This window comes from Neofelis nebulosa, chromosome 16 (genome assembly GCF_028018385.1).
Source record: "Neofelis nebulosa isolate mNeoNeb1 chromosome 16, mNeoNeb1.pri, whole genome shotgun sequence".
NCBI lineage: Eukaryota > Metazoa > Chordata > Mammalia > Carnivora > Felidae > Neofelis > Neofelis nebulosa.
In genome coordinates, this window is record NC_080797.1 from 18,089,419 (window position 1) to 18,155,278 (window position 65,860).

General features: G+C 54.8%; 4 protein-coding genes and 1 non-coding gene across 12 annotated transcripts in view; 3 read left to right on the forward strand and 2 right to left on the reverse strand.

The window, feature by feature from the left end:
* Positions 1 to 16,567: 16,567 nt before the first annotated feature.
* Positions 16,568 to 32,727, forward strand: ST6GALNAC2 (ST6 N-acetylgalactosaminide alpha-2,6-sialyltransferase 2). Its single transcript, XM_058702740.1, has 9 exons — positions 16,568 to 16,944; positions 20,364 to 20,424; positions 24,919 to 25,093; positions 25,729 to 25,897; positions 26,268 to 26,406; positions 27,634 to 27,737; positions 29,464 to 29,547; positions 30,687 to 30,786; positions 31,952 to 32,727. The coding sequence occupies exons 1-9, from the start codon at positions 16,820 to 16,822 to the stop codon at positions 32,117 to 32,119; spliced, it is 1,125 nt and encodes a 374-aa protein (XP_058558723.1). The 5' UTR covers positions 16,568 to 16,819; the 3' UTR covers positions 32,120 to 32,727.
* LOC131496914 (uncharacterized) lies at positions 28,544 to 29,468 on the forward strand. The gene has a single exon (XM_058702741.1). The coding sequence runs from the start codon at positions 28,606 to 28,608 to the stop codon at positions 29,461 to 29,463; it is 858 nt and encodes a 285-aa protein (XP_058558724.1). The 5' UTR covers positions 28,544 to 28,605; the 3' UTR covers positions 29,464 to 29,468.
* Positions 32,728 to 36,193: 3,466 nt separating the features above from the next.
* LOC131498625 (small nucleolar RNA R38) lies at positions 36,194 to 36,277 on the reverse strand. Its single transcript, XR_009255507.1, has one exon. It is a non-coding gene; the product is annotated as a small nucleolar RNA R38 (small nucleolar RNA).
* Positions 36,278 to 44,614: 8,337 nt separating this feature from the next.
* PRCD (photoreceptor disc component) lies at positions 44,615 to 55,995 on the reverse strand. 7 transcript variants are annotated; one of them, XR_009254738.1, is made up of 5 exons: positions 55,040 to 55,990; positions 54,748 to 54,923; positions 54,377 to 54,445; positions 51,780 to 51,860; positions 44,615 to 46,415 (listed from the first exon to the last, which is right to left on the reverse strand). XR_009254738.1 is itself a non-coding variant. In XM_058703004.1 (4 exons), exons 2-4 carry the CDS (start codon positions 54,819 to 54,821, stop codon positions 46,233 to 46,235), a joined length of 195 nt encoding a protein of 64 aa, XP_058558987.1. In that variant the 5' UTR covers positions 54,822 to 54,920; positions 55,040 to 55,995; the 3' UTR covers positions 44,616 to 46,232. The 7 variants fall into 7 exon arrangements, 3 of the variants coding, with proteins under 3 accessions (XP_058558987.1, XP_058558986.1, XP_058558988.1); XR_009254739.1 differs by having other exon boundaries at positions 44,615 to 46,284; positions 55,040 to 55,988; XR_009254741.1 differs by lacking the exon at positions 44,615 to 46,415 and adding an exon at positions 47,510 to 47,555 and having other exon boundaries at positions 55,040 to 55,991.
* Positions 55,996 to 57,516: 1,521 nt separating this feature from the next.
* Positions 57,517 to 65,860, forward strand: part of CYGB (cytoglobin) — an 8,679-nt gene continuing 335 nt past the window's right edge. The window contains exons 1-3 of one of the 2 annotated variants that reach the window (XM_058703002.1): positions 57,517 to 58,061; positions 62,902 to 63,133; positions 63,454 to 63,627. In XM_058703002.1, coding sequence (XP_058558985.1) covers positions 57,919 to 58,061; positions 62,902 to 63,133; positions 63,454 to 63,621 — 543 coding nt within the window. In that variant the 5' untranslated portion in view covers positions 57,517 to 57,918 and the 3' untranslated portion in view covers positions 63,622 to 63,627. The remainder of the gene's footprint in view (positions 58,062 to 62,901; positions 63,134 to 63,453; positions 63,628 to 65,860) is intronic. The other variant, XM_058703001.1, reaches the window with a different exon arrangement.

The window sequence follows — 65,860 nt, forward strand, 5'->3', positions numbered from 1 at the left end:
AAGGGAAGGTCACCAATTTCTCTCCAGCCACAGATCTTGACTGCCTTCGGTTCTAAGTAGTCCACAACGTGGCACATTCTGGAAAGACTTGTTCTAAGCCTCTTGAGGAGTAAATAGGGGGTGAAGGTGTAGAATGGGGTGGAGGAGGAAGTGACATTTCTCCGAGTATACCTTTTGGCATAGTTTTGCCTTGGTACTCTTAACAAAACAAACTCCAACTGAGTAAATTTGAAGATCTAATTGGCTTTACTGGGCAGCCAGGAAATGGCTTTTCCAACAATGGAAAGGAACTCCCAAGAGCTAGAGGAAATGAGAAGCAAAGGCGGAAGGCAGTTGGAGGGGAGGGGGTGCAGTTTCTAACAAAAGAGCAATTGTCTCCAGCAAAGTTACCTTCTCTCGGAGGGGAAGGGTGGGGATCTATCTCGCAGATCACCTCACTAGTGCTCATCCGATCTATCTTGCAGATCACCTCACTAGTGCTCATCCGGGGAATTAGGGTTAAAGGTCGCAGGTCACATTCCTGGGAGAAGCTAAACCTGCCGTTACATTAGATGTTACCTCTTGGTTTGTGGATGTGGCTTAGCACAAGTGGCTCTATTTTGAGCCTGTTGTCTCATTTTTCCTTTAACAGAAGCTTAATACTAAAAAAAATATATATATTAAAATCAGCAAGAACGAGGCGGAGGGGGGATCCTCACATGGAATACAAAAATAAGTAGTTGGAAAAAAAATTGAACCTGTTAAACTATTACTCATAGGGGCACCTGGGTGGCTCAGTCAGTTAAGCATCTGACTCTTGATCTCAGCTCAGGTCTTGATCTCACGGTTGTGATTTCCAGTCCTGTAATGGGCTAGAGTATATTATGCTAAGTGAAATAAGTCAGTCAGAGAAAGACAAATACCATATGATTTCACTCCCATGTGGAATTTAAGAAATAAAACAGATGAACATATGGGGGGGTGGAGAGAAGAGAGGGAAACAAGCCGTAAGGGATTTTTAATTTTTTTTTTTAATGTTTATTCACTTTTGAGAGAGAAAGAGTGAGTGGGCGAAAGGCAGAGAGGGGAGGACACAGAATCCAAGCAGGCTCCAGGCTCTGAACTGAAAGCAGAGAGCCCCACACGGGGCTCGAACTCACAAACGGCGAGATCATGCCCTGAGCTAAAGTCAAATGCTTAACCGACTGAGCCACCCAGGCGACCCTAGAGGCTTTTAAAGATAGAAAACAAACTGAGGGTCGATGGAGGGAGGTGGGTGGGGGATGGGCTAGAGGGGTGATGGGCATTAAGGAGGGCACTTGTGATGAGCACTGGGTTTGTATGTAAGTGATGAATCACTGAATTCTACTCCTGAAACCTATATTGCCCTGTAGATTAACTATCTAGAATTTAAACAAAAATTTGAAAAGAAATAAAAAGAATAATGCCACCCAGGGATGTAGGGCCTGCTTGGGATTCTCTCTGTCCTTATCCTGCTCATATGCTCACTCTCTCTCTCTTTCTCTCAAAATAAATAAACATTAAAAAAAAAAAAAATACTGGGGCACCTGGGTGGCTCAGTCTGTTGAGTGTCCGACTTCGGCTCAGGTCATGATTTCACAGTTCACGGGTTCGAGCCCCACATCGAGTTCTGTGCTGACAGTTCAGAGCCTGGAGCCTGCTTCGGATTCTGTGTCTCCCTCTCTCTCTGCCCCTCCCTGCTCACACTCTGTCTCTCTCTCTCGAAAATGAATAAACATTAAAAAAACTTTTTTAATGCAATTCCCAAAATGAATAAACAAGAGACTATAAAAATGATCAGACTGATTTGATTAAGAACTAAATGGAATCTTCTATACCCTACGACCCAGCAATTGCACTACTAGGCATTTATCCACGGGATACAGGTGTGCCGTTTCGAAGGGACACATGCACCCCCATGTTTATAGCAGCCCTATCGACAATAGCCAAAGTATGGAAAGAGCCCAAATGTCCATCGATGGATGAATGGATAAAGAAGATGTGGTATATCTATACAGTGGAGTATTACTCGGCCATCAAAAAGAATGAAATCTTGCCTTTGGAAACTACGTGGATGGAACTGGAGGGTATTATGCTAAGTGAAATTAGAGAAAGACAAATATCATATGACTTCACTCATATGAGGACTTTAAGAGACAAAACAGATGACCATAAGGGAAGGGAAACAAAAATAATATAAAAACAGGGAGGGGGACAAAAACAGAAGAGACTCATAAATATGGAGAGCAAACTGAGGGTTACGGGAGGGGTTCTGGGAGGCGGGATGGGCTAAATGGGGGAGGGGCACTAAGGAATCTACTCCTGAAATCATTGTTGCACTATATGCTAACTAATTGGGATGTAAATTTAAAAAAATAAACGATAAAAAATAAAGAACTAAATGGAATCTTCTAGAAATAAAAAAATATGACCGTTAGAGAAAATAATTCTACGAATGAGTGAAACAGCAGATTATACACAGTTCACGAGAAGAATTAGGGACCCCTGGCTGGCTCAGTCAGTGGAGCGTGCAACTCTTGATCTTGGAATCATGAGTTCCAGCCCTGCGTTGCATGTAGCAATTACTTGGAAAATGAAGTAAAATATTGTTTAAAAAAGAGAATTAGTAAACAGAGATAGACCTAAAGAAATTTTTCAGAGGGGCGCCTGGGTGGCTCGGTCGGTTGAGCATCTGACTTCGGCTCAGGTCATGATCTCACAGTTCGTGGGTTCGAGCCCCGCGTCGGGCTCTGTGCTGACAGCTCGGAGCCTGGAGCCTGCTTCAGATCCTTTGTCTCCCTCTCTCTCTGCCCCTCCCCTGCTCGCGCTGTCTCTGTCTCTCAAAAGTAAATAAATGTAAAAAAAAATAAAATAAATGAAAGTATCTAACATATGCTTAAACAGAGTCCTCTCTTCCCTGCCCCCTAAAAAGTAAAGACATAGAGAATTGAATCAAGATAACATTAGGAGAGATAAAGGCTGACAATTCCCAACATGTGACTGAGATATGAATCATGTGTACGGGAAGCTCAACGTATACGAGGCAGGATAAATATGAAATCCACCCGAGACACACGGTGGGGAACTGTGTGTTCCTTTAAAGTAGGCAGAGAGAAAGTAGCAGGCAAAGACCTTTAAAGTAGCCAGAGAGAAAAACGTAGAACACTGACAAAGGGCCTCTAATGAGATCAGTAGCCAGCTTTTCTCAACAGCAATAACGATAATGGATAATGGAAGCCAGAAGGCAGTAGAAATCTGTCTTCAAAGTGCTGAGAGAGAACGTCACCTCCGACCGACCGAGTAAAGCCACCAAGAACAGGGTGAACTGATGGCCTTTTCCCATGTCTCCAAACTGAGTTTACCACCAACAGAAATTCACGACAGGGACTTCTAAAGGATGCATTTCTAGAAGAAAGAAGATGGCTTTACCAAAAAGCCGAAAAGAAGGAAGGGAGAAAGAAACTGGGCCAGAGAAAACTTAGTGAACGTGAGGTCATAGAAAAAGACCCTTCCTGGGGCGCCTGGATGGCGCAGTCGGTTAGGCGTCCGACTTCAGCCAGGTCACGATCTCGCGGTCCGTGAGTTCGAGCCCCGCGTCAGGCTCTGGGCTGATGGCTCGGAGCCTGGAGCCTGTTTACGATCCTGTGTCTCCCTCTCTCTCTGCCCCTCCCCCGTTCATGCTCTGTCTCTCTCTGTCCCAAAAATAAATAAAAAACGTTGAAAAAAAAAATTAAAAAAAAAAAAAAAAAGAAAGAAAAAGACCCTTCCAGCCTTCACCGTACGTATGTTTTCATCTGGCTGTTCATCTGTATCCTTTTTTTTTTTTTTTTTAATGTTTACTTATTTATTTATTTAGAGAGAGAGCAGGGGAGGGGCAGAGAGAGGCTCTCGAGCAGGCTCTGCTCTGTCAGCTCAGAGCCCGATGCGGGGCTCGAACCCACGAACCGTGAGATCATGACCTGAGCCAAAATCAGGAGTCGGATAGCCACCCGGGCGGCCCCATCTGTCTGTATTCTTTATCATACCCTGTAATGAACTGATACGTGTGTTTCCCTGAGTTCTGTGAGCTGCCTCAGCAAATTAATCAAACCCGAGGAGTCGGGGGTGTGGGAACCTCAGCTTTACAGCCAATCGACACACAGGGGACAACATTCACTTGCATCCGGCATCTGCCTGGGCGGGGGGGCGGGGGGGGGCAGTCTCATGGGACTGAGCCCTTAACCCATGGGGTCCGACGCTGCCTCCAGGTAAACAGTGTCAGGACGGAATTAAATGGAAGTGAACTGTAGGCCCCTCAGCTGTGTCACAGAATTGCTTGGCGCAAGGAGAGGCCCTGCCCCCACATGTCGTGGCCACAAGTGTCAGAAGTGACATGTTCTGTGTAACAGTAGAGGAGATGGGGGTAGACTGGGTTCTTCTAATAGAGTCAACACGAAGGAAAACTTAGACGACCTTGTGAAGATACTAAACCGTACGGTAAAATCCACTGAACTGTACTCCTTAGAAGATGCAGCGTCGGGGCGCCTCCCTGGGTCAGTCAGTTGAGGGTCCGACCTCCGCCCAGGTCTCATGGTTTATGAGTTCAAGCCCTGCATCGGGCTCTGTGCTAATGGCTCAGAACCTGGAGCTCGCTTCGGATTCTGTGTGTGTGTCTCTCTCTCTACCCCTTGCCCGCTTACACTCTGTCTCTGTCTTCTCTCTCTCTCAAAAATAAACATTAAAAAAATTAAATTAAATTAAATAAAAATAAAATAAAATAAAATAAAATAAAATAAAATAAAATAAAATAAAAATGCTTGAGTCCAGGGGCGCCTGGCGGGCTCAGTCAGTAGAACATGCGGCTCTTGATCTCAGGGTCTTTGAGTTTGAACCCTGGGTGTAGAGACTGCTTAAATAAATAAACTTTTTTTTAAAAAAAATCTTTCTTTAAAAAAAATAAAAGAGGGGCGCCTGGGTGGCTCAGTCGGTTAAGCGTCCGACTTCGGCTCAGGTCATGATCTCACGGTCCGTGAGTTCGAGCCCCACGTCGGGCTCTGTGCTGACCGCTCGGAGCCTGGAGCCTGCTTCCGATTCTGTGTCTCCCTCTCTCTCTGCCCCTCCCCTGTTCACGCTCTGTCTCTGTCTCAAAAATAAATAAACGTTAAAAAAAAATTTTTTTTTAATAAAAAAATAAAAAAAATAAAAGATTAACCTACATTCAAGGAGGAAGGGGAAAGAAGGCGAGCAAAAACCATTACCCCTTAGCATTTTCCTCAGCTACAGCCATGTGTGTAAAACTTGTGTGTCCAAGGAACATACAAGCCCACGAGGAAGGGGGAAGAAGGCACACGGATCTGGGAAAGGTAACAGTCTTGAGCCCACAGCACTGACTCTAATTCCGGGGATAAACCTAACACCTTTAAGCAGAGGTTACTTTGTTATAACTGGTCCCACAATTTTATCCAGGCATTCTTTCTCGCTATAAAGACGCTCAGCCAGAAATACATTCCAAACTGGCTTTCTTTCTTATTTTTTTCTTGTTTGTTTATTTATTTATTTATTTATTTATTTATTTATTTTCAACGTTTATTTATTTTTGGGACAGAGAGAGACAGAGCATGAACGGGGGAGGGACAGAGAGAGAGGGAGACACAGAATCTGAAACAGGCTCCAGGCTCTGAGCCATCGGCCCAGAGCCTGACGCGGGGCTCGAACTCACGGACCGCGAGATCGTGACCTGGCTGAAGTCGGACGCTCAACCGACTGCGCCACCCAGGCGCCCCGTTTGTTTATTTATTTTTGAGAGTGAGACAGAGCACAAGTAGGGGAAGGGCAGAGAGAGAGAGAGGGAGACACAGAATCCAAAGCGGGCTCCAGGCTCTGAGCCTTCAGCACAGAGCCCGATGCGGGGCTCAAACTCACGGTGAAATCATGACCTGAGCCGAAGTCGGACGCTTAACCGACTGAGCCACCCAGGCTCCCCTCCAAAAGTGGCTTTCTGGAAAGCCTAGCTCTCTCACAAATTTGGAGTAAAATTTTGACGGGAACACACAGTTCCATGAGAGATCTTGTCATACTCAGTAGTTCCCACCCTCTTCTTTGACCTGTTCCAGTTTGGACCAAGAGCCCCAAGTACAAGTTCACACTTCCAAACCCCAAGGCCTCTTCCCACCAGGAGTAAACTGGGAGGAACACCAAGCCTGGGCCAGGAATGGAGCGGTTGGTTTATCAGTGGGCAGAGCTAGGGTTGGTGCTTTCGAGGTTGGCGCCCGCCATCCGTCATGAATCCCAATTTCCCTCCTTCCCTCGTCTTTCAAGAGTCAACTGATCAGGGGGCCCCTGGGTGGCTCAGGCCAGTGAGCTTCCGACTCTGGATTTCGGCTTAGGTCACCATCCCAGGGTCGTGGGATCAAGCCCAGCGTTGGGCTCCACACTGAGTGTAGCCCCTGCTTGGAATTCTCTCTCTCTCTCTCTCTCTCTCTCTCTCTCTTTTTTTTTTTTAAATTTTTTTTCAACGTTTTTTTTTTATTTATTTTTGGGACAGAGAGAGACAGAGCATGAACGGGGAAGGGGCAGAGAGAGAGGGAGACACAGAATCGGAAACAGGCTCCAGGCTCCGAGCCATCAGCCCAGAGCCTGACGCGGGGCTCAAACTCACGGACCGCGAGATCGTGACCTGGCTGAAGTCGGACGCTTAACCGACTGCGCCACCCAGGCGCCCCTCTCTCTCTCTCTCTCTTCCCCTCTCTCTCTCTAATTCAAAAAAGAAAAGAGAGAGAGAGAGTGTGCGTGTCACTGATCAGGTACCGTGTTACTGACACCCCTGCCCACGGGCGACATTGTCCCTCCTCTCCCACTTTCCTGGGGCTCGTGTTTCTCTGTCAACACGTTTAGGGGATGTAAAAGGCTAAGGTGGAACTCTTAACGCTGCACACCGTTTTCTGCTTTGTCCACCTCTGTTCCACCCCCTTGCTACAGAGATCAGGAGAGATTAAGAAGCAGGATGGAGGTTCGCGTAGGAGTGGGGGGACCTGACGTTTACCTAGGAGAGGACGGTCGGCTCCTGGCGCTTCTCCCCACAGCGGTCTCACATATCCTGTTGACCTGTATGCAAAAGTTAAAGTCAAACACGTGTGTTCCCAGAAGGAGAAAAGTACACCTTACTGCGCCTAAGGATTTACACTCGTCCACAAAACTCGTGGGCAAGTCCGCTGATATGGAAACATGGCATTCTCTGGGCCGTCACATCCTGGGCAGACACACTGGGCAACTTCCTACCTGGAAGGCAGGAAACCACAGGCCTCGCGCCAACCCCTTTCACAGACACGTACTCACGCATGCACACACATTTATGGACTCGCGAATACACCCCCACAGCCCTCGGGAGCCTCTTTCTCCTGCCTTCCTGTCTCCCAGCCTCCAGGGGCTGGCAACTAGAGAATCCACGTTAGGCTAGCTCTCTCTTCTTTGGGCATAACCTGTTCTCGTCGTCGTCGTCGGGAACGTCTTTGTCCCCAGGGACATTCTGGAGTGTCGCCAGCGGGGAGGTTTCCATGCCTATGACCGCAGAGGCAATCCCACTTGGGTGTCTGAGAGCCCTTCTAATCTGCAAGCCCAGCCCAGCTCCCTTTCTATCAGATCCGGAAACCCTTTATCATTCACCGGCTAATGTACCTTTCGCTGTCTTCTCCGGTGTTATCTCCCCCAGATCTGTCCTCCACCTCTGTGAGAGAGAGAGAGAGAGAGAGAGAGAGAGAGAGAGACAGCACAAGTGGGGGAGGGGCAGAGAGTGGGAGACAGGATCCGAAGCAGGCTCCAGGCTCTGAGCCCAGAGCCCACAGTGGGGCTGGAACTCACCAACCGAGAGATCACGACCCGAGCCAAAGTCAGATGCTTAATGGACTGAACCACCCAGGCGCCCCCATATAAATCACATCTTAAAAACAGGGGTGGAGGATTCTGCCCTGTGTACTAATTATTTGCATTTCAGCAAAGACTAGCATCTTTTTTCAGACTCTAGTGAAATTTTAAATTTATAAATCATGGGGTTTGTGTTTTGTTTTGCTTGGTTTGAATCCCAAGACTTTATTTACTTATTTATTTAAAAAAAAAATTTTTTTTAACGTTTATTTTATTTTTGAGACAGAGAGAGACAAAGCATGAACAGGGGAGGGTCAGAGAGAGGGAGATACAGAATCCAAAACAGGCTCCAGGCTCCGAGCTGTCAGCACAGAGCCCGACGCGGGGCTTGAACTCACGGACCGCGAGATCATGACCTGAGCCGAAGTCGGCTGCCCAACCGACTGAGCCACCCAGGCGCCCCTATTTTTAATGTTCTAATAGAATCTCCATGGAAAGCCTCATGTTACCGTGTTACCATTGAGTTAGCCCTCCCACCGGCCCCTCCCTCGCTCTCCTGCCGTGGGTGGTAGCGGCTGTTGAGCCTGACCTTCCTCCCTCTCTGGTTGTGCAATCCTTCCTCCAAATTAGCCGCTCTCTTCGGCTTGCGTGGAGCTCTGTCTTTTCTCAGCGACCAGGACGGCCATCTAGGGTCTGAGAAGTGAGGCAAGAATGACAGTTTCCACATTTGGGGGCAAGGGGAGAAACGCCAGCACACTACCAGCCCTCTCCTGAAGCCCGGGCAAGAAGCACGCAGCTCCCGGGGCCCTCGGTGGCGCCATCCCAAAGGCCGAGCCTTATCACACCTGCCTGTGAAGCTGCCTTCCAGGTCTTCCAAACTCCGAAGGCTTAAAAGATGGCCACATATTTGCTCATGGTTTTATGGACCAGCCACTGGCGCTGGGGACCAGCTTCCTTCTGCTCTGGCCCGCGGTGACCCACGCAGCTGCGGACATCCGGGGGCTGGACTGGGGCTCCGGTCCACGATGGCCTCTCTCCCCTGTCTGACAGGTCATGCTGGCTCCCGGCTGGGCGTCTCCGTCCTCTTCCTCAAGGAGGCTACGGCCAGCTCCTGGACGTGATTGCAGGGGACTCAAGAGCACATGAACAGAAGCCGCAAGGCCACTAGAGGCCCATTATCAGAAGGCAGATGTCATTTTGGCCACATTCTATTAGCCAAAGAAAGTCACAAGGCCAGGCCAGAGTCAAGGCGCGGGGAGACAGACGTGCCCTCTCGTTGGGGTGGGGAGTGTGCATCCCAGGATGGCAGGACCTGGGGCAGCCATCGCCACCAGCGATGTGCCCGCTGACACGGGGTTCGCACGTACAGCGCTGCTCTTACGCCGTCCGGTGCCTGGCGGTATGTGCAGACGCAGGGCTTCCCCGAGAGGGACTCGGTCTTTCTCGTGGCCCAGCGTCGGTCCCCAACAGTCTGCGCAGGGCGGGAACAGCCCACTTCCGCACGGGGCTTCCTCCGGTCCTCAAACTGCTGCAGGCACAGCCAGCTTTACGAAGTCGGTACTGTCACCGTTCCCCTGTTACAAATGAAGACACCAAGGCATAAAGCAATGAAGAACTTAAGGCACTTGTCCCAGTCCACACAGCAGAACTGAGACCGTGGCTTTGCGATCCACCCTCTGGAACGTTCTAGGCATCCGGAGGTATTCCCTTCTCTGGCATTTCCCCCTCCCTTCCTTGTCTACTCCGTGGAATTCAGGGGGATAGAGGCTGGAGCACACATCCCTGCCTCTCTCTCTCTCTGCCCAGCTGCCACTCTGAGGCCAGGAGGCGAGGCTTGGCAAGGACATCTGAACCCCGGGGGTTCACTGGGGAAGGAAGCGTTTGATTTGTTTCAGGGCTGAGGTGCCAGCTGTCTCCAGGGACCGGCCTCAAAGAGAACTCGCCTGATCTTGTGCTCGGGGAGAAGGTGCACCCCACAGGGGTTCCCAAAGAGGATTCTGCCAGAGGAGACGGGAGGACGGGGCAGGCATGTGCAGTTCCGAGGGACTGACTGAAGGCCACTGGTTCACACTTCCTCACCACACACCTTTTGTACACACACACACACACACACACACACACACACACTCCATTTCAGTGTATCTTCATTTCCTATGCCCAGCCCTCAGAAGGTTCCCTCCCAACAAATACAGTTAAGTCCAAATAGGTGGTCGTGTTGCTAGGCAGCTGAGACCGTGTCCAAAGCTTGCCCCCGGAACCATCCATTAGGGCCAACATCACCGTGTCACTGATGTCAGGTATTAGCAAACACACCAGTGGACTTTATAAATCACATCAGCAGCTAGCTGAGTGAACGGTTGAAAGTGGGTGGCAGGGAAGTGAATTAGAAGCCAACTATCATCCAAACGGCTTTTGCCCACTTGCAGTAGAGGTGGAGAAAGGAGCGGAGATTTGCAAAAATATTTAGCATCAAGATGGCGAATGAGTTCCATCTGGATTCCAAACTAATTAAAAAAAAAAAAGTCCCTGCGAACAGTTTTAAACACGATAGACAGAAAAGTCATGAATCACTATGATCTATCTTGAAATAGTTAATGGGTTGAAATAAATACAACACTGGGGTGCCTGGGTGGCTCAGTCGGTTAAGCGTCCAACTTCGGCTCAGGTCATGATCTCGCGGTTCGTGAGTTCGAGCCCCACATCAGGCTCTGTGCTGACAGCTCGGAGCCTGGAGCCTGTTTCGGATTCTGTGTCTCCCTCTCTCTCTGCCCCTCCCCCGTTCATTCTCTCTCTCTCTCTCTCTCTCTCTCTCAAAAATAAACGTTGAAAGAAATTTAAAAAAAACAATATTATGGCAGCACAATTAAGATGAATGATAAAATCATTTTAAGTTCTGTAATGTTCACGTTTTTGTTTCCTACGGTTACCGAGACCAATCACAATTGTGCAACATTTTATCAGTTGCACTGTGGGATACAAGTGGGCAAATTATCTATTGTCAAAACTAGTTTGTCACTTCTTACAAAACGACATTTATTTTTTTCAAGAAGTTGACATTTTCGAGAGGTTGGAAAAAAAAAACCCAACCCTTCCCATTAATAGGTCTATAGAAAATAAATATAAAAAAAGAAACCTTTTAACTCTCGGAAAGCATTAGGCTCTAATTGTTTGAGTCACGAGTGCTAATTCATACTCTGATCCAGAACATCCCGGCTGACGTTTAAAATTTGGTCATCAAATGTGTTTCCTTTTCGCAAGCTCGGTTCTACTCAGCCTCAATTCAGTGCATCAATTTGTCTTTTTATAAATTCTTGAAATACAACTGGGGCAATTTTCATCATGGCTTTTTTTTTTCTTCCATAAAACACTTTAATCATCTGAAAGTCATTTTGATTGAAATGACAAACCAGCCTCTGATGCATAATTAGAATATCTAATAAATTTTGATTAGAAACTTGCCTGAAATGCATGCCACTTCAGATACCGAAAAATAAAAACTGATTTGAGTAAGAATTTCTTTTTACAAAGATGCTTACACAAGACTGTTTCAGAACACAGAGTCCTTGAAGTTTTTAAGTCTTCTTGGCTTTATGAAGCCATAATCCACGTCGTAAGTGAAAAGTATGTAATACATACTTTTCAAGATTGTTTTAAGTCTATTTATCTTAAGAGAGAGGGGGGAAAGGGCAGAGAGAGAGGGAGAGGGGAAGAGAGCTGAGCACAGAGCCTGATGTGGGACTCGATCCCACGAACCATGAGATCACGACCTGAGCCGAAATCAAAAGTCAGACGCTCAACTGACTGAGCCGCCCAGGCAACCCGACTTTTCAAGATTTTAACTCAACTTAATGACGACCTTGTATTTGTAGAAAACAAAATCTAATGAGGTGTATTTCACATGTAGACAAAATAAATGAACCGATTTTAGAAAATTTCAAACATACACAAAAGTAGAAAGAATAGTGTAATGAACCCCTATCGCGCAGCTCGTATTAACAAAAAGTAATGTAGTTATTAATATAATTGTCAACTCACGGCCAATCTTCTTTCACCGGTGCTCTCGTGCCCTCCCCACTTACAGCTCAGACGGGATTATTTTAAGCGAACCCCATACACCATATTGTCCGGCTGTAAATACCTCAGTATGTCTTACGAACGGGTAAGCACTCTTTAAAATAAGCCCACTACTATGACCATATCTAAAAACGTTAACAATTTTCCTTAGATCCACCAAACACCCAGTTTGTATTTCGTATTTCCCTGATTCGGCAATAGAATTTTAGGGTAACAAATCAACAGTGAAGCCAACGTTAAGTTCAAAACCATTGCAAGATGGAAGACACAGACAGACTGAAAGCGAAGGGTGGAAAAACACTTACCATGGAAATGGAAAGGAGAAAAAGAAGTCAGGCTAGCAGTACTTACAGCAAACAAAACAGACTTTAAAACAAAGACTGTAGGGGTAGCCGGGTGGCTCAGTCGGTTAAGCGTCTGACTTCCACTCAGGTCACGATCTCTTGGTTCGTGCGTTCGAGCCCCCCCACCGGGCTGTGTGCTGATGGCTCGGAGCCTGGAGCCTGCTTCAGATTCTGTGTCTCTCTGCCCCTCCCTGCTCACCTTCTGCCTCTCTCTCTCTCTCTCGCTCTCTCTCTCTCTCAAAAATAAATAAACATTAAAAAAAAAATTTTTAGGGGCACCTGGGTGGCTCAGTCGGTTAAGCGTCCGACTTCGGCTCAGGTCATGATCTCATGGCTCGTGGGTCTGAGCCCCGCGTTGGGCACTGTGCTGACAGCTCAGAGCCTGGAGTCTGCTTCCGAATTCTGTGTCTCCTCCTCTCTCCGCCCTTCCCATGCTCATGCTCTGTCTCTGTCTCTCAATAATAAATACACACGAAAAAAATTTTTTTAATTAAAAAAAATAAAAAGAGAAAGATTTCAGCATGACGTGAGGGACTCCACAGACCCAGGCTCCAATGAAATGGGTGAAAAGTGTAAACAGACGACCATTTACAGTAGCTAGAAGTGGTCCTGAGGGTATACACAAATGACAAAATACCTATTCAAGAAAAGCCACTAAAATCTGAGAAGGGTGTGTGGTATTTGAGCCCAAACTGCTCCCTCTCTCCCTACCCCCACTCCAGATCGGTGCAGCTGAGAACACAGGGCCCCTCTCCCCTCAGCTCCCTGTCACGGGGCTTTCTTCCAGGGAAGGGCAGGCCATCAGCATCTGTCACCCGGCACCAGCCACCTGTGGCTGAGGCTAAGTTCTGGGCAAGTGTGGCCAAGCGGTGGGGACTCCCTTCTGCTCAGCTCCCACTCACGGAATGGAGACTCTACCTTGAGCGTGATGTCACTGAGGATGCAGAGGGCTTGGCTGTCCCTGTCCCGGCTTACACGGTGATGGTTTCACGCCAGGAGGGGCAAGCTGAGAAGACCTGAGGCCTGCTGCCTCCCATCTGTCACGTGCTCAACTCCTAAACAAGGGCATCACTCAGAGAGAGATGATCACACCATCGCCCCCCACCCCAGCTCCAGAGCCCCGGCTCAGAGATTTGGCCAGAGACGGAAGCAGGTTATAAACTGCATAGGTCCTGGGGTGCCCGGGTGGCTCAGTCGGTTAAGCGTCCGACCCTTGATCTCAGTTCAGGTCTTGATCTCAGCGTCATGAGTTGAAGCCTGCATTGGGCTTGATGCTGGGCACGGAGCTTACTAAAACAATAAAAAAACAAAACACACACACACACACACACACACAAAACCTCTCAACCATACAGGTCCTCATCTCTTCCCACAGGAACTGGCTTTATTTGCAACAGAGGGCGGAGAAGTTCAAGCCTAAGGCAACCGGGAGAAGATTGGTAGATTTCATGAAGCTGTAGGTTCAAGAGTAAGCCAGCTAGTTTGCAGGAGAGAACCAGGGAAGGGGACAGGTGGCAGGAGCCCTCCTCAGTAGGAACACTAACCTCAGAGGAGTGAGGGGTCTGTAGAGCAATTTCCGCCCCAGGGCACTGTTGTAAACCCTAGAGCAATCAGATGGCAATTCATGGAGCTTAAGAGCTGGGTTTGGTCAGGGCAAGAGGTGTCGAGTGCAGCCCAAACCCGCCAACCCAGGGCGACATGCCCCAAATCACACCTCCCTACGGGGAAACATCAAAGGTTTAACACTTTAGGGGAACTGGGGGTGGGAGGGGGGGGGAGGCGTCCCTAAAATAAGCCAACCAGTCACTAAGCAAGCAAATAACAAACCTGGGATGGAGAATGGGGGTCCAGTACCCAGAGTTGCCACAGTACATTTAAGAAAATTTTTTTAATGTTTATTTTTGAAAGAGAGAGAGAGAGCGTGTACACGGGGGAGAGGCCAAGAGAGAGGGAGACACAGAGTCTGAAGCAGGCTCCAGGCTCCGAGCTGTCAGCACAGAGCCCGACGCGGGGCGCGAACCCACGAACCGTGAGATCATGACCCGAGCCGGAGTCGGACGCTCAACCGACCGAGCCGCCCAGGCGCCCCGCTAACAATATATTGTCTTAAATGTTCCGTTTTCAACAAAACCATATGAGACAAGCAGAGAAGCAGGAAAGCATGACTCTGCTCTCACTCTGGAAACAGACCGCAGCAAGAAGTGCCTTGTGAGGGTGGCCAGATGTTGGATTTCACCGAGGCGGAAAAGTAACCATGAGGACACGGGTCAAATTCAGAGGCAGATGTAGCAGGGTTAGGATGGAAAGGGTCTGCTCCGCCGGGAACGATGAAGGCCTGTGCTGGCCTCAGAGGGGACAGTTTCAGAGGGTAACCAGATGGCAGGAAGAAACAGAGATGGCATGGGCCTCCCCTACCCCGCGCGGAGCCGGGAGGCAGCTGGAGGTAACCGAGGAGCGGAAAGCGGCTCGTGTAGACACCCCAGCTGGAGTTAAGCGTGTAGCGGCTCAGATTGTGCAAGGGTCATAATCTTTTCTGCCTGGACAGAAAAGTCCAGGCTCTTCTGATGTGGGGGGTGGGGGCGCCGGGGTGGCTCAGTCGGTGAAGCGTCTGACTCATGATTTCAGCTCAGGTCATGATCTCACAGTTCGGGATCAAGCCCCACGTCAGGCTGCAGGCTGACTGTGCAGAGCTGGCTCAGGATTCTCTCTCTGTCCCTGCCCCGCTCACGCTCTCTCCCTCTCTCTCAAAATAAAGAAACTTCTAAAAGACAGGTGTAGGAGGTAGGCTGTACTTGCTGACATGGACGGTGCGGGGCCAGCTCCCACACAGGAAGAGAGCGCTCCTCCCCCACCCCTTAAGGCTGGAGTCCAGGCAGGTGGAGCCTGGGCCGCAGTGAGGACCAAGTTTGTGGGCTTGAAGACGGAAGGTTGGAAAACCAGTTGGCTTTGAATGACACTTTAGACGAGACCGACCTAACAGATATCGGTATCTATACCTATATACCTATATCTATCTATATCTATCCATCTGTATATATCATTCCATCCAAAAACCCTGGATACGCACTCTTTTCAAGGGCACACAGAACACATTGGGCCACAACACGCTCAATACATTCGAAAAGACCAAAAATTTAAAAAAAAAATTAAAAAAAGAAGAAATTAATAGTGACTCCCTTTCTCGCCGTAAAGTAGGAGACGCTTTTACTGAAAGCAAGGGTGAGTGCGTGCTTGGTGGGCTCAGAGAGAGGGCCTGAGGTCTCCTTAACCACCGCGGGAAGACAAGTAACATCCACAGGGATTCTGATGGCCGAAAACCACAAAGACCGAAATGAAAGCCTTGAAACCCTCGATTCCATGTAGCACCGGGTCAAGGCGGTAGGGAGGTGCAGCTCGCTCGCAGGCAGTCTTGGAACACACGCAAGAACCTCCCCTTTGCGAGTGCCCTCCGGTGACCCTGGCGTGGCCCACAGAGGAGGTGAGAGAACAGAGCCTGAATGACCCATTCCTGCCCACAGGCGCAGGCCCCGGGAAGCTTCTCGGGAAGCCTTGTAGTGCACACCTGTTGCTACACCAGATTTGCTCCCACGTGGGAAGAAAAGGGGAGGGCGGATCATCCCTGGGAGAGAGAGGGTCCCTCTCATCCCTGAAGCTCTTCACAGCGGGGGGCCAGAGGACCTCACAGTCTGGGGGGGGGGGGGGCGGGCTAAGGCCCTGGACGCTGCCTGCTGGAGAGTATACCCCCCACCTACGGGCCAGGGCTGCCCCGCCCTTGTAGGTGACGCCCTCCCTGGTGACACCAGAGGCCTTGTCACACCTTTCAGGTGGTCCCTCTGCCGCCCGAGAGCTCCAGGCTGGCCTGGGTTTGGAAAAAGAACGCTATGCGATTGACGACCCTGGCTGCCCCGGACGGTCACCAAATGAGGGGAAGAAAGGTCTCAGCTACCGCCCCCCCCCCCCGCCCCCATCAGAAGCCCTACCCACCTCGCCAACTCCACCTCCATCCAACACAGGGTCTGCTCCTCCGTCCTGGCAAACCGCCTCCCCCCCCCCCACACACACCATTGTGTCCGCACTTCTGGAAGGACCCGAGGTGCCGGGGCCTGACCGACAGCTCAGGAGGGTCCTTCCGAGGTGAGCCTCCCGGTCGCCGTCTCCCCGGCGGCGTCTGGTATCCGGAAACCGCGGGGGCCGGGAGGGGCAGAGAGCGCGCAGTGCGCGGCCCACCCGGCAGGTGGCGGCGTCCCCCCGCGGCCCGCCCCCCTCGCGGGCCTCCCGGACCGCGCGCGCCTGCCCTTGACCGCGGCGGGAGACTTCCCGGCTCAAACCCCGGCTCGCCCGGGTGCCCGCTTCGGGACAGAGGGCAGCGCCGGAAGGGCGCGGGCAAGCTCCGAGCGCCGGGGGGCAACACGCCCGCCCCCGAGGGTGCGGCGCGCCGGGGCAGGAGGGGGGCAGGGCTGGTGGGGCTGGGCGGCCGCCTCCCGGAGTCCCGCCCGGCCCTCCCGGGCCTCTCCCCACCGCCCGGGACGGCGGCGGACGGGGCGCCCGCGGGTGAGGGCTGCATGGGGCCCCCGCGCGGCCCGCTCTGCTGGCTGCTGCTCCTGCTCACGGCTGCCTGCTCGGGGATCCTCCTCGCTCTGTACTCCTCGGCGGTGGGGCCCTACCCGGGGCCCCGGTCTGGAGCCAGGTAGGGGCTACGGCGCGGTCCGACCGGAAAGGCGCAGGGGACGCGCGGGGCGCCCAGCCCGGGCCCCACCAGTTCGCGCGCCGCGTTGGCCTCCCCGGGGTCGGGGGCCCTTTGTCCCCGGAGCCTCCACCCGGGCGCCCAACCTCCGCTGCCCGGTCCCCAGAGCCCTTGTCGGGGTCCGGGAAGGACCTCGCACCTTGAGCACCGGCCACTGGCTCCCGGAAGCCTTGTGGGTTAGTTCCCTCCGGATTCCCTGATTAGAAACACTTTCTATCCTCCAGATTTGGAGTCAGATAAAAACAGCCCCGTTTTTGTCGGGAACTCTCCCTCGCTAACGGCCCATTTCTCCGACTCTGCTTTGGGGGAAGGGACCCAAGTCGCGGTTCCAACTTCGCCGGGATCCTCAGCTCGCCTGTGGCGGGTCGCCTTTCCCGCTCGCTCCGTCCCTGCCCTCCCCGCGCCGGGCTGCCTTCTGTCCCCCGCGCGCCGTTTGCTATGTTACTACTTTTGATAAGCGCCGTCTGGGCGCGATCCCGCGAAGCGGCGGACTCTCCCGGGAACACGGGCAGATTGTGGGCTGCATCCAAGTTCCTCTCCTTGAGCCTTCAACTGGCTCCACTCCCTCGCGCTCGCCCAGGGCACCTTCCTTGCACTCGCGCCCCGCGAGCACAACCCTTCGAGCCTGTGTTGGGTAGGTGATAGTGCCAGTTACTGAAGAAGCCTCAAAAGGACTTGGTTTTACGTCTGGGAGGCGGATCGAGCTGTGCCCCGCGTCCGGATTAGGCAGGCTGCAAGGGCCCCCCCCCACAGTCTCGCCGACAGGCCTCTGCGCCCAGGCTTTCCCTTCCAGAGCGCGCTTTTATCACCTGCGCTTTCCTCACCAAACCTCGCTCCAGGCATAATGGGATGAAAGCAAAGTCAGTATCTGGTCTCGGGAAAACAAGGTCAAAAGGCATCTGAAGTTGCGAAACAATAGAAAACACGTGCAACCCATTAGGAGCCCAGTCCCTTTAGAACAAAGGGTGCCCTAGCAGATGGTACCTGAAGTTACTTGATCTCCTGGTAGCCCGAAATTGCATAAGGCCAGGCGCTGAATAAGAGAATCCTTTGTGAATTTTATGTAAAAGATGTTTTGAAACACGTTTAAACGCCCTTTGAAAGTATCTAATAAACTTTAAATATGAGGTTGTCCAACATCCATTATGTCTCAACAAAGTTTTTAAAGGTCTTTACGCCCCAGGCCGGGAGGCAGGGCCTCGCTACAGGAGATGGGTATTTAGTGCCAGGAGAGGCTGGGTGGGAAGCCGGACGGTACCGGGAAGGCGGGGGCAGGCTGCGTGAGCTCCCCAGCTGGGGTGGGAAAGCAGGTGGCCTGGCCAGAGAGCCCCTGTAGGGAAGGGTGCTGGGACCCCGTCTTACTGGATCTGAGGCCGGGCTCTCATTGCAGCCCAGGAATTTACCCATGGCACAGGAATCTGGGTCAGCAGTTTCCGGGCATCAGGATATCTAGACTTATTTAAAAAACAAAACAAAACAAAACTTTGTTATGGGGGGCGGGGCCGATGGTGAGAACAGAGGCTTCCAGTTAGTTACCTGCCAGTTACCATCTGTTGTCAACATCATTTGGGCGTTTTGTTTTTTTAAGTTTATGTATTTATTTTTGAGAGAGAGGGAAAGGGAGAGCCAAAGAGCATGGGGGCGGGGGAGGGGCAGAGAGAGAGAGGGAGACAGAATCCCAAGCAGGCTCCGAGCTGTCAGCACACAGCCCGATGCAGAGCTCCAGCGCACGAACCATGAGCTCATGACCTGAGCCGAAGTCAGCCTCTTAACCGACTGGGCCACCCAGGCGCTCCCGTTCTATTTTATTAATTACTGTTGTGACTCTCTTACTGTGCCCAACTTATAAATTAAACTTTATCATACATACATGGATGTAGAGGAAAAACCACAGTGTGTACAGATCTGTATGCACACAGTCTGTATGGAGTTCGGTACTTGCCATGGTCTCAAGCATCTGCTGGGGGTCTTGGAAATATATCCCCCGGGATAGGGAAGGACCACTGTACAAGGTCCTTATTTCTCATCAGGTCAGGAAAACATCCGGGAGGGGCATACGTGGGCTGACCCCCTCCCTCACTCCTTCCAGGCTCTCCAGGTATCTAGAAGCCCTTGGATTCCTAAGAAGGAGGGGCTGGGAGAAATCACTGAGCACTGAGGGGAGGGGGGGGAGTGCTCTAGAGATGAGCAGGCCTCCCTGAGTTTGGGGTGTTCAGAGCACCAAAACAGAATAGGGGACTCCCCCGGGGGGGGGGGTTCTCACTGCCCCTGAGGGCTGGGTACTGTGTCCCCGGTCCTTCTTCAAAGAGGGTCCTGTCCTGCTGAGGACAGGAACTATAGGTTGGGGTGTGGGGGCAGGTGGCCATCAGAGGGGGAGAGAGAAGCATGGGGGAAGGGATCATGCCTGCTCTTTCTGGCCTGGCCCTCCTGGGTCTGTGGAAACCTGAAGTGAGGCAGGTCACAAGCTCCCAGGCGGCTCAGCTGGGGAGGCACCTTAGAAGCAAGTAACAAAAGGCCTTTTGTTTCCTTGCAAACTGCCGACCAAAATCCTCCCCACCTGCTCCTCCGTGGGTTGGGGAGGAGGCAGGAGTCTGGGGGAAGCCCGACACCCATTTGCATAGGCAGAGGCCCCTATTCCTTCTGTCTGCCCTCCTCCCTGATGCTGGGGTCGCCTGGGAGGTGGGAGTAGGGGTGGGGCAGTAGCTTCAGCTCTTGCCCTCCCTCCCCGAGGGACACTGTCACAGAGGTTGCCACTCCTTCCTTTAGCTAATACTCAGAGGATGCTTTTTGTATGAGATACTACAGATTCTCTGTCTGAATCCTGCCAACAATTGGATATGGGATATGATTGTTAGTCACATCACTATGCTTATATCTGCCGTACAGATGCAGAGAGTTCGGAGAAATTAGGTAACTTCCTTAGATCGTGGGATACAAACCTAGGGCATGAGGCTTCAGACCCCATGCCTGCCATCGGGAGCCGTAGGGCAGGAGCCCGGCGGCAGGACAACCCACCCCAAGGTGAAGGGGGACCATGTAACACCTGCCTCTGGGGCCTTGGCGGGGAGGTCCGTCTGACGGTGGGCGGGGGCCGGCAAGCTTTCCTATTTTCGTGCTTTACCCACCATCTCACTGTTCGGTAAACCGTATTTCTGCTGCTTGCCGTGGGATCTCTTCATTTCTGGGGTTTATAGAGCTGAGCCAAACGTGATCCTGTGACAATAATTTTGTTTCCGGAGAGAGAGAGATGGGCAAATATCAGAGCCTAGGAGGATCACAGGAGTGGCACCTTTGACCCTGACAGACCTTGTCAGCCTCTGGAGCTGAGTCCAACCCCTGCTTTACTTCTGCTTCTCCCCCAGGAACGCCACATGGTCTGGAACATTCTTTGGACGCAAAGTGTCAAACGCCGGGACGAGAAAGGTAAAACTTGGGTCAGCTATTCTGGCAGTTTTGAGTATCCTCGAGTTAGCAGGGAGGAGGTGAAAAAGAAAAGCAAACGAGAACCTTCTTGGAAGGCTGCTGGGTGAGAGCACTCTGGAACAGCCAAACCATGAGCCTTCGAGCTGAGCGAGCAGTCAGACCTGACCACGAGGGTTCCCTGTACCACAGCAGCAGAGAAGGGGTGCAGCCAGGTGAAAAGTTTTGGGGAAATCATGTGATTTATCTTTATTTTATTATTTAAAAAAAAAATTTTTTTTTTAGTTTTATTTTTATTTATTTATTTTTTAATGTTTATTTATTTTTGAGAGAGACAGAGACAGAATGGGAGTGGGTTAGGGGCAGAGAGAGAGGGAGACACAGAATACCAAGCAGGCTCCAGGCTCTGAGCTGTCAGCACAGAGCCTGATGCGGGGCTCGAACTCACGAGCTGTGAGATCCTGACCTGAGCCGAAGTTGGACGCTCAACCGACTGAGCCACCCAGGCACCCCAATTTTATTTTTGATTTTTTAAAATTTACATCCAAATTAGTGAGCCTATAGTGCAACAATGATTTCCGGAGTAGATTCCTTAGTGCCCCTTACCCATTTAGCCCATCTCCCCTCCCACAACCCCTCCAGCAACCCTCAGTTCTCCATATTTATGAGTCTCTTCTATTTGGTCCCCCTCCCTGTTTTTATATTCTTTTTGTTTCCCTTACCTTATGCTCACCTGTTTTGTCTCTTAATTTTTTTTAATTTTTTAATGTTTTTATTATTGAGAGAGCATGAGCAGGGGAGAGGCAGAGAGAGAGAGGGAAACCCAGAATCCGAAGCAGGCTCCAGGCTCTGAGCTGTCAGCACAGAGCCCAGTGCAGAGCTCGAACCCACGAACCGCGAGATCATGACCTGAGCCGAAGTCGGATGCTTAACCGACTAAGCCACCCAGGCGCCCCTGTTTTGTCTCTTAAAGTCCTCATATGAGTGAAGTCATATGATATTTGTTTTTCTCTAATTTCACTTAGCATAATACCCTCCAGTTCCATCCGCGTAGTTGCAGATGGCAAGATTTCATTCTTTTTGATGGCCAAGTAATACTCTGTTGTGTGATATATATATATATATATACACCACATCTTTATCCATTCATCCATCGATGGACATTTGGGCTCTTTCCATACTTTGGCTATTGTCGATGGTACTGCTATAAACATGGGGTGCATGTGTCCCTTAGAAACAGCACACCTGTATCCCGTGGATAAATGCCTAGTAGTGCAATTGCTGGGTCATAGGGTAGTTCAATTTTTAGTTTTTTGAGGAACCTCCATACTGTTTTCCAGAGTGGCTGCACCAGCTTGCATTCCCAACGTGATTTATCTTTAAAAAGGCCTGTGAATTTGACATCCTACTCAGAATGTCTTTTTTTTTTTTTAAAGATTTTATTTTTAAGTAATCTCTGCACCCCATGTGGGGCTCGAACTCACAACCCCAAGATCCAGAGTCGCAGGCTCTACCAACTGAGCCAGACAGGTGCCCCTCAAAATGTCTTTTTACTAAAAAAGTCACATTTAAACTGCTCGACATGGAGTAAACAAGCAAACCCTGGGAAGATGCTCCAAGCTTGCCCAGGGCGGGATTCGAGAAGCTTCTAGGCCCGGCTCCATAAGGAATGGTCAGCCTTAACTGTGGGCTGAAGCACTTCACCCACATTCTCTCACTTAAGCTGCACGGCAACTCTGTCATGTAGCTCTTACGGGCGAACGAACGAGGCCCCGAGAGGTCAGGTACCTTGCTCAGGGTCCCTCTGGGAGAATAGGTGGTACTGGAATTTGAGCCTCTGCTTTGACCCCAGAGCGTGTCCTCTGAGCCGCTGAGGAATACAGCCTTGCCCCGCTCTGTGTGCTGTGGCCCAGCAGGACCATGACTGTTGTTCTGGATCGATTCGGGTTTAAGAGTTGTTTTCAAGGTCCTAGAGCCCAAACTCAGACTTGTTAGCCGAGGCCTCAGGGAAAGAAATTTCACATGTCAAACATAGTGAACAGCTGAGCTGTTCAGGCACAAAGCAAGTAGCCCTGGGCGGGGGGTGGGGGCGGGGTCCCCATCCCCATCCCCATCTTAAGGACAGAGGCAGGGGTAGACACTTGGCCTGCGGGCTGAAGACAAACCCCAAGCATCTTCTGGGTGCTTATGGTTCATCTTTAAGTTTCCCAACGTTCTTTCCACCTTGAGCTGCTTGATGCTCATTGACATATCCCCGCCTGTTTTAAAAAAGGATTCGGGGTGACTTTTGGATACACATAACAAGACAAACCTATAAATAGAATAAAATGAAGAAATGGCCGCAGGAAAAATAAAGGTAGGAGAGTAAGACAACGTCATGTAGATCAGTGCAGGAAAAATGTGCCACAAGGTGTAAGGGACGGGCCATGGATCTAGCTCTGAGCTTCCTGGCGGCCACAGTGAAGAAAGAAATTTGCCATTGTGTCCATCCATGAGATAATAGCAAGCCCACTTCCCAAGTGAAGCACAGCCCTTCCTGATAGAAAGACCTGAAGAGTTTTCTCCTGGCATCTCTTTTTTTTTTATTTTTAAAAAATTTTTTTTTTCAATGTTTTTTATTTATTTTTGGGACAGAGAGACACAGAGCATGAACGGGGGAGGGGCAGAGAGAAAGGGAGACACAGATTTGGAAACAGGCTCCAGGCTCCGAGCTGTCAGCACAGAGCCCGACGCGGGGCTCGAACTCACAGACCGCGAGATCGTGACCTGGCTGAAGTCGGCCGCTTAACCGACTGCGCCACCCAGGCGCCCCTCTCCTGGCATCTCTTAAAGAAGGCCCTGGAACACAGCCCAAAGAGAGGCTGAATAGTAGTGAAATCAGTACAGTCAGTCCGGCTACGATGCTTGGTTTGAAAACGTGAATTTGTTCCCGGAAGGTTGGTTATCTTAGGAAACAGTTTGAGCATTAACACAAATTTTGTGTTTGCTTCCGGGTGATTTGTCCTTGGGAGTGCTGAGGTTAAATGCAGAAAACCACACCCCACCAAAGGGAGCCACGGAGGAATCCGCAAAATACACACACATGCGCCCTCCAGATACGCACCTCGTTGAGTGTGTTACAACTCTCTTCCCACTACTTCACGGTAACAGGCTGCCACCCTTCTGATGCCCGCTTAACGTGAGCAAACGTCGAGTCTTTTCCAAGGTCAGGTGCCACATGTTTAATAGAAGCAGTAGATTTTAACCGCTGGAGCCGTGAAACTGTGCTTCCGTCTGTTAGGCCCCACCCCCTTGAGTTTTATGCATCACAAAGCATCACAAAGCTTTTGAGTGCTGCACCACTAATCCCATTTTCCCAAAAGCCCCGGGGTTTCGATTGCACAGTTTTGCACAGCGATTGCACAGTTTTGCACAGCGTCGTAGGTTTTTTGCCGTCCATAGGGCACCTTATAGCAGAAGCGACCGCACAGCTCTTCCCTGCACTCAGCATCAGACCAGCAGCCTAACAAAGAGCCCCCTTCGGTGGGAAGGGTAGCCCCACCCAGGCCCAGGCTGTGCAGGATTCTGACACGGGGGGTTGCAGGCAGATGGGGTTGGAACCTGTTGAGTACTTTACCCTCCCTCGAGGTCCCTGTGTGCCGAGGCACTGCCTCACTATCCTAGGGCTTCTGAAAGAAATGGGCACAAACCGGAGGTGGGGGGGGGGGGGCTAAAACAAGAGAAATTGATTCTCTCACAGTTCTGAACCCCGAAAGTCCGAAATCAAGGGGTCGGCAGAGCCACCTTCCTGAAAGTTCTAGGGAAGAATCCTTCCTTGCCTCTTCCGGTTTCTGTGGCCTGTGGTCACATCACTCCAGTCTCTGTGTCTGTTTTCACACGGCTATGTAAGGACACCAGTCATTGGATTAGGGCCCACCCTAAACCCATATGACGTCACCCTGATGAACCACATCTGCAAAGACCCTATTCCCAAATAAGGTCACGTTCTAAGATTCTAGGCAGACAGAATTGGGGGTGGGGGGGGGCACTGTTCAACCTAGTACAGGTACCACCTGGAAGGAAATGGTGGTAACCATCCCGGCAGCCCGTTGCGCACGAATCTTACAGTGAGGACTGCCAGAGCTAGGATTTGGATCCAGGCTGCACTCTTCCGCTCAAGGGCAGACGGGTCTTAACCCATTTTGTGGGGAAACGCCCCAAAGTTTCTCTAAGTGTGAAGGGAAGGAGTAGGAGGCCAGAGCCATCAGGCCCTGGAGACGTGGCATCCAGGAGAGAAAGGGCCGGGCAGGGTAGATCCAGAAAGCTCTCTGACCCTCGCCACACCGCTGTGCCACACAGGTCAGTCAGCTCAGCTGGCGGGTCTGGGGGTGAACCAGGGCTGGAGGGGAAGGACGGCTCTTCCCTCCCAACCTTCCTGCAGGTTGGGCTCTGCAGGCTCCTGGGAAGGCGCCCACCCCCAGCTAATGGAGCTCAGCGCTCTTCCCTCCCGCCCCACAGAGCCCGCACTGCCGACACCCTCTCTCTCTGGCCATCCAGAAGCACCCCCACTTCCGGGCCCTGTTCAATCTCTCCACTCCAGTGCTGCTCTCGGGGGGCCTCTTCGCTCGGGAGCTCTGGGACAGCCTGAGCCAGTACAAAGCCCCCTATGGCTGGCAGGGGCTCTCCTTCCAAGGTAACTGGCAGCCGCTGCTTCTCCCCCAGCCCTCTGGCCCCAGTGAACCCCTTCCTCTGGGGCAGACCCTGACCTCATAGCAACCCACCCCACCCCGTGCCCCTTTCTTCCCAGGAAGGTCTCAGGGCTCACCCCCCCCCCCCCGTTGTATGACTCCCCCCATATCTGCCACCCCCTACAAGCACCACGGGGTCAGGGAGAGGGGCTTGGCTGCACCTGCCAGCCAGCTCTCCCCTTCTGGCGCTGGCACCAAGGTCCAAGGTGGCCGAGAACAGGGGCTCTGGGACCTCAGCCTGCCGACGGTTCCTGCTGTGGGAAACTGCCCAGAGGCCCTCCTTCCCGTTCAATCTGCACCCCACCCCTGTGTGCCTCAGATTATTTTATTGTGCCATACAGTCTTGAGAGAACTAGTTTTTCAAGGTCTTGAGATGACTTAAGGGTACGGCCAAATCCTCTCCCCACCCCCCGCCCAGTTCAGCCCACGGTCCCACTGACATTTCGCCCTCCCTGCACCCCGCTCCACCCTTTGTGCCCTGGTGTCAGACCTCTGGCAGATGGGGTGCCAGGAGCATTCTTGGGGAGGCTCCAACATGACATCCCTCCTCTGAGCGCCCCACCTTGTCTGGCACCCACAGCCATCAACTCCACCCTGAGCCTCCTGAATGACTCCGAGAGCTCCAAGCTGTTTGCCGCCTCCGGGAAGCCGCTTCCAAACTGCGTTCGCTGTGCAGTGGTGGGGAATGGAGGCATTCTGAATGGTTCCCGCCAGGGTCTGAACATCGATGCCCACGACTACGTCTTCAGGTGTGCGGGCCGGGAGCCAGGGGGGCGGTGGGAGAGAAGCTGGAAAGAGGGCCAGCTGCGGGGCAGCCCCGGCCTCGGGCGGCAGTGAGACAAGCAGGCCCGGACAAAGGCAGATTCGCTGACAGACTCCGAAGATGGAGTGTGGGTGCCGCATGCCAGGGGGGAGGGAGCTGCCACGGCCGGATGTGCCCATTTCACAGGCATCCCTTGAGGTCTGGAGGGGTGGGTATGGGGCTGGCGACCCCCACTGGTGGCGCCCTGGGCAGAGGGCACGGTCTGCACAGAGACCTGGGGACAGACGCAGCAGGTCCAAGTACAGACACGGCATCGTGTGACCATGAGGAGGCTGACGGGCCTCTGTTTGGACCAGACTCAATGGCGCTGTGATCAAAGGCTTCGAGAAGGATGTGGGCACCAAGACCTCCTTCTATGGTTTCACTGTGAACACAATGAAGAACTCCCTCATCTCCTACGGGAACCTCGGCTTCACGTCTGTGCCACAAGGCCAGGTGAGGCTTCTGACGGGCGTGCAAGGCCGTGGACAGTCAGCGCCACTGTTCCCAGAGCCCCTCCGTGGGGCAAACCCCATAGTTCCAGGCAGCACACGACTCCTCTGGAGTAGAGCGTGAATGGCTAGTGTTTACTGAAAGCTTGTGGGGTGCCAGGCACCGTACGTGGGCCCGTCAGTCCCATTTTCCTGGTGAGGAGACTGAGGCCGGGTGCCCTTCATTCAGCAAGGCGGCAGCAGGGCCTGGCTTCAAAGAGCTGCCCTCCAGAATGTCCTTCTGTGAGGGAGGCTGGGTTCAAAGGGATCCAGCGGTGAGCAGCATGCCCAGCAAGGGGGGGCGGGGAGCCAGAACTTGAGACCGCCCACTGCCTCCAGCTCCTCAGCCACGCCCACTTTCGGGAACACTGCCCCTCCCTCAAGAGCCGTCAGGGTGACACCTAAAGAGGGGAGATCCCAGGATAAGGTTGAGTTTCTAGAAGCTTCCTCCTCGGAGCAGGAAATTCAGGAGTCTCCTCGCCACAGCAGGACCTCTCTTCACTCGTGATAAAATGAAATGAAGCAGCTGTGTGATGTGGCCACACCGCCTGTAGGAATGATCCATCCCCGTGTTGACAAATTACCCCAGACTTAGTAGCTTTAAACAGCAAACATTTATTGTCTTACAGTTTCAGTGGGTCAGGAATTCGGGAACAGCCTAGTAGACTGGTTTTGGCTCAGGATCTCAGGTGTTTGCCGGGATCAGTCAGTCGGGGCACCCTGGGTGGCTCAGTGGGTTAAGCGTCTGACTTCGGCGCAGGTCATGATCTCACGGTTCGTGGGTTCGAGCCCCGCATTGGGTTCTGAGCTGACAGCGCAGAGCCCGCTTGGGATTCTCTCTCCCTCTCTGAAGATAAATAAACTTTAAAAAAAAAAATTGAGGCCGGAATCGAGACGGCCCCTCTCTAGGCTCCTCGAGTGTTCTCAGGTCATGGCAGCTAACTTCACCCAGAGTGGTCCCAGGGACCTTTTATGGCCTAGTCTCCGAGATCACCCCCCAGCATCGCTTCTGCTGCTCTCTATTCATTAGTCACGAGGTTGAGAGGGGGGATTACAGGCAGAGAAGAGAAATTCTCCCATCAGGACGGGTAGAGGGCTGTCCCATCTGAGCAGGATGTGGTCTTGTTCGGGCAGGGGTGGGGAGTGGCGAGTGGCGAGGGGGGCTGGCTCAGTGTCTCTGTTGCCCCAACAGGACCTGCGCTACATCTTCATCCCCTCTGACCTCCGTGACTATGTGATGCTGAGATCGGCCATTCTGGGTGTGCCTGTCCCTGAGGGCCCCGACAGAGGGGACAGGTGAGCCGCCAAATGCGTGCAGGGTGTGATAGTGCCGGGATCATCCCCCTGCTTGCTCCCTGGGCCCACTGTCACGTAGGGAGAGCGGGTGAGGGCAGCAAGGAAGTCCCCAAGAATCCAAGAGGGTGTCGGGCAATTAGGCTCTTTTGTCCTCCCCATGGAAAAGCCCAGGTGACCCTGCTGGTCCCCGGGAACCCGCCTGAAGGGCCACCCTGGCTGCCCAGCTTCGGGCTGCTGTCCCCATCACCCACGCAGCCCCCCCAGCCCGCGGCACTGACTGGGTCCGTCCTCTCCTGACTCTGCGGTCCTGCTGAGCACACCGTGTCTGGAAACTGAGGGCGGGGTGATGGTGTCCATGCCACTTGCCCTGGTGGGCAGCCTCCTAGCGCTGTGCCCGTGAAACGGGAGAGCAGGTGACATGGGTCCAGTGTCCTGCAGAGAACAAAGGACGCTCTGTCTTTTCTCGCCGACCTTCCTGGGCAGCAGGCCTCTCTCCAGCTCTTTTGAACCATGTCCCGGCCTCAGCTGAACCTTCTCCCTGTGGCGCTGGGACAATTCCTTGTCCCAGAGTCAAGTCCTTACAGACCCGTGCCACCTCTGCGGCCGCCAAGTCCAGCCCTCCTACCCCCGACACGTCACCCACCCCCAAAAGAGCGGCTTCTGAGGTCCTTAGGGGTTAAGCCCCCAAAGGCCCCGGCCGCTGACACTGGCCCACCACCGCCCCGCCCCCCCGCCCGGGTGCCACCCAACAATCGCTCGTGACGCGGCACCTGGTCACGAGTGGGCTTTGTGACACGGGCGGGACCGGGCTCTCGGGGGGGCCGGCTCAGGGACGTCGGTCGGGTGGTCACGAGCCTCCCCGACACCAATGAGCTCCCCCTCCCACACCCCCAGTCCTTCCCCTACCCAGTCCCCCTCCCGGTCCCGGTCCAACCATGTCACCCCCACCAACCAGCAGGCCTACTCCAGCTCCGGCGGCTCGGCCCCGTCTCCGTCCCCCACCCGGGGGTCGTCCTCCCGCCCCCCCTCTCACCCTCCCACTCCAACTGCCTCCCAGCCCTCTTCCCGGGCTTCCTCCCTGACCCCCAGCCCTCACGTCCAACATGTGCCCCGAGGGGCTTCCCAGACCCCCACCCCGCCCACCTCCAAGTCTCCTTCCCAGTCTGGCCTGAAGTCCGTCTCTCGAAACTCTTCCCAAACCCCTCCCGTGCCTGTGGCCAGGTCCCCCTCCCACAGCCCGGCCACCTCGGCCTCCTACATCGGGCCGGTGCGGGGCATCCCCTCCTGCATCGCCCCCTACGTGCCCCGCTTCCTGAAGGAGCCCCCCTTCTCCCAGCCCCCCACCCAGTGCTTCCCCTGCTCCTTCCCCTGCCCGCCCCGCAGCTGCGAGCGCCCTCAGGTGCCCGAGTCCCTCTACTTTCCCCTGCTCCCCCCTCCCCCCCACCACCCCCGGGTCAGCTGCTCCTACCCGACCCCGCCGGCCCTGTTCACGCCCCCCTCCTCGCTCTCCTACTCCCCGCCCACCGAGGTCCTGGTGAGCGGGAAGCCACACGTGGTGCCCACCGTGCTGCCGGCCACCTTCTACACGCCCTTCTCCCGCTACTACACCCAGCCCCGCCCGTACCGCGGGCACCGCCGCGGGCCCAGCGCCTCCCCCCTCGGCCTGCTCCCCCACTCGCCCTACGACGGCTCGGGCCGCTCTGTCCACTTCTTCCACCGGTCCTAGGCCTCAGACCTACTTCGGACCACAAGCCTCTGCCGGGAAATTCAAGCTGCTGCACCCACACTTCATCGGCTACCTGAGGGAGAGGTAGGTGTGTGTGCGGAGGGCGGGGGTGCGGGCGCACGAAGAACGGCTCCCCTTCCAGCCCCCCTGCACGCCAGCCCCCCGACTGCTGCGGGCCCTGTATGGCCCGCTCACTGCAATCTCCCCGGAGAGCTAACCTGGACGAGGCCCAGCCCGAGGCGACTGTGGGGATCGGCCTGGGGGACAGCAGTGGCCTGATCTCCTTCCCTCCCTCAGTCCCTCTCCCCCTGCCTGTGGTTTCTCATGGGGGGGGGGCGGGGCAGTCACTTGCCCCCCTCTCTGGAGACATTCTGGTTGTCACTAGGTACGGGCCACTAGCCAGCAGAGACCAGGGACGCCGTTGAGCATCATACGAGGCACAGGGCGTCCCTGCAACAAATGACTTGGCCCCAAACGTCAGTAGGGCCGTGGTTGAGAGGCCTGCTGTAGCCCCCAGGCTGGCGCCACAGAGAGCGGGTGAAGGATGGTGGGTGGGTCTGGGGAGGCCAGCTGGAGGCGGTGGCGAGAGCCCCATTCCACAGAGGAAGAAACCAGCTCAGAGAGGCCACGTGGTTGGTCTGGCAGAGTTCAGATGTGAATCCGAGGCTGAGGTCGGGCCTCATTTCCGGACTCTGCGAGTGTGCGCCCCCCGCCCCCCGGGGGCGGGTTCATGCGCCATCTCACCCATGACTCCAGTCCCCGGACGTGGGTGCCCTGTCCCTCATGTCCCACATGAGGGATTCCGGCTTGGCGGAATGTGGGGAAGCCTGGGGGTAGGGCTCAGGCTGACTGAACAGGCCACTTGTGCCCTACCCGCTGTGGTTCCCTAGCCCCCCCGGGGAAGGCAGGGTGCTGCAGAGAGGAGAGGGGACTTAGGCTGGGTTCAGGCTTCCAGGGCGGGAAGGATGGTCCCTGTGGTACTTCCGCACGGGACTGTTCCTTTCTCACCCCCGCGCCCCCGGTGAACCAGACTTTTGCATCTGGTTCATTTGGGGTTTTCCTAAATGGGGAACGGATTGCACTCGAAGGGCCAGGAAGTCCTCACCGGCTTTCCAGCCCGTGTGACTTGGTAGCCGGGAAGCCAAAGGGCACAGCCATCAAGTGAGCGAGACCTAATCCTCTCTCTCTCTCTCTCTCATTTTGATGGCTCTTTTGGCCTCCAGGTTTCTGAAATCAAAGTTGATGAACACAAATTTTGGAGACCTATATATGCCGAGTACTGGGGCCCTCATGCTGCTGACAGCTTTGCACACCTGTGACCAGGTAACAGGAGCAGAGGACAAGCGTGGGTGGGACCTAAGCCTGGGACTCCGCCTGTATCTTGTGGGGAAGGGATTCCCCAGGTGCAAGAGCAAGCTGGTCTCTGGAAGGGGCGGGAGGGAGTGGGACGGCTGAGCTCCCTCCACACCGGCTGTGCGAGGGTCCTTTCCAGGACAGCTGGGGGTGGGGGGGGGGGGCAGCCTTGCCTTCCTCCGGCAGCCACCTGTCCCAGCACTTCTGGGCTTCACCCTCTCTTCCCCGGCTGCCATTCCCTATGACACCCAAGGCATGCGCTATCAGATTGTTCTTGCGGAACCAAAATCTTCTCCAGGGAAGTGGCAGGGACACATCCTTTTATGAGTACATTCTAGAACCGAGCTGGACAGCAGAGTCGGCCTTCCACACGCAACCTTTGAAATCACTGCAGATGTCCCCAGTGCAGTGTTGCCCACAGGAGCCACGTGGAGGCAGCCGTGAAACAGTCTGCAGTCACCCACACTTACGCCAGCACGGGAACTGGAGTCCCCTCTCTTCCGTGCCCCACACCTCTTCCCTGTTGTATAGCAGCGGTCTCTTGACTACGTTCCCATCAGACTGGGGACAGGAGTAGTGATGGGCTTTTGCCTCCGTCTTGGGCTTCACCACGGAAATGATGGCTTTGCCCAGACATCATGGACCAGGGTTTAAAACCCAGCCTGGCCACTCAGTGGCTTGTGACTGAAGACCTGTTCGCTTCCCTGTTTGTTTATTATTTTGAGAGGGAGGGGAGGAGCAGAGAGAGAGGGAGAGTCCCAACCACCAGGCTTGGTGCTGTCGGTGCGGAGCCCGACACAGGGCCCGATCTGACAGCGAGATCACAACCTGAGCAGAAATCAAGAGTCGGGACGCCTAACCGACTGAGCCACCCAGGCGCTCCCCGCTCATTTGTAAAATGAGGATAGTACCTGAGATTATTGTGGGGCTGAGGAGACACGTCCAAGAGCACAAGTGCCTGACGCTGGCGTGAGCTCGAACTACTGTTTACCTGTGTCTTCAGCGTGGCATCTAAGAAGGGGGGTCGGGGGGGGGGGGTGCTGTGCTTTTCTGTGCTTTTCCGGAATCTTATCACTTCACAGATTTGTCTGCACCTAGCTCAGTGAATGCTAACTCGGGGGCCATCCTTGTCTAGGTTAGTGCCTATGGATTCATCACAAGCAACTACTGGAAATTTTCTGACCACTATTTTGAGCGAATAAAGAAGCCACTGATCTTCTACGTCAACCACGACCTGTCCCTGGAAGCCACCTTGTGGAAGGACCTGCACAAGGCCGGCATCCTCCGACTATACCAGCGCTGACCCTCAAGTACCCAAGCCCTCTGTTCCCGCAGCTGTGGCCCTGACTCCCCACGTGGCCAGAGCTGCCTTATCTTCTCAGTCTGAGAAGGGCTCCAGCTCCCCTCCCCCCACCCCTTCGCCTCTAGAGGGCATGGAGAAGTGGATTTGTGACTGTCACTGAAGCGCGTTCACTGCGGGACACTCCATCTTGCTCTTGGTTCCTCCAAGAAGACTCCCTCCCTCCTGGGTCTGAGACCCACATTCCGACCCTGGTGAAGGGAAGACCGCTCTGCTGGGCATTTTACAACGAAAGGTAACACGAGAGGGGACTGTGACCCTCCCCAGCAAAGGGCAAGCATACTCAGGAGTGAAGGATCTTCAAAGCCAGCCAGCAGCTGGCACTGGGCGACTTGAAGATGCTGGCGGACCAGCGGCAGCCAGGCGCACACCCGCTCCCCCGGGCCGAACCCTCCCACCGGCGTGTCCAGCCGACTCCAAAGCAGTTGGACTCCAGGACGCCTACACCACCTGAGGACGCAACCAACTTCCTTCTGCCCCGCGATGGAATCAGAACGCAACAGGCAGGATGTATTCTGAAACTGGTTAATTGCATAAGTAATAGATGACCACTTTTGTCTTTTTGGTCTGTTGGGGGGACCGGGGCAGGACACCGTGGAGGGCTTAGCATGCAGATCAGAGAATCCAAGAACCATGGGCATGTCCCGGTATTGACAGGGGCCCACCACACAGAAGGCTTGCCTGCCCAAGGGAAGTCCCACTGGAGAGCGACCACTGCCTTGCCACTAGCACATGAGGTAACGAGCCCTCAGCTTCACGTCATGGCTTTACCAATTACATGGGCTTCTACGGAAGGGAAGGTCTCAAACATAGCCCTGAAGCCTTGGGCTTACTGGCCCGACGCCTAGTAACCTGGCCGTCTCATCTGCTGTTATCGGGCAACGCTGGAGGCGGTGGGGGGCAGTCTCCCCAGGGCTGGCTGGCCAGAGCCTTCCCGACATGGCACTGATCGCCACTGGCCGATCCACCAACAGCCAGGAGCGGGCCTCTGGCTCTGTGGTTTTGGAAGGTAGATCCTATCAGCACATTTAACGAGAGGGATGAACCAACACTGGAATCAAAATTCTACTTTAGAAATTCAGACGGGGGAAAAAGAACAGACTGGGCTTTCACGAGTGAGGCAGCTACTTGAAACCATAGCTGATGCTAGAGAACAGTCTAGACTGGAAGGGAGGGGTGAACAGTTCAGAACAGCAGGAGGCCAAGGCCTCTCACCACTTTAGCTTGGCAACAAACTGTCCCTTGGTCTCCAGGATAGCACGGTACTGAGTATGTTTCTCTGGATAGAATACATGGTCCAGAAAGAATACCATCAAATGTGGGATCCACGGTACAGAGTCAGTCCATCCTGGGGTGTGACACGATGACCTTTACTAGTAAAGAAACACGACGACCTTGATAAGCCAGCACAGCCCAAGCTAGGACTCCTGACCCCCTTGTGTCCGTAACACTTTGTCCCTAGCCCCTTCACATCTGCAGCTATCAGAACACTCTGTCAATCTGTCAGAAGCGAGAAGTGCTAAGGTTGTGGGTGGCCACCCATTAAGGGGCAGAAAATCGATTTGGGGGAAACTTAGCAAACAAAACATCCAACTGCATCCTGTGTTAACTGTTAACCCTACTTAATGGCATTCTCTGAAACTTTCACTTCTACAGAACACAGTTAGCTGAGCACCGAGTAAAATCCCATAATGTGGGTCTCAGTGTGGAATCCACAATGTCACAAAGCCCATTTTTAAACACTTTTATTTGTACTTCAAAATTTAAGCCCAAGACAGAACTTCACAGGAAATCCACCCTGATGAAACGTTCTTCCGAGGCTGAACACCTGCGTCCCCTCAGTTTCCTCGAACAGAACGTGTACACGTTAACCGCCTTCCGTCCACCACCGCCGCATTCTTGCCAATGAGCGAATTATACCCACATCAGCTAAAAGGTTGCATCCTGGATATTCTTAGCTATGCCCTGATTTGACCAACTGCCAAATATTTTCCGGGATAAAGTCACTCATAGTCTTTGGCTGCTTTTTGGAGACGAAGTCCAAACAACTCTGAAGTCGCTCTCCTTTGGCGGGGGGCAGGGGGGAATTGCTTCACAGGCATTAGTAACTGGCACGGAACTTGGCATCACTGGGGAGAGAACCTGCAAGACCAAAGGAGAATCATTCGATAGAACGGCCAACCAGGTGACTCAAAACTGAAGGCTACATTTAAAGACCCTAACTTAAAGAAAAGGCAATGGTAGCAGCAGTCGTTCTAGCCAAGCATTAGGCCCACACTGTTGAAGGCACCGTCGGTGCAGGCCGGTGCGGTTCCCAGGGGACTCGACACTGCAGCGTGCCCTGGGGAGCTGATGCTCAAAGGGAAGTGTCTGGCAACGGCCAGTCTGGAGACATTCACACCTGACCCTCTTCTGGAGGTAAAACTTTGCAAGTCAGACCTAAATGTCTATGCGAGTTCCGTGGAGCAGTCACACCCACTCAGCGGCAACCGTAATGCAAGAAGCGGGTTCCCCACTCGCTAACACATCCTTTTACTGGGTTTTACTTCCAGGCTGTAAGCTGCTGGGGCCGGTTTTCAGGCTTACTAAATCCCACCCCAAATCTAGCCTCCTTGGTGACTGAACAAATATGTGACCTTAAAGAGCCCACACATACCTCCCAATCTGAACAGAAAAAGGCACGAGCCCACTGCAAGCCTGGCATTTCAACGGGAACAGCGCCAGACACCGGCCCGGCCCAGCACCACTGTGCTGCTTGCTTGCTCACGTGCCAGCCAACCCGGCCCTCTGCCACCTGAGGCGGCTCTCGCCAGTCACGTCGCGCAGACACGACCACACGATCGGAGTGAACCCCGCGGAGAGCTCCCGGCTGCTGGAAACAAAGCACCCGGAAACCTGATAGCCCTGCCGGTGTCAGGACGGCCCTTCTCTCCTGAAGGTCAGGATGCGGTGCCGAGGGGGTCACGGTCCTCGTACATTCACACCGCCACAGCTGGCAGACTTTCTACATTCCCGTCTGTTTCAATGAGTGCTTTCATTGCCTTGAAATGTGTGACAAGCACTCTTTCATACCCCGGTTAAGAACATGACCCCAAACTGGGCTACTTGCCCATTTCTGGCACCTCCTCTAGCCTGTACCGTCAGAACCATTAATCAAGGGGCCTGGAGCGTGACAAGGCAGCCGCACTGTCGGTTTTCAAGTTGCAGAGGGACAATGCGTGGGGTCTTGGCCGGGTAGACACAGTTCCCTCTGGAATCCATTCAGTTTGATCTCTGATAAAGCCTGAACTTTTAAGTTTTTTACTTATTTTTAAGAAAGAGAGAGTGCAAACGGGGAGGGGCAGAGAGACGGAGAATCTCGAGCACACTCCACACCGTCAGTGCAGAGCTTGACACAGGGCTTGAGCTCATGAACCAGGAGATCATGACCTGAACCCAAGTCGAGAGTCGGAGGCTTAACCGACCGAGCCATCCAGGCACCCCAAGCCTGAACCTTTAATGCACAGAGACAAACCCCAAAGCCTCAGAACAGATGGGTTTCCCCTCAGCCGAGGTTTTCAGACAGGGATAACTAACCATCATAGGCTTGCGGGGCTTCTTAGAAAAACAAAGACAGAAACACTACAAAGCAATAGGGGAAGAATCATTTCACTTACTTGAGGCGAAGCAGTCCCGTACTCACACACTGCGGACATCTAGCGAAGGAAACAGACCTGTGTTACAATCTCCCTGCCGCTCAGCACAATCCTAAGCCCAGGGCAGGAGCGGCAAAACCAAACATGCCAGCCGCGTCCGTTCAGAAGGTCTCTGCTTACACACACCAGAAAGCCTCTTCAGACACGTCGCCGCTGGCAGCTACTTCTGGAGGGTCCTTTTTCAGCCTCAGAAACCGAGGCTGGGACTGTACCTGGCGAGGAGAAATTGCAAGAGAAAAACCTGCTGAAGATACACACGGGTACTCACAAGCAGCTCACTTTCAAATCAGACCTGAATTTTCCAGAGAGCCAACCTGGGAAACTGAGTTTCAGACATCCACATTCCACACAGAAAGGCCTTTCTCTGCCTTCAGACAGGGATAACTTTACATCATCACGGACTCAGCTCCCACCATCCAACCAGTTACAGCGCAGGCACATTCCATTCTTCCCCTACCAAATTCTGCTCTACGTCCCTCATGAAGTATTCTCAAACTTGTGTACTAACTTTCCTTCAAAGGTAAAAACTGTTGACACCTAGAGCCTAGATGTCCCCAGCATCCCAGATCTGACTCAGTGACACTTCCTGCCCGTTAGTTTTAATTTTTTTCTAATGTTTATTTTTGAAAGAGAGAGAGAGAGAGCACAAACGGGGGAGGGGCAGGGGGAGAGGGAGACACAGAATCCGAAGCTGGCTCCAAGGGCCTCAAACCCACGAGCCGGGAGATCATGACCTGTGCCTAAGTGGATACTCAACCAACTGAGCCCCCCAGGCGCCCCCCTGCCCTTTAAAAGACAGGTTCTACCTGAGCAAAAGTGCCTGAGAACGGAGTATGGGGTTTATCTGTCGGTAAAATGCTCCAGACAGTGCGGTTACTTCTTCCAGGCAGCCCGTTCAAGGCCAACTGTACAAAGGGGACCTGCTGCCAAGAGGCAACATGACACAAGGTCATTTCTCCTTCGCTCACCTATGCGTATGAAAGGATCCACAGAGCAAGATCAGTTTTTTAAGTAGAGGATTATAGATCTGCCCCAAGAGCTACTTAAAAATAGCCAGGGCTATAATCTTGCTGCAATAAAAACCCATGAGCTAAAAGTAGATCAGATTGTCTCATTTCTCCCATACAACTGTTCTTGAAACAGCCACACAATTCTTGGGCTCACTCCAGGGCCATGCACACCCGTGGCGGGAGGTGTACATTTAAACACTTTGTAGGAGTTCGGAGGTATAGCCAGGTCTGGAAAGCAGTAACACTGTCTGACAAAGAGATAAAGCTCTGGTGGGGTTATCTCACAACAGCCTGAGACTAGAGCCTGCATCTTTCAAATTCATCTAATACAAGGTTTCATCAACCTCAGCTCTGAGGTTCTGGGGAGAGTCTTTGTCGTGGGGGGCGGTCTTGGGCATTGCAGGATACTAAGCAGCATCCATTAGATCCCATTAGCATCCTCCACCCCCCAGCAGAGAACCACTGGTCTAACCGCCCCCCCCCCGCCACCAGCTGATCTAATCGGACCTCAATAATTCTTCAATGAGACTGAAAAATGGTTTTAGCACCCCCACACAATTTGCCCTATTTTTATGGTTCTTTAAAAACAAAACAACAATAACAGCTATGTAACTCTAAGCCTCAGTTTCTTTACTCAGTAGCAAAGGAGAAAGTAACTACTGCACATAAGACTTGTTAGAAATCGTTTGGTGGGAGACCGTTTGGGAAGGAGCCTAGCAGGGTTCCACACCACTTCCCTTACCCAGGCAGTAACAATCCTGGGAGGCTCGCATCCCTGAAATCTAACAGATGGGACACTAAAGGGACCCTAACTTATGCAATTCTGGCAAAGAGCTAAAAAGACCTATTTCCATTAATAGAAATCTCATCACAAAAACCCTTACACTCAATGGTTTTCACCGGGGCGCCTGGGTGGCTCAGTCGGTTAAGCATCCGACTTTGGCTGAGATCATGAGCTCCCGGTTTGTGAGTTCCAGCCCCCAGCCACGTGTTGGGCTCTGCGCCGACAGCTCTGAGCCCGCTTCAGATTCTGTCTGCCTCTCTCTCTGTCCCTCCCCTGCTCATGCTCTCAAATTAAATGAACATTAAAAAAAAAAAACCCCAAGGGGCGCCTGGGTGGCTCAGTCGGTTGAGTGTCCGACTTCAGCTCAGGTCACGATCTCACGGTTCCGTCCGTGAGTTTGAGCCCCGCGTCGGGCTCTGGGCTGATGGCTTGGGGCCTGGAGCCTGCTTCCGATTCTGTGTCTCCCTCTCTCTCTTCCCCTCCCCTGTTCATGCTCTGTCTTTGTCTCAAAAATAAACAAACGTTAAAAAAATTAAAAAAAAAAAAAAAAAAAAAAAACCCAACCCAAACCTGGGGTGCCTGGGTGGCTCAGTCAGTTAAGCACCAGACTTCGGCTCAGCTCATGGTCTCATGCACGGTTCATGGGTTATTTAAAAAGCTGAGCCTCAAGGCATCAGAACTCTTCAGAAAAGATGTCCTTTCACACAAGGATAACTTTGAACCACGCACAAATATTTCTAAATCCCTCCCCCCACCGCAACCAACACCCATTTCCTGAGTCTCTCTCCTACCCCAGTATGCAGCAACCATTTTGGTTCCAAACAGTGACACCTAGTGGCCCCAAATTACACTGGCACAGACCCTACTCATTTCCGGATTCTGGGTCCATTTTTCTCACCCTACCTGGATTTATGCGTCAACGTGTTCATAAAATTAAACTTAAAATCAGAATACGGGGTGAGACGGCGGAACGTGACAGGCCTGCACATCATCTCGACTTTCTCACTTCTGGTGACCACCCATGTCCTGCCGGCACCCATTCTTACCCGTTTCAGGGCTCCATCCGTCACTTTTAAACTTCACCCTGCAGGTCTGCTGCTCCCGGTCTCCGCAGACGCCAAAGAAAAGCCTGCGGGGAAGGGAAAAGTGAGCATGGACGGTTCGTTGTAAACTCATGACTTTCCCAAATCTGCAATCCCACTTGTAACTGTAGGATGGAATAAAAACTACGGAATGGGGCCGTTCACAAGACCCTCCAGGAGGAAGTACTCGGGTGCCCTCTCCCGGGGCTGCCCTGGGAGACCCGCAGGGCCGGCACGCGGTGGCTGTGCGGCTCACCGGGCTGAGCAGGCTGGAAGAACCTCCCTGAAAAATAAAGGCTCCAAAAAAGGGCTTGAGCTCTCTCCCACCAACCATTAACACTCGAACCATTCAGAAAGCGTTCTTTTTTTTTTTTTTCAACGTTTTTTATTTATTTTTGGGACAGAGAGAGACAGAGCATGAACGGGGGAGGGGCAGAGAGAGAGGGAGACACAGAATCGGAAGCAGGCTCCAGGCTCCGAGCCATCAGCCCAGAGCCTGACGCGGGGCTCGAACTCACGGACCGCGAGATCGTGACCTGACTGAAGTCGGACGCTTAACCGACTGCGCCACCCAGGCGCCCCCAGAAAGCGTTCTTTCACCCAGCATCTCAACTAACCCCAACCACGGCAGACGCGACGCCGGTTTATCGTGGCCTCTGAAGAAAGGGGGGGGGGGGCAAGTGAACCAGCGTCGGGTCAAGGAAGACCCCATTTCCCCACCACCGCAGCCTTACCAGCACCAAACACCCGAGACTGCTCGTCCCGTTCGGGCCAGACAGAGGCCGCCATGACTCCCAGCCACGCGGCCTGCTTCGAAGAGAAGGCGGAACTGCGCCTGCGCGCAATTTTCGCGGCAGTCTCGGCAGAGCTCTCGCGATGCTGGGAAAAGGCTCATGGGAAATGTAGTCCAAACAACCGTCGCTGGGGGCGGCCGCAACCTCAGCGAGAGCCTGGAGCTGCGGTGGCCGCCACCAGGGACAGTAGAGAGCCTGGGGTGGGAGGCCTGATCTTTGAAGAAAACGAAGACGGACGGTTGTTTCAGTTACAGCCATTTATCTCGTGTCCACGGATTGTCCCTGGCCAAGACTGGGTTGGCTTAGAAAGTGGGGGGCGGGGCTGGGGGGGGCTTACGAGGGAAATGGATAAGGAAACCGAGGCCCGGCCGGATTTCGTTCTTAATTGCCCTGCGGAGTTCACCTGGGGCGGGGAGGGGGTCATCTGGATGATGGGTTGCATTAGAGAAGGGGGTGCTGATTCCCGGGGACTGTGGGGGCGTCGGGCGCAGCAGCAGGTGAAGCTGGGGCGGGGGCGGGGAGGCTCCGGCGGCAGGGGGCGCCAACGAGCAGCTATCCGACTGATCCTCCGCGGCTCTCGCCGTGTGGCTTTAATTCCGACGGGGCAGCAAATAAATTATGAAAACTGGGAATGGTGTAGCACCCACCGCCCCTTCTGACCGCTGTTTTTCAGGCAACACTCTGGCTCCGTGTTTGAAGTAGCAATCGGGAGAAACACCTAGAGTCAGGGCCACAACTTACACCTGTTTGGAAATTAAGTTTGCAAGCCCGGGAAGCCTCTTCTGCATTAGCCTCTCCCCATTGTCTTCGACCCTTTTAGCAAGGTTCTCAGGGGCATTTAGTCTGGGTTATATTTTTCTGGTTATATATGGCCGAATGTCGTAGGCGCTTATCTTCATGTTACCACATTTGTTTATGTTTGCCTCCCTTAATTTTGATTGTAAGTTCTTCAAGGCAGGAGACGTCGCTTTTAATTATTTTTTTTTTTCTTTTTTCATTTCCTCACAGGGCCTCATTGGTATTCCGCTGCCTCTGCCGGCAGTAAGCACTCAACAAATAATAGTTGACTCACTTCGCGGTAACTTCTGTCATGTGAAATTGACTCTTTTTTTTTTTTTTCAACGTTGTTTTTTTTTTTTTTTTTTTTTTGGGACAGAGAGAGACAGAGCATGAACGGGGGAGGGGCAGAGAGAGGGAGACACAGAATCGGAAACAGGCTCCAAGCTCCGAGCCATCAGCCCAGAGCCCGACGCGGGGCTCGAACTCACGGACCGTGAGATCGTGACCTGGCTGAAGTCGGACGCTTAACCGACTGCGCCACCCAGGCGCCCCTGAAAGTGACTCTTAAGGGTCTCTGTCTTGCCCTTAAAGGCACTGTTTTGTGTATTACCAAAAGGAAGCGTGGGTTCCCTCCCTGTAAACTAAGTTCCTTTCATTTCAGACTTGGAGAGGGAATTTGGAGGGTAGAAGTTACGAGAAGCTGCTTGTCTGTCGGCAAGCAACCTGCTGCAGGCAAAACATAGTACTAGCGAACACTTCGTAGCACCTACTATGTGCCATTCACGACTTTTGGACCCTATGTGTGTCGATTGCTTTAATCGGCACCACCGCCCTGTGAAGCGTGCTGTCACTACCCCCGTTTTCCAGAGGAGGGAATGCAAGCATTGAGAGACCAGGTAACTTTCCCAAATTCACACGACTAGTCATTGCTGGAGTCAGGGTTTGATCTCAGCCCTGCAGAATTCATGCTTTTAGCACTAAGTTTTACTGAACTGCATACATCTATAAATCGGTCATATTACGGGGCTTTTGGGTGTGGGGGGGAGGGGAGCAAAGAGGGGTCTTGTGTGTTTGTAGGGGTGGTTAGGGATGGAATCGGCGGGCGGGGCGGGGGGGCACCTGTTCCATGGTTTTGAGCCACTTTAGGGCAGGAACGGTGAGGATTGGAAGGCTGCAGGGGTGGATGGGTACAAGACTGTGAGGCTCTGGGCTCTGGCAGGGGCGTCTCGAGTCCCAGACTAGTTGCCACCTACTGTGTGGTGAGGGGCCCCTGTGCCATGGTCCACGGTGTAACTTTGACACCGACAAGGCACTTAATGGAAGAGCAGCAGGCTCACAGCGGGTGGGCTGGCACGGGCGGCTGGGCAGTGGCCAAGAGGACAGAGCAAAACGCAGTGAGCGGGCTGGTGCCGGAGCCCACGTCGGGCACGCTGCCCGGGCAGTCCAGAAATCGGTGGGAAAGACAACAAAGGATGCATCAGATTTCTGAACTAGCAGGCAGGGGTTCAGAGCTGCCGAGACCAAAGTGGTAGTGTTGTGATTTCTTCTGCGCTCGTTGCTGGTGAGGTCTGGGACGTTAGAGTTTTTAACGTACGGTGGAATTATTATGTAGCTGTCAGTCGAGGCTAGTGTGGCTCTGTATTTACTGACGTGGAAAGAGTCACACAGTCTAGCCGTAAGTGACAGAAGTAGGTCACAAGCTGAACAGAGCCAAAGTGCTGGTCCAGGACCTTGGCTCTGAGCACCGGGGTGAAATGCAGTCAGCTGTCCTGCTGTGTTCAGGTGGTTAGCTTGCGGAGTCCCATCCACTGATAGGATTTAAAACATGGTGTCTGAAACCCACGTGAATAGGAAACAGAGTCTTTGGAATATTGAGGTTAATTTCTTAACCTGGAAAGGAAATCTTTACCGTCATCAGCCAGAACGGAAGGTGGGTAGGTTCATCCCAAGCAGTGGACTGCTTACACTGTGAACAGTGGCACCACGACTTATAGGAAGTTCGTCTGTGCAGCAGCACCGTTCATCGCCAGCCCACAGCTGTTGTTTGTACATCTTACAAACGGAACAGAGCTACTGGACGAGTTTGTGCTCCAGTGGCGGGAAGCTCCTCCCCAGCCCTAAGGGTGAGTCTCGATTAGTCTGCACCAGACCCTTGCGGTAACTCTATTCCTCCTGCCAGGAATTCAGAAATGGGTTTGTGATGCAATTCTGCCAAGTTGGGGAAAGTTTTCTTGTTTTTAAAAACAGCAGCCTCTCTTCTGGCTTTGGGACACCGCGAAGATGTGATGCTGGAGGCTGTGGCAGCCATCTTGCATCTGTGAGGCTTGCTGCAAAGCAAGAGGCCAAAATCTGACCCGGCAGAGTGGAAACCAAAAACGTAGAGTCTGCGATGATGAACTGCCGAAATCCCAGTCCTGAAGCCCCCTACCTTCAGACCTTTTGTTCTGATTCAGAGTCACATATTTTTACATTTTACTGAGTTTCTCAATGCGAGAGGCATCTTACAAACAATGGCATGTTAGTTTCAGTGACACGCAGAATGTGCGATTTAAAAAAAAAAAAATCTCCTTACTGTTTCGGCCATCTTCAGTTTGGTGTTCTGTTAGAGTCAAAATCATCCTAGATTATCTGATCGACATGTCCCAAATCTTTTTTTTTAATTATAACTCTCCGAAAGAACGAGTCAGGGCAAAATAAAAGGAGAGACACCTGGATGGCTCTGTCAGGTAAGCGTGTGACTTCAGCTCAGGTCATGATCTCACAGTTCACGAGTTTGAGCCTTGCATCGGGCTCTGTGCTGACAGCTCAGAGCCTGGAGGCTGCTTCGGATTCTGTGTCTCCCTTTCTCTCTGCCCCTCCCCTGCTCAGGCTCTCTGTCTCTCAAAAATAAATAAAACGTTAAAAAAAAAAAAACAAAACAATAAAGTGTACCTTGGAGAAGAGGCGACCTTGGCAGTGGGTTCTTTCCTGTGTTTGCCAACAGCAGGCATTTCACTTGCCTGCTTTGAAGAGCTGTTGCCTCTCATAAAATTATTGCTTAATGGGTTCTTAAAAAATAAGGGCGTATGTGAAGAATGTGTAATGTCCTGTTGACCTCTTCTGCTCTTTTCAGGACACGTCTCTCCATTCCCAGAAACCCTGCCTTCTCACGACTGCTGCCCAGCCTTTGCTTATACTGTTTGTTCCCTTTGCCTTGAAATTTCCTTCCCTTCATCCTCTTCTCTGCTGAGCAAATTCCAACTCCTATGTCAATACCCCCTCCGCAAAGTCTCACCTGAGAAGCTGCAACGGTCCCGAGCTCTTTCCTCGGTGTTCTGTCCCAGGCTGGTTTAGCACATGCACTGCACCCAGACAGGCTTGGAGTCAAGCCCCAGTCCTGCTGCTTCTAGCTGAGTATCCCTGGGCAAATGACCTCCCCCTCTGTCTCAGCCTCTTTTCTTTTTATTATTTTTTTTTTCATTTTTATTTTTTAATGTTTATTTTTGAGAGAGTGAGAGAGACAGAGTGCGAGCAGGGGAGGGGCAGAAAGAGAGGGAAACACAGAATCCGAAGCAGGCTCCAGGCTCTGAGCTGTCAGCACGGAGCCCGACGCGGGGCTCGAACTCACGGACCGTGAGATCATGACCTGAGCCAAAGTCGGACGCTTCACCAACTGAGCCCCCCCAGGTGCCTCTCAGCCTCTTTTCTTATCTGGAATTTTAGAACAGTACATGCAAAACACTTCCACGGGCCTGGCACAAGGGAGCACTTTATTTTTTATTTTATTTTTTTTTTTTTTAACATTTTTAATTTTTTATTTTTGGGACAGAGAGAGACAGAGCATGAACGGGGGAGGGGCAGAGAGAGAGGGAGACACAGAATCGGAAACAGGCTCCAGGCTCCGAGCCATCAGCCCAGAGCCTGACGCGGGGCTCGAACTCACGGACCGCGAGATCGTGACCTGGCTGAAGTCGGACGCTTAACCGACTGCGCCACCCAGGCGCCCCAAGGGAGCACTTTAAATAAACAGAACTCTTGTGGCGCCTGAGTGGCTCAGTCGGTTAAGCGTCCAATTTTTGGCGGTTCGTGAGATCGAGCCCCGCGTCGCGTTCTGTAGTGATGGCTTCGAGCCTGCTTGGGATTCTCTCTCCCTCTCTGCCCCTCCCCTGCTTGCTCACGCGACCTCTCTCTCTCTCAAAATAAATAAAAATAAACCTGAAAAAGAAAGAACTCTTGTTATTTGAGCATACTTCTTATGATGCTCACTGTCTCGTGATTATTTGTTTCCACCAGCCTGTGAGCCAGACAAGGATCAGGTCTTCATTGATTTTTTTTTTTTTTTACTCTTTAAGTCATCTTTATTGAGGTGTAATTTACATACAACCAAACGCATCCATTTAAAATGTACAATTCGATAGTCTAGTAAGTGATACACCCGCGTAACCGCCACCCCGGTGACGATTTAGAACCCTGTCATCGCCCTGAAGAGCACCTGCGGGTTTTATTTCAGTCTCCAGATCCAGCCCTGGCCCCAGGCAACCACTGATCTGCTTTCTGTCGCTGCAGATTAGTTCTGCCTGTTCTAGAATCTCCTATAAACGGATTCATACAGGAGGGTGTTCTTTTGTGCCTGGCTCCTCGCGGTGCCCCGGGTTGTGGCCCACAGAGTGGTCCGTCGCCTTTTCATTGCTGACCACAATTCCGTACAGCCCTCGTTTATTCATTCACCTGTTGATGGATATTCGGGTTGTTTCCACTTTGGAGCCGTTATTAATAACACTGCTGTGAACACCTCTGTACGAACCTTGGTGTGGCCCTGTGTTTTCATTCCTCTTGGATAACTTGCTAGGAAACAGCCAAACTGGTTTCCCAGCAGTGTCTTCCAGGGTAACAGCTGCTCCGTACCTTCACCAACGCCTGTTATGGTCTGTCTTCTTAACGCATTCATGTGAGCGTGAACTAGTATCTCAATGTGGTTTTCATTTGCATGTTTTTTAATTTGCATTTAATTTCCTTGATGACTCACACTACTGTGTATCTTTTTTTATGTGTTTATTGGCCGTATGGATACCTTCTTGTGAAGTGTCTATCAAAACCCTCCCCCTTTCCCTGGGCTGTCTTCTTATTGAATTGTAAAACTTCTTTGTATATTTTGGATACAGGTCCTTTCTCAGATTTTTGCTTGGCAAATAGTGTCTTTCCAAGAATTCGATCAAGTCCAATCTTTCCGTGTTTCTGTGACGGCTAACGCTTTCTGTATTCTCTCCAAAGGGCTTTTTTTTTTTTTCCTCCATCGGATCACCTTCCCCGTGTCTGTTTGGGGATCCCACCGACGTGTGCATATCCTTAGGAACGCCACGCTCTCTTGAGCTCTGATCTCGTCTCTCACCCGGACAAGACCACGGCGGTCCGCTTGGTTTCCCCTCCCCCTGCCACAGGCAGGGAACAGGCAGATGCTGAGACAGTCCTGGGGTCACCAGCCTGTGTGCTGCCTGTTGTCAAGCGTCTGTTTCTTCTGCTTGGCCCAATTTCCTGATTGTCTGTGGCAGGAATTCTTCATTTCTGCATCCACAGTGCCTGGCACACAGGCGCTCCATAAACGTTTGCCGAGTGGGCGGATCACTGCCAGCATCTCCAAAGACAGTCCATTATAGTCTCTTTTGATCGGGAGAGTCTGGAGGGCCCCCAGAGGTCAAGCGGTCCATCGCCTTCATTTTACCAGACGGTTCTTTCTCTGAGGGTGGTCATCAGTCCTTTACATCCTGGCACCAGCCCACTTGGGTTCGACTCAGCACATGCCTGGTAAATGGGGAGACTGAGGTCCGGAGAAGGAAAGGTCATATGACCAGGCAGTGGCTGAGCGGGCGCGACTGGGCTCCCTCGGCCAGGATCTTTCTGTCGTCCTCACTGGCAGGTCGGGCACTGTCCCCCTTCATCGCTGGCACCTACCACAAGGTGTGTATGTTGCAGGCTCCCGGTACGTGCTTGTTAAATAGATGGCCAAGGAACACGTTAAATAATTTCTTTTAATGCATCGTTCAGCCGGCTTCTGCATATGGCAATAAACGCGTGTGGGCGCGCACATGCGCTCACACAGACCCACGCCTGGCCATTCCTATCCAGGTTCAGAGGTCATAGTCGGTCAGTAAATCTTTTTTGTTTTCATTTTCTCAGCCACCCTCTAATCTTAAGCCCCACTAGGGGGCATATGTACCGCACAGAGAGGGTCTGCAGTCCTTAGGTACAAGGACTTGTTTCCAGCTTAAGTCCCCGGGGGATCCCACTCCACGACGCCTCCTCCCTGAAGCCCCACACCCTCCCCCTGTAAAAACAAACAAGGCCTTCCTTCTCAGCCTCCTCCCTCTCCGGCTGGGCCGCTGCCACCTTCCTCTCCCACCCCCAGGGCTCTGCCCCCGCCCCACCCCCAGGGGTTGGAGGCAACAACAGAGCTTGAGTGATGACCTCAATGTCTGTCATCCCTGTGAGCGGCCACGGCTTCCTCCCTGCAGGGGGTGACAGATCCCCCAGGATCTAGCCTTTGGGTGGGGGGTGGGGTGGGGTGGGGCAGAGCCTGGTTCAGCCTCGAATGATGCATCAGGAGTAGCCCTGGTAATCCCATCCCCCCCCCTCCCCGTCCACCTGCAATGGCATCCCTGGGGTGGGGCCACAGCTACCATTCCCGGTGCCCTGGTTGTCCTCAAGCCCAGACTCAGTCCTCCGCGCCCCAACACCTTCACGGGCTTTGGCATCACATTGCCCGGGGAAGGTGTCCTGGCTTCACTACTAGCTGTGAGTGACCTTGAGCAAGCTCTGTGAACTTCACTTTCCTCATTGGGTGAATGATAAAACGGTTCCTGCCTCATCAATGAGACAATGCATGTAAATAAAGCACCTGGTACACTGCCTAGCACATAATAAGTGTTTGAGACACATTAACGTTATTAATATTATTAGGATCATTATCATATTACCGTAAACCTTGGCCATTTTCCTTCTTTTCGGGCTCGCAAAGAAGCATTACTTCCCACTGTCGCAAGGCCTTGGGCTTCTGCCTAACAGTGAGGTCCTATAGAGGGTCCCTGGGAACCGCCAGGACCCTGCTCTCGTGCCTGGTGCCTGCCTCAGACCGGGAGCCACGCCCACCTAGTCTTGGGCCAGGGCCCCTTGGGCGCCCTGGCCCAGGACCACCCTGCCCGCATCCACACAACCGCACGTTTGGGATGGGCGAGGTACTCCCCGTGGTCACATCCGCACCCTAAGGTGACACAGGACAGCGGCGGCTGCTATGTTTGCTTCCCTTGCTCCCCCCCCCCCGCCCCCCCCCCCACCTCGTTAGCTCTCTGGTCATGTTCCAGTCTCCGGGAGAGACTGGCAACAACCCCGAGTCTCCGCCACAGAAGCAGCAGACAGCAGCACCTTCCTGCTCCAGCTGCTGCCCTCGGCCACCCTGCAGCTCAGAGCAGTCTTTTCCCTGTCACTCAGGCTCCAACCAGCAGAGAGATTAGCATACAGACAGAGGACAGAGAGGCATCAGGGCAATCACCTCCTGTCTTCTCTGGGAACAGAGATGCATTCGGAAAGTGGAACCAGTTGGAGGGGAGGTGTCTGGGCCAGGACTCCCACTGGAGGCTGGGACGGGGTTCTAGGCCCCCAGAGACAACAGTGATGCTCCCTCGTACGGCCTGACTGGGTGCTGGGAGCTGGGTCTTACCAGGTGCCCCTGTGCTGTGCTCTTTTTCAAATATATGTATATTTTTTTCAAATATATGTATATTTTAACGTTTATGTGTTTTTGAGAGAGAGAGACAAAGCATGAGCGGGGGAGGGGCAGAGAGAGAGGGAGACAGAGAATCCGAAGCAGGCTCCAGGCTCCGAGCCGTCGGCACAGAGCCCGACGTGGGGCTCGAACCCACGGACTGGACCGTGAGATCATGACCTGAGCCAAAGTCGGCCGCTCAACCGACTCAGCCACTCAGGCACCCCTCCTCTGACTTTTTCAGAATTACCCATCACCCCACTGCTGTGATTGCAGAGAGACGGGCAGGAAAGGCCACGGAGTGAGGAAGGCGGCGAAGGACTAGCTATTCAGAACCTACTGTGGTTGCGACCTTGCCTGTTCAGTAGGCGACAGGTCACAAACGCTGTCACCCCGGCTCAGATACATTGAACGCCGACTGTGTGTGCTAAGCACTCTCTCCACGTTATCTAATTTAACCCTTACAACAGTAGCTTCCCTGTTACCTTCCTCGTATGAGAAACCCCAGGCGAGGCTGTTCAGGAACCCACCCAAGGCCACAGAGGCGGGAAATGATGGGGGGAGGCGAGATTCAAACCCGGCTGACTCCAGACTCCCCGCTCTTAGATCCTGCATTGTTATTTCATGGTGGCCAGCGCCCTGGACCAGGGGTGCCTCGGCTCTGTCTCTCTGGTCGCCCTTAATCCCCTCCTTCCTATTATGGTCAGTCTACCGAGCCCCCCCCCCCCCAAGTGCTTCCCTGTCCCCATTCCCAAGCAGCAGCTCTTTGCAAGGAAACAGGGTGGGGAGAAGGACTCGGCCTTTTGGGGACATCTCGGGTCCACCCCTGCAGCGGGAGGGAGATAGTGGGCTGAGGAAGGAGCGCCTCAGGCCCGGGCAGCCTTCTGTAGAGACGATCTCGGCTGAGGGTGGCAACTTCCTGCAGCAGGAACGCAAATGTGCTGGTTGTGCACAGCGCCCAGGGGTGGGAGAGGCCCGGGGAATAAGAGGCGAGCGTGGGCTGGGTGTGTGGGGAAGGTGTAAACACAATCTGCTCCCACCAGAGCCAGCCTGCTCCGTACGGGAGAGCACCCCCCCCCCCACCCAGCCCACACAGCGCCCCAGCTGCCAGGGTCCCCCGGCAGCCGCCGAGGCCGGGCGAGAACACATTCCCCACCCCCAGCACCCCTTCCCCTGGCTTTCCCTCCCCTCTCCTGGGACAGAAGCCTGCAGGGGCCCCCATCCCCTGAGCAGGTTCCTAGAAGGGTGCTGCAAAGGGGTGTCGCTTCGTGGATGTGTGTCTGGGCCGCGAGCCAGCCCCTGTCCAGCCAGGGTGACCTTGGCCTGACAATTCCTCAGACCAGTGGAAGGAGACAGGGCAACTTGGAAGTGGCAGGGAGCAGAGGCGAGGCTGCAGTGACAGGAACGTGGCGAGCGAGCAGAGCACAGGACGAGCTCAAAGGTAGGATCAGGGAGCGCAAGCTGGGTCCCGGGAGCAGTGCCCTCCCCCCCCCCCCCGCCCCCGCCCCCGTGGCCCTCAGCCTGACAGTCCTGTCACCGGGGAAGGTGAGGCCTCGCAGGAGAAAGACAGGCTGACGGGAGCTGAGACAGGTGGTCACGAACTCCTGGGCCCGTGTCAGGTGGGCGGTGGGGCTCTGTCTCGTTCCAGCACAGAGCTCCTTTCCCTGGTGTGACCCTTCCCCTGACTCCGCCCTGCCCTACTTCTAGAGGCTTCCACTGCCAGGTTCCCCGCCTTACCAGCGGCCCCTCCCCCCTGGTTTCAGCGTGGGTCCCCTCTGTCTGCATCATCTCCCCTCTCCTTCCCTCAGAGGTGGAGTCAGGGCCGCAGAGGGACGGCTGTCTAGAGAATTCCCCAGCTGCTGCCTCCAGAAGGCAGGGCCCGGGGCCGGCCAGGCTGAGACTTCCCTGGTGGGCAGTGGGGGCTGGATGGGGGGGAGGGGGCACGTGTGGGCGGGCGCAGGGGTGGGGGGTTGGCTTTGGAAGATGAATGGCTTCCAGACAGTCGGGAGCAGTTGCCTGCGGGGTCTGCGCCTGGATCTCAGGGAGCAGAAGCGGAAATTTGCTTTTATCTCTGCTCTGGATCGGGCAGGACTGCGAAGAGAGAAATGGGAAGAGCATCTAGGGGCAAAGGAGGCCGCCGGCACTGAGCAGTCAGCAGACTGACACAAACAAGGGTCACGCTCTCCCCCCTTCCCACTTGCCACTGGCCCTTTGGAACACGCGCACGCGTGCACACACGCGCATAGAAACCCACACTCGGGGGACAAGCTGAGGGATGCCTGCTCGCAGCTGCAGGCAGACATGTCACAGATCCAACTGGCATTTCTTCCTGATAATCTCAGCCGAGCAGCGAGTGACGGGGGGTGAGCTCTAGGGACCGGGGAGAGGCAAGTGCCACAGGGAAGTGAGCACCCCCGCGGCAAACTGAGATCGCACGGCCTGGGACCACAAGCTTTGGGGGGGCTGCCCGAGAACCCCTTCTCTCCCAGAGTGGCTGCCTGGCCCTGGGGGGTAAGAGCGTGGGCTTAAAGCCTCCATCTGAGGCTGTGGGAGGGGGGTGTCCCCCAGTTAGGTGTCCCCCCCCACCTGGCTAGATGACCCTGGACAAATTCATTCACCTGTGTTTCCTCGTTGCCAAAATGTGGATAATAACATGCCCGGTCTCCTCAGGTCATTGCAAGGATTAAATTCGTGAACGTGGGCCACCTGGGTGGCTCAGTGGTTAAGCGGCCGACTTCAGCTCGGGTCATGATCTCGTGGTTCACGGGTTCAAGCCCCGTGTCGGGCTCTGCGCCGACAGCCCGGAGCCTGGAGCCTGCTTTGGATTCTGTGTCTCCTTCTCTCTTTGCCCCTCCCCCGCTCATACTCTGTCTCTCTCTCTCTCTCTCCCTCTCAAAAATAAACGTTAAAAAAATTTTTTTTTTTTAATTTGTGAGTGAGAAACCCTTCCATAGCGAACATGAGCCATCAGCAATCCCTCGGTTCTGGGGCTCCTCATTCCCGACCTGTGCCTCCCCGAGCCTGGGCTGCTGGGGTTGCCCCGGAGTTGACCCAGCAGACCCCACCAAGTCCCTCTCCGGACCTCAGAGGAAGGGAGCCCATCCCAGAGCAATAAACATCTCTGCCCCTCCTGCCTGCCCCAGCCAGGCCTTGCCTCGGGAGCCCCATGACCAGGGCCTGGGGCGAAGAGAGGACAGGCAGGTCCAGGGGCAGAAAGGGAGGGGTCTACATTCTCCATTGCTGCTTTTTCCCATTCTCCTTCTTGCTGCTGCTGCTGCTTCCAAAGCACCCTTTGTGGGGGAGGGGGCAAACCAGGACTTGAACTGAAACAGAAGACCAGGCCAGATGAGCACTTCCTCCCAAGCCAAGGCAAGAGCTTGTGTCAATGCAGAATGGATATTCCAGAACACCACCTCTCCCTTACAAGTCCTCTGGCACTACCCTCAGGCCCCCAGCATGACCACCACCTCATCCCCAAGCCTAGAAAATGCTGTCAGGATCACACGTCATTCCCCGAAAACTAACCCTTGCCCCGTGGCCTGGACCACAACGGGCTCAAGGCAGGAGTGGATGGGAGCCCAGCCCCCTTATTCTCAACCTCCATCGATGACCACAGAGCTGAAGGTGGCCTGCTCTGCTCCCACACGGCCAGGCCTTGCAGAATCTTCCTTCCTTGTCCCCAGCCCAGCCTTCTACCCTCCAGGGCTCACAGCCCTGCCCTACCTGCCTCTGCCAGCTGATCGCAGTCCCCGGGGCCGAGCTCTGCCTGAAGAGATGAGGACTTACTTCAGAGTCTCTTTCTCCCTAAACAGAAAAGCACAGTAGTCAGAAGATTGAAGGGGATGGCCTTCCCGTGTTTCTGGACTTCCTCTTCCTCCCAGCCCATGCCTAGCGATTCACCCCACTACCAAGGGGGTAGGAGTGGCCAGGAAAGCAGCTGGAATTGGAGAGCAGAAATTTCAACGCATGTGCCGCCCAGGCCAGACCTTCAGAGCAGCCACTATAAGCAGGAGGGGTTAGATGTTGGGCCGATTTTTCCAATGAACTGAGTCCTGAGGAGTTAACAGGCAACTACTCCCTTCCGGCCAGACCAGACTGGGCCAGGCCGGGCCAGATGGTCCAGATTCGGCTCTGTTTCTCCTGACAGGGGGTCCAGGCCCATTTGCCGCAAGGGACATAGACCTGCCTGAATTCAGGGACCTGTCAATCCCCATCAGCCCCAAATCAGATGGATGACCTTGAGCGAGCAATTTACACGCCACGTCCCTCAGTTTCCTCCACATTAACGGAGAGATAGAAACACCTGTCTTGGGGCGCCTGGGTGGCTCAGTAGGTTAAGTATCCAACTCTTGATTTTGGCTCAGGTCATGATCTCACGATTCGTGGTTCAAGTCCCGCTTCGGGCTCTGCGCTGACAGCGCGGACCTGACCTGCTTGGGATTCTCTCTCTCTCTCCCTCTCTTTCTGCCCCTCCCCGGCTTGTGTGTGCTCTCGCTCTCTCTCTCTCAAAATAAATTAATAAATTAATGAAAGGAAGGAAAGAAAGAAAGAAAGAAAGAAAGAAAAGAAAGAAAGGAAGAAAGAAGAAAGAAAGAAGAAAGAAAGAAAGAAGAAAGAAAGAAAGAAAGAAAGAAGAAAGAAAGAAAGAAAGGAAAGAAAGAGAAAGAAAGAAAGAAAGAAAGAAAGAAAGAAAGAAAGAAAGAAAGAAAGAAAGAAAGAAAGAAAAGAAAAGAAAGAAAGGAAGGACTTGTCTTGCCATCCCTCTGGGACTGTTGAAATTTCCAAGCGAGTTAATACACGAGAGACCTCTGGGGAAGAAAAAAAGCACCAATCAAGTGTCACGTAACAAGAGAACAGCCGGCATTTATTAAGCAGCCGTGCCAAGTGCTTTACGATTATCTTAATTTCAACCTCACAAACCCCTTCACACACCATTTTCTTGCTAATCCCAGTTTATACGCCAAAAAAAAAGATCACGTAACTTTCCCGGAGTCCCTCAGTCAGCAAGAGCGGAGTCAGGACTTGAACTCTGTGCACCTGCAGACCCAAACTCAACAGGGAGGACCGGTCACGTGAGAGCCTCCTCTGTGTGAGGCCCGGTGTCCGTCATTTTGCAGCCGTCCTCCCGTTTCACCGGTACGAGTACTTGGGCACTATTGTGACCATCTCAGCTAGCCTAGATGTCAAGGAAGGGCATCACAGGAATGCCTGCTTCCGGTACGTGCCCAGAGCTTTCCCAGTGGGCCTGCTGACATTCAGAGCCTGGGGGAGTCCCAGCACCAAGGAGGAATTAGGGGCCACACACGGAGAGAGACTCATACTCTCATGGCTCACCAGTCCCTGCACGTCTAAGGGGTGCTGCAGGCAGGTCCCCGGAAAGAGACACGGGGGCGCATCAGCAGGCAGGCATGCTGACCGGCACAGCCACCTGAGCCCTGTGGGGAGACTCCTTCCTGCCAAGGGCCCTGGAGCCCAAGCACATCATGCTCTTTGTTTCACTAGGGGTGAGAGGCGGCTGGTCGACCTTTGGCAGGAAAGAATGTCACTTCACACAGGACTCCCACACTAGCCGCGGGTCCCCAGGCACAAAAGAACATGCAAAACAGTATGTTCTTAATAAAGATTTGTTGCTTTTTCAGTGTTGTTGGTTTGTTTTTTTGTTTTTTTATTTTTCGGTGGGCGTAGGAGCCCCTGTCATCAAAGGACACTGGTCACCCAGGGAAGGAAAAACCCAGAAGTTCCCAAAACTTCACCCCTTGTAAAGGCCACATGGTTTCAGCCCAGGGAAGAGTTAACTCTCTGGCCACTGGAGACAGCGTCCTGCCCGCAGGGGCTGCCCAGCCAATGGCACTCAGTGCCGATGATGTCATGCTCTTCCTGCGCCTTCTATTGGGGACTGGACAGCGAATCCCGCTAGAGGTTCAGGCAGAGGAGTCGCTGAGGCTGAGCGGGGGCAGCAGGAGAGGGGGAAGGGAAAGCGAGCAAAGCAACGCAGGGCTGCCTCTGCCCCATCCCTGTCTCCAGTCCCCCTGCGCCTGCCGCTAGAAGGGACCCCGGGGACCAGCCCACACTCGGACAAACAGGCAGGGCAGCTGTGGTCCAGAGGAGAGGCTGGGGGCTCCCAAGGCCAACTGGAGAAAACAGACGTTGAGTCTGCCCACCAGGCACACAGGGAACAGGGTGGCTGGGGCGAGGGGCCAGCACACAGCGTGCGCAGGCACACACTCGTGGTCCTCCCCAGGCTCGGACAGGGGCAGGGAGAGCGGTAGCTTCTTTAGACGCACCCTCCCTCCTCCACCCCACGTTCTCTGCTGCCTCACCTGCCTGAGGACTGGAGGTCTGTGTCCACGTTGCTGCCCACGACCGCCCCATCGAGTCCGCTGGGCTCTCTGTGGGTGGGAGAAACAGGCGGGAAGGGCTGTGGGCAGTGCCCAGACCCAGACCCCCTCTCCCCCGGGACCCAGCCACGCTGGGCTGTGGCACTGGGGGCTTCGGCCAGAGTCTCTGAAGGGCCGCAAACTCCCCCCCTGCTCTGAGGGGAAGCCCCTCAGGGATTCCCGGCAAATCCCACCACCCCCCCCAGCCTCCCTGGAGGTCCAGGCAGCCTCTGCCCGCCTTTGGCTGGGCTCTCGCCGCACCCAGTGGATTCTCCCCACCACCACCCGAGCCCATGGCCCAGTCGGTCTCTCACGGTTGGACCCGGTTGGCGAACCGACGGCGCCAGAGCATGGCCAAGGTGCTGAGCAGGAAGAGGGTGGTGCACATGGCTCAGCCGCCCCATCCCCTCCCAGACGGGGTCTGCAGAAGAAGGCCGAAACGGCCCCGCCAGCTCCCACAAGCACCGCTGGGTCTGTCCCGAGGTTCCTGCTGGTGATGGATTAGGAGGCTCAAGCTGATTAGTGGGGTCAGCAGACCCGACCTTGTGCAGACTGATTAACCTCGCTGGGCCCAGGCTGTCCCCGACCGTGGCAGGGTAAATTCACCTGTCTGTTCGGGATGTGGATGGGATGTAGATGTGACTAGGGCCTGGGTCTGGCCCTCAAGGGGCTTCTCGTCTAGACACATGCACCAGCAGGTGAGGTAAATGACCACAATAGAGTGACTTAGGTGAATGAAGGCAACTGCAGGGGGTTGTAAGCGGCAGGGAAGAGGAGCCGGGGGCATCTGAATTTGCAGGTGCTCAAGGAAGGTTGGGCCCCCAGACGGAAGACTGCCAGCGCTGCAGACCTGAAAGCACAAAGCATATTCCAGCAACAGGAAGTTGACGGGCAGTGGAACCATGATGTCGCGCGGAGGCTTCGGGAGGGGAGGAAGGGAGGAGACTGTTAGATGATGAAGCCAGGAAGACGAGGGAGGCCAGAGAGTGAAGAAGGGCCGGCTACGTGACTCGGTTGTCCCCTCTGGACGATCCTCTCCAGATGTCACTGATGACATACCCTCTTCCGTAAAGACCGAGTTCAAGTGGGCACTCCTGAGATAGGTAGTCGCATCCGGTTAAAAATTATATACCATAGTTCTGTGCAAACACACTCCTGCCCCGTAAACACAGATAAAACTTGTAAAGGATGAGATAAAACCAAACAGAAAGATGATTTCTCCTCCTTCCTTTTCACGTCCCAGTGGAAACTCCTGGGCAGCCACTTGGAAGGGCATAGCACTGCTCTGGGTGTCCGATCAGAGGGGTTCAGTGAGGTGGCCCAGTGCGGTGTGCTCAGTATTGGCCCAGGCAGCATGTGGAGCAGACATGCTCTGAACATCCCCCCTCCTCCATCCCTCACCAAGTCCTCCAGAAGAAGGCACTAGATCTTCCTTCCTTCAACTGAGATGGAGGCAGTGTCAGGGGGTCTCCTGCCCAGGATGCCAGGGAGGGACCTCAACCCTGAGCTCCAGGGAGGGACCAAGCTGGGGCTGCACGTGGGCTCTCTACTTCCAAACGTGATTTTTTTTTTTTTTTTTTTTAGTTTTTAATGTTTATTTTTGAGAGAAAGAGAAACAGACAGACAGACAGTGAGAGAGCTGGGAAGGGGCAGAGAGTGAGAGGGGGAGACACAGAATCCGAAGCAGGCTCCAGGCTCTGAGCTGTCTGCACAGAGCCCGACATGGGGCTGGAACTCACCAACAGCGAGATCATGACCTGAGCCAAAGTCAGCCACCCAGGTGCCCCCAAGATTTTTTTTAACACATTTTTTAAATGCTTACTTATTTTTAAGAGACAGAGAGAGAGAGACAGAGTGCAAGTGAGGGAGGGGCGAGAAACAGAGAGACACAGAATCTGAAGCAGGCTCCAGGCTCCGAGCCGTCAGCACAGAGCCCGACGCGGGGCTCGAACCCATGGAATGAGAGATCACGACCTGAGCTGAAGTCGGCCGCTCAACCGACTGAGCCACCCCCGTGCCCCATGATTTTTAAGATACATTACCCAAAGCCACGGTCTTCTGACACTTGCCCTGGGACACAAAGTCTTGAGAAGGGCAGAGTCTCCAGGCGCTAGGGGAACGAGGCATCAGGCTTGGTCTGGGAGTCAGAGGGGGGACCTGGCTGTCCCAGGCCCAACAGTTGCCTGCAGGGTGGGGACCCTTTGGCTATCTGAGGCCCAGCCCCCACCTCTGGTCCAGTGGCGCTCACACCTCTCCGAGCAGGGCCGGCAGGACAAGAATTTGTCCCCTCCACTCCCAGAACCCCTTCCTAATCGGAGCCTCGGTAGCTGAGATGTCTCCAGCGGCCTGGGCCTCCCCAAGATTTCTTGACACCTTTCTCCCAGGACCTCTTTGCCCGGCCGGCTGCCTCTTCTTCGGACTTTCCTCCATCAGGGCCTGAATTCTGGGCAGCACATGTGGTTTTTTTTGTTTTTTTTTTTTTTGCCTGCCCGTGTCATTAATAAGCCACCCAGGGACTTTTTTCCGACGCCTTGGACGCCTTGTGCACGTACCGAGGGGGAGGGGGTGCCGGCCGGAAGGAAAGGGGGCCGCAGGCCTCTGGCGCTGAAGTTGGACAGCCGGCCCCCATCCCCGCGGCGGTAGATTCCAATAAGGGATTGGAGCAGGGAGGCGACCCCAGTCCTAAACCCTCCAGGCCCGGGGGGTCCGCAGCTCTGGGGGTGGCGCCGACGCCCCCAGCGGCTGGCTCGGGGGAGGCCGGGAGTGAGCGTGGGCTCAGCTGGGATCCCGGCGCCGCCGGAGGGGCTGCGTCCGCCCCCTCGGGCGGGAGGGCGGGCGGCCACGCCGCAAATGCCTGGGAGTGTTTGACTTTGAGTCAGTTCCCCGCCGCGTGAAGGGTGCACACACGCACACGGCCCGACACCGCCCGCAGCCTGAGCGGGGACACCGTGCCCACCCCCCCGCCCACCCCCGTCGACCCGCCCCCCGCACCAGCCTGGGGCGCACTCCTGTGCGGCCCGCGCAGCCCGGCGCCGCGTGACCGCCCCCTCCCCCCGAGGCCCCCCAGCGCTCCCACCACACCTACGCCCCAGCCCCGCCCGGCGGTCAAGGTCCGCGGTGGCCCGGCGGGCGCCAGCCGCGTCGCCCCCACCCCGCCCAGCCTTCACCTTGCCGGAATTGGCTCACCGACGCGGGGTTGGGGGTTTGGAGCGGCTTTATTTTTTTTAACATTTTTCCAGCAGACCACATCCCCGCCCCCCGCTCGCGGTCCCCCGCCCCCCGCACATATACCCTGCACACACACACACACACACACACACACACACACCCGGCGCGCACAGACAGACACGCTCCCTCCCTCCGGCGCGCTCTACCCCTCGCTCGCCAGCCCGCCCGCCGCGCACGCAGCCGGCCCCGGCTCCCCGCGCCCGGCGCCCCGCGCCCCGCCGCCGCCGAGCGAAGCCGGGCTGGGCTTGGAGCTGCTCATGGAGAAAGTGCCGGGCGAGATGGAGATTGAGCGCAGGGAGCGGAGCGAGGAGCTGTCCGAGGCGGAGAGGAAGGCGGTGCAGGCTACGTGGGCCCGGCTCTATGCCAACTGCGAGGACGTGGGGGTGGCCATCCTGGTGAGGTAGGTGTCACTCCGGCCCCGGCCGAGCCCGAGTCCGGGGGAGGGCGGGCGGCAGCGGCTCCAGGCAGGGGCGGGTTCGGCCCCGGGTCCGAGCTCCTGAGCTCCTCCGGCGCCACCTCTCCGGCTGAAATTGGGGCCGGGCCTGCCCGGGTGCAGGCAGTGTGGGGCTTCCCCGGGGTGGGCGAAGCCCTGGCTGAGCCCGTCCTGGCTCTGGGCGAGGGGCTAGGAACTAAGAGGCAGACACAGAAGGAGGACGCCTCTGTCCCCCTCCTCTCCCGGGGCCTCAGAACTCCTGGCCGTGCCTTCCTCACCAGCGACCCCAGCCACCCAACCCAGCTGTCACAGGCACACGTTTCACCCACCCTTCGTCGGGGGCTCCCCATTTTAGAGGCAGGAACACTGAGGCTCAGCCTAGAAGGCGGGCAAAGAGGAGCAGACCCCTCTCTCCAGCGCAGCCCCTTTCCGTGTTCAAAACCTCCTGGAAGGACAGAGCCAAGGGCCAGAGAATAGAGGTCAGAAGGAGTAGGTCACAGGGGGGTCCAGTTTTCCCAGCCGGCCCCTTCCTGCCCCTAGGGGCTGGGAGGGCAGCGAGCTCCCAGGTGAGGCACAGGTGAGTGGAGAAGCAAGCAGTCCCTAGGGTACAGTCCCTGCTGAGCTTGGTGGAGGGAAAGGAAGAAGCTTCAGGAGTCAAGGCTCCACCCTGAAACCACCACTTGGGGAGGAAAGGCCATGTGTCTTGGGCTCAGAGGTTATCCAGGTACCACATGCCCCTGAAGTGACACTTGTTTACACATCTACAGGCCCCGTAGACACACATACCGTTCCTCTATAGTTAATGTCCCCAACCCCCCACAAGCTAGTGACTGACTCTAGCTGCAGATTGATGCTCTCTTCCCACACGCGCTGGTCCCCGGGGCGGGGGGGGGGGGGGCAGACCCGCAACTCACCCTCAACCCCCCTGTCAGCAGCAGAGGGAAGCTGCCGGATCTCCAGCAGAGTAGGGCAGTCTTACTATTTGGAGATAGGGTGAACCCTTGCTTGTGAAAAGGAGAGTTGAAATGCATGCCTGTCTCCCAGTCCTGGCCCGGCTTTGGCTCCTGTGCCTCCCCGACTCTCTCTCCCTTCTGCCTCCCCCAGGCCTGGGACCTGCCCAGCTCCATATTGATATGCCCTGATTCCAACTTGGAACCAGATTTTGGAGAAAAAAGAGCAAGAAGCACTCTTGAGTGGCCTCTTCTTTGGGGGAGGATTCTAGAGGAAGGGATATGGGTATGTGGGCAGCTCCGAGGCCCAGAAACACAGGGGGGGATGGCGGGGAGACCAAGAGGGGGTTTCAGATCCCGAAGCCATCAGACATTCTCAGGCGCCGACCTGCACGTGGGAGCACCCACACAAGCACACTGTGGGTCGTGGAGTCACAGATGTGCCAGACTGCATCCCTGGAGGGTGGCTCTTAGCCATGTATGCTGGCACACGCCAGCCCACCAGGCCTCAGGATGCACCCGGTGAGCACATGGGTCACCCGGAAGAAAGGAGGTGGAGTCCACGGGACCCTGGAGATTTTCTGTCCAGATACCTTGCCCTTTGCCAGGGAGGATGTGGAGGGGACGTGTCCAAGATCCAGCTCCTGGGGTACCGCCCAACTTCCCCAGGAATGGGGGGGGGGTGCAGGAGAGGGAACTGACCACTAAGGCCAGGGCTGTTTCTGGAGAGGCTGATGTCTTGGCAAGATTTCCTTTCTCTCTGTGCCCCTGCAGTTCCCCATTCCCGACTCTTAGGGAGGCTGGGTTTGGGCTGGGGGAGGGGGGCATTTACCAATGGACTCAGTGCTCAGTGAGAGGCCCACAATTAATCTGAGAAGGCCCGAGATAGCAGTTAGGTCTCGTCTGCTGGTCAGCCCAGGCCACACTTCACCTGACCCCACCTCTGTGCTGACTGGAGCCCAGCTCCTCCCTGCCAGCCTCCCTCCTCCAAGCCTCACCAGCCTTCCTCTCCTGGGTCTCTTCCTGCTCTCTGCCCCATGACCTGCCAGTTGGGGGAGGGCTAGGTTAAAGGGGCTATAAGGGATAAGCTTCTCAGGTGTCCCAAAGGCCCCTCCCCAGTTTGTCACGCCCCCCTCCCCAACTTTACTCACGTCCACAGGGACAGGCCCCAGTGAGAGCCTGAGAAACTGGTCTGACCCATCACTCTCAGGTCCTCCCTCCCCACTGGGCTAAGGCCAGCCGCACCCCCACGCCCTCCCCCCTCCCCCTGCCCCAGGAGTGAGCAGCCACGAAGCCCGTGGAGTGGCAGTGGCCGTGGCGAAGCAGTCTTGGAGTCTGAGCCAGACCCCGCACCTGCAGTGCGACCGCCCAAGCTCTAGAAAGTCTCCCCTCCCAGCTCTAGAAAGGCTCCCCTCCCAGCTCTAGAAAGGCTCCCCTCCCAGCTCTAGAAAGGCTCCCCTCCCAGTTGTAACTCTGCCGCCTTCCCCCTCGCACTCAGACAAGCCTATTTCAGGCTCTACTGGAAACCCAGATGCCTCTGGGAGCTGAGAAACTCCCCAAGGCTGACTGGGAGGGTCGAGAGTACACGTGGAAGGGTGGAGGGGCCGGGGAGAGAAGCCCGGATGAAGGAGCAGGGCACACGACCCCTAGACTCCCCTGGTCCAGCGCTGCCGCTCCCTGGGACTGTCACTTCTCAGGGGCCACAACCTGGCCCTGGGTGTTGAGGCAGGAGACCCATTGGGTTCCAGGCCACCATCTCCCTGGCGCAGCCGCCTCCCCGAAGGCAGGATGGGGAAGCCGTCGAGGCAGGGACCGTCTGGGCTCCTTCCTGGCCCTGCTACCCACTTTGCTGGGCAATCTTGGGCACGGATTCCTAAAACAGAATGCGGCGATAAAGGCGGTGGCAACCTCAGGAGCGTTTTGCAGGATTAATGAGACAATCTAGTAAGTGCTCAGTGAGTATCCCCTGCTATTTCCTCCTCAGTGAAATGGATACAATGCCTGCTTGGTCGAGGCAATTAAATGAAATAACAGGCTGGGACGTTTTGCGTATTGTTACACACGCCGGGCGAACAGCGATCATTATTTTTATTGCAATGTGAAACGCCCGAAGTCTAAGATACTCATTTAAGTCCAGATTGGGCTGTTTACATTTGTCCTTCATTACAGGGCCTCTCCAGAAAAATCCAGTGTATTTTCAGCCTCATTGCCTCATTTGGCCCCCACCAGAATATCTGTGAAGTATCGAGCCAGAGGATCTCCTCTCACGCGGACAGGAGGTTGTGAAGTAGTTTGCCCAAGGTCACCCTGGGTCTCCACATGGACTGTGTCCCCGTCACTCCCTCCCCCCCCCCCCCCTCCCGCCAGCAGCCGCTTTGTCGCCTGGAGGGATGGCCTGGGCCAGATGCCTTTCTTCCTGCATCTGTTCTGGGCTCTTTGGCCAAAGGGCTGATTTGGCAAATTATCGGCTTTCTCTGATCGCAAAGGGGGGAGATACCCCAGGGGTGTGAAACAACCTGACAAAACAGGCACAAGACATTCCATCCCGTTGTGGGAAGTTCCGATGGAGCCTGTGTGTGACCTCCCACCACAGTCAGCTCTCCAGTATCATCCTGCAGGCCACAGGGCCCTGGGCCCTGAGGTGATGGGTCAGAGGGTGTGTGAGAGCCAGGCTCTGCCGTTGGGTTGTGGGACCCAATCCAACAGGCAGAAAGGAAAAGAGTCCATAAAAGGTGTCAGGGAACCCCTAATGGCCTTGAGGGGAAAGCAGTAGCCCCCGGGCACAGCCTGGGCACTCTGGGAAGGCAAGTCTGACCAGAGGAAGAGTAAGGAAGACATTCCACTGTGTGGACAGAAAGGCTGGCACGCTCAAGGAATGTTTTACCAGCAGTACGTGGGCTGGAGGAAGATGGCTTGAGTTGGGACGGTTTAATCCCAAATTAAAGGACTGGAATCCCGGATTAAGGACGTTGACTCTGGCTGGTAGACAATGGGGAGCCGGTGAATGTTTTTGAGCAGGAGAGTGACCTAATGAAAGTGATGTTTGACCTAATGAAGTGTGTTAGACAATTTCAGATAAGCTGGGGAGGGGAGGAGAGAGCTAGAAAGACCTGGGGTCTGCCCCCAAGACGCGTGCAGGCTTTTCGGAGAGTTGTGAAGTGATTACAGAACCACGCGAGGTGGGTAAGGTGAGTCAATAGCTTTAATTAAATCACCCAATCAATATGTTCTGCAGGCCGAGGAGGGAAGCAGGTAGTGAAGAGGGGACAGACGGAGCTGGCGGGAGGACTGGGTCTCATTGCTTCTCTCCGTTGACCGGGTGACCTGAGCCAAGTCACTTGGGCTGTACTTTGTTCACAGAGAAAGCCCTACCTTTATCGTGATAAAGGCCGGCATTTGCTGTGCTGAGGGCTCCCCACGCGGTCTCTCCGTGCAGCCTCATAACAAGCTAGGAACAACGATGCCCATCGCACGGATGAGGAAACTGAGACCCAGAAAAGTGAAGTCACTTGCCCCGGGGTCGCACCGGCCCGAGATCCTAGTGTCTCTGCTGTGACTGGAGCAGGCGTCGAAGGGCGCGTAGGCTCCAGAAAGGAGGCCAGAGCGAGGAAGGCAGAGGCCTGAGAGACAGAGCCGACGGTCTGTGCAAGTCTGGCCGACAGAAATGGCCAGGACCTGGGTGGGGGGCTGCATGTAAGCCTGCTCGGCCAGACGGAGGCCCTGTGTCCGAGAGACAGCACCCGTGGTGGCGAAACAATGACTGGTCCTGCCTCTCCTACCCCGCACCCCCTGTATCCTGGCCACCGCGGGGCGGGGCCGGGCTGCCCCTCCTTCAGCGATCACCCACCTCCTGCCAGGTTCTTCGTGAACTTCCCATCCGCCAAGCAGTACTTCAGCCAGTTCAAGCACATGACCGAGCCCCTGGAAATGGAGCGGAGCCCCCAGCTGCGGAAACACGCCTGCCGGGTCATGGGGGCCCTCAACACCGTCGTGGAGAACCTACATGACCCCGAGAAGGTATCCTCTGTGCTCGCCCTTGTGGGCAAAGCCCACGCCCTCAAGCATAAGGTGGAGCCCGTGTACTTCAAGGTACGTGGCTGGGTGGGTGCGGCCACTCTAACCACCCACCTTGCTTTGCTCTGGGAACGCTCGGGGAGGGGGCAGCAAGAGGTGACCACTGGGCAGCCCAGCTTCTTCCCCTGGGGTGGCTGTGACAGCGAGGGGCAGCAGGATTGGAGGGCAGCCGGGGCTGGGTCTCAAAGGTGTCTGGTCCCCAAAGCTGCCAGGCTGCTGTGTCGGGAGTGATGCCCTCAGCCAGACGCTGGGTAGAAGGGGTGCTGCGGGCCCTGGGAAGCTTCGGGGAGCAAGACGCCCAGGCATCTACTTCCCGCTCTTCCCTCTGCCCCCAGATCCTCTCCGGGGTAATTCTGGAAGTGATCGCCGAGGAATTTGCCAATGACTTCCCACCAGAGACGCAGAGAGCCTGGGCCAAGCTGCGTGGCCTCATCTACAGCCATGTGACTGCTGCCTACAAGGAAGTGGGCTGGGTACAGCAGGTCCCCAACGCCACCACGTGAGGAGGGGTGAGGGTGGGCCGGGCAGCCTCCCTGCGGTGTCCTCCCCCGCCCCCTGACCTCCCATCTCTCCTGGGGCACTGGAGCTGACTGCTGGGGCGGGAACCCTTCCGGGAGGCTGGGTCTGGGGTCTGGCACCCTTAAGAACAGGCACGATGGGAAAGGCACAGGCCCGCTTGAGCCCAGGGCGCCTGCTCGAGGCTACTCAGAGCAGTGAGCCTCGGACAAGTCCTCCTCCAGGAGAGCCATCCCGCTGCCTAGAACCAGAGAGCACCCAGAGGGCCCAACACCAATGCGGCCCAAGGCAGAGAGGGAGGGTCTAGCAGCAGCTAGAGGTTCCTAGCAGGAAGGCTGGCTCATGGAGCCCAGAGGCAGCCCAGGCCAGCTCCTGCAACTTCCTCCCTAGGTACCAACCACGTGGGGGCTGTTTTTCATCTAAGGCTGACCAGTGCTCCCCGCTGCCTCTGCCTCAACAGGGCTGGAGCCAGAGAATCACAAGGACGTGTGCACACACGTGCACGTGCCCAGGCCCACGAGGGGCCTGCGTGGGTATCACCACCACGCACACCATGGGGTGGGAGCAGGGGGGGGGGGGGGGGTGTTTATTTCTAGGCTGGCCCTGGAGGCCGGGTTCCCAGTTCTGGGGATGGGCTCGAGGAGGGTGGCCAGCCTCAGTGACTCCAGCCGAGTCAGAGCACGAGGGGAGGGCTGGCCCCTAGACATGGTGGCTGGGAACACTCCGGCCTGCCTGGGCCCCCAAGGGGCAAGGCGGCTCTGGGAGCTCCACGGAGGGGCGGAGGAGGCAGAGCTCAAGTAGGGAAGAGGGAGAGGAGCGTGGGCGGGAATGGGAAGCAGGGGTCAGCCAGCAGCTCAGGACACGCGTTGTAGAGAAACATTCCCAGCAGTTTCCCATCGAAAAGGCGCGTCTCCTCCCCAGGCTCCAAGCTGGCCCACGGAACCTCCTAGACCTCCTGCTCGCAGGCCTCCGGGCCCAGCTCTGGGGGAGGTCCCTGGAGGGCAACCTTGGGAGGCCAGGCCTCCTGACTTTCCTGCCGCTGACCACACTGGCCCCAGCGTGCTCCTGCTCCCTTCCCCCCACATCGGCACCACCCGGGGAGGGAGGGGAGCTCGGGGAGCTCGGGGAGCTCGGGAACTTCTGGCTACAGCCAGGCAGCAACTCCAGATGTGCACAGCTGGGCCCTGGGGATCTGCCCCAGATCCCCAGGGTGGACAGGAAGCAGGCAAGAGACCTTTACCTGCCAGAGGGGGTGCTGGCAGAGCCTAGAGAGCTGCCGGAAGCAGACAGAGGGGCCAGGGAGGGTCAGTTGGGGGGAAGGGGGTTGCCCTCCCACGCCTCTCCCCGGCCTGGCTTCTTCGCTGCTGCCGGAGATGAGTTTGTTTACAGCCAGGAGACAAGACTTCCTGCTTCTAGAGAAAAGGGCTTTTTTTACAGGGGCCTAGAGGGACCGGAGGGGGAGAAGGAGAGAGAGCTGGCCAGTGCACGCCCCAGTGAATCAGAAACACATGGACAGCGTTTCCCGACACGAAGCCCTGTCCCCTCCCCTGTCTTGCCCCAGCTGGACCCCTGGGACTTCCATCTCGCCAAACCCCAAACACGAAGAAACCAGCAGAATCTCAGCCTGCCCATTTCTGCTCCTCGCAGAGTGAGCCACGAAGGGCTACAGGGGCCCTGCCCCCATCTAGACTTGGGCATCTCGAATTTAGGTCACTCCCCACCCCCACCCCCGCCAGACATGAAGGGGATTGTCCCCTCGTCCCTTTGCACACTCTCCCCCCCCCCCAACCCGGGTCTCCTGAGGGCGGGGGTGTGGGCCCCAAGAAGGCATGTCTCCCTGGGCCCGGGGCCTACACACCCAACCTACTGCTAAGGTTCAAATGGGTTGAGACAGTGGGAGGCAGTTACACAGCAGGGTCTTAGCAGGGTTTCCATCCAGTCTCTCTCATCAGGGAAGCGGTGGTGGGCCAGCACAGGGGCTTTACGGGCAGAGAATGCCTTTGTGTGGCAGGAAGGGTACCCAGCCGGGTCAACCAGAGTGAAGGCACAGGTCTCAGAATTCATAGAAAAAGAGCTGATGTTGGAAGGGTTCTTTGCAGCGTGTGAAACACGTTCACACAGTTGATGTTACTTCAGATGTGATTCGCATGGTGGAGAGAAAGATCTGGGGGCCGGGGGCCGGGGGCGGGTGGCGGGGGGGACCTGACTTGTCTGAGGCCACACAGC

Coding starts and splice junctions, on each gene's coding strand:
- ST6GALNAC2 (XM_058702740.1), top strand. CDS start 16,820: ATGGGGCCCCCGCGCGGCCCGCTCTGCTGGCTGCTGCTCCTGCTCACG. Junction 27,738..29,463: donor GGCCCCGACAGAGGGGACAG/GTGAGCCGCCAA, acceptor CACCGGTCCTAG/GCCTCAGACCTACTTCGGAC. Junction 29,548..30,686: donor ATCGGCTACCTGAGGGAGAG/GTAGGTGTGTGT, acceptor TTTGGCCTCCAG/GTTTCTGAAATCAAAGTTGA.
- LOC131496914 (XM_058702741.1), top strand. CDS start 28,606: ATGAGCTCCCCCTCCCACACCCCCAGTCCTTCCCCTACCCAGTCCCCC.
- PRCD (XM_058703004.1), bottom strand. CDS start 54,821: ATGTGCACCACCCTCTTCCTGCTCAGCACCTTGGCCATGCTCTGGCGC. Junction 54,446..54,747: donor TTCGCCAACCGGGTCCAACC/GTGAGAGACCGA, acceptor TCCCACCCACAG/AGAGCCCAGCGGACTCGATG. Junction 46,285..54,376: donor GACCTCCAGTCCTCAGGCAG/GTGAGGCAGCAG, acceptor CTATTTAACAAG/CACGTACCGGGAGCCTGCAA.